Here is a 72089-nt window from a genome sequence, read left to right on the forward strand (position 1 = left end):
CTAATCTCTTAGATGATACTAAAAACACCAGCTCCGCACATAAGACATCGCGTATACTGTAGGGATAATCCTAAGGGACCAGTCTTTAAAAACAACTGGTCTCTTAGGGTTTTGAATAACTATAGGGATAATCCTAAGTGATCAGTCTTTAGAAACAACTGGTCTCTTAAATTTTTGAATTTAAATACCCGATCCCTAAATTTAAGTTATTCTTTTTACCACGCACATGAAACCCATAGAGATAATTGTTATAATTTTGTAGGTATTTGATTGTAATATGAATATTTATTAATTTTAGGATGATACATTATTTTTATAGTAATATATTGTGTGTCTCACCAAACACAACACTCTAAAAATCATGGATACGCCACTGCCTACACCCCAAAAAACAAAATTATGGCTCCACCACTTTATACAACCAACCATGTTAGTGGTGTATGTATGTAGAAAGTGGGTCACAAATCTCAATTCCTTAATTTGATTCCTATTTTACTTTATATGAGTTTGATGTAAACTCTTCTCCTCTTCTTTTATATTCTCCCTCTCCTCCTTCGATAACCCTAAAATTGAGCATTGTTTACTTGTTTTACTAGCTTTCAATTTCATGTTTATGACAGGAAAAATGAGAAGAATAAACTTTAAATTACTTAATACGATTAAGAAACAATATAGATATCTTGTTCGGTGTCAATGTTAGTTTTCAGTTCTTGAAATTTTCACTTAAATTATGAATTAAAATAAGAAATTAATAGTAATCATGTTGATTTTGAAAAATGACAATAAAAAATTAAAAACTAAAGGCTCGTTCAGTATTACTGCCAATTTTAGTTTTTTGGTTTTAAAAGTCATATGATATATATTGAACCATGAACTAAAAATAATCATACTTATATTAATCATGTTAATTTTTAAAACTGACAAAAAAAAAAGAAAAAAAAAAGAAAACTGGAATAGATTTCATATTTTTGGTTTTATTTTTTTTAAAATTAGAAAACTACTAACAAAAAAGGATACCTAACGGGCCCTAATTTTTGTCGTTTTCATACTTTTAGTTTTTAATTTTGTAAAAAAGAGAAATTTGAAAAGAAAAAAAAATGCTGAAAGGGACCTTAATTTTAAAATGAGGAAAAAGTAAAGTGGTCATGAACTCATTATTCTAAAACAAAAAACAAAAAAACATACTTTAAGGTACTCATTTACTCCCTTTGTTCCTAAATGTTCTTCCCGTTTCTATTTTTAGTGTTCCTAAATGTTTTTCCCAGTTGGAATCTATATTATTTTTTCCCATATTTTTCCCCCAAAATATATACCCTCATTCTACAATTTAATTTCTTACCATATCCTACCTTTATTCCATCCACCTACTCAATTATTCTCATTGATTTCATTACCCACATTATTTAATTCATTCACAATCCTCAGTTCATTCACCCACATTATTTTATGATTACTTTAATAAAATATTTCTCTTTCCTTTCTTTCTTTATTAGTTTCTCTCTCTTTCATTTATTCCAAAAAGTAGAATCTCTTACACCGAACATTATTCTTGCACCCAATCATACAAATATTCCATTTTTCTTAATCCCCTCCCCGATTCCTACCGGGAAGACATTAAGGAACAGAGGGAGTAGTAAAATATACTCCCTCAGTCCCGGAATATACGCACCGTTTTGACTTTTTGCATTCTTCATATAATTTACTTTGTATATACTCACTCCGTCCCAGATTAGTTGTTACACTTACCTTTTTCGTCCGTTAACAGATTATTTGTTACACTTCTAAATTAGGAATGACCCCACAATTATTATATTGTCTCTCTCTTCCCACTAATTTTTTTTTGTCCCCACACCCTCTCTCATTCAATAAAAAAAAGTACCTCACTAACTCTATCACATCTGTTTTTTCAATAAAATAACAATTGATAACCAAACAACCACTTATCACCTAAAACTTTGTGCAAAGGTAAGTGTAACAACTAATCTGGGACGGAGGAAATAATATATTGTTGGCTTCATCTTAACATATATTTTCAATAGACCTGGTCAAATGGCGGGTTGGGTCGGGTTCGGGCAGGGTCGTGGCATAAAAAACCAGCCCGCTATGTCGGGCCGAGCCAAGAATCGGGCCAAAAATTTGTGCCCAAACCCCCTATTTTGAGCCTAAAATACCAGGCTTTTTGGGCCAGTTTCGAGCCGGGCCAAATTTATAACTAAAAAGTGTAGTTTTGTGTTTCCCAAACCCGCCCAAAAAATTTTAAAATCCGGGCCGGCCCGAGGCCGAATATTTCTGCCCAAACCCGCAAAATTTTGGGTCGGGCCGGCGGATCGGGCTCATCTTGATCAGGTTTAATTTTCAACAATATTAATAATTTATATGTAGTTAAAGATATTCGTTGTCAAAGTTGTGCATTGGCAAGCATGTCCAATAAAAATAGTGCAAGTATTCCAACACGGAGGGAGTAATAAAGTTCATACTTTAAGATAATAAGTTATAATAAATTTTCATAAGGTAATTAATAAAAAAAAGTGATGTATTTTTAAGGTATTACTCCCCCCGTTCCATAATGTTTTCATGTTTACTATTCATATGGTCAAAATTAAAAAAATTAATTTAAACGTAATTAATAGTATAATTAAGAGTAAAAATATTAACTTATGGGATGTCAGTGGATTCTTTTCAATATAAATTTTCTAAATATCATATTTAAAAATTTTACTAATGCAAAATTAAAATTATTAATGGCCAAAGTAGTGCATTGAAGACCGCACATATTGAAAAAGTGAGGAACATTATGGGACGGAGGAAGTAGATACCAAAATTCTCATATATTTTTAATATGTTTACTTAATTCCTATTTTGAAAAATATCACACTATGTTACTTCTTTTTTTTGGTTGTTATCACCCGGTTTACCATTAGGGTTAATCCGGATTTGATGCGAGTTTTGGGTGGATAAATTTCAATCCCCTCACAACTATTGTTGTTGGGATCGAACACGTGGTCCTACCTACCAAGTTCAATCTCATGCACCACTGAACCAATATGCAATTGATACACTACCTTACTTGTAACACTATCATTCCGACTTTTTAATAAAGATGGATCGGAGATAGTAGGATTTTGTTTTAACAATAACCTATTAAAGTGGCCTTGAAATAAATTAGAAAGCATTCGATATTGAAAAAATGGAACAATCGTGATTAGGGGTGTGCAAAAATTGGTTCAGGCCGAAAAAACGATCCAAACCGGACCGATCCAGACCGGAACGAACTAAAGGCAATCGGTCCGGTCTCCGTGTCGAGAAATATTAATTTCCGGTCTTCGGTCGGTCCGGTCTAGTCCGACCCAAAATTCATTTTTGGAACAGATCGATTTTTCCTTAATAAAATATAATATAAACTGCTTAAAAGGTTGATTATCTCCTTTGATATGTTGTAAATATTACGAAGTACTATATTGTGATATATTGTATTTTAGCTTTCAAAAAAGGCCTTAAACAATTGATTTTTTTATATATGTTTTTTTCTTTTTTACCATAATTTTTAGAAAAAAATAAAAATATATAGAAATAGGTCCACAACCGGCCCACAACCGGTCCAAATTGGTCCGGTCCGAATTTTGGACCAATTTTTTCGGTCCGGTCCGGGTCTGGTCCAAGCATAATCGCTCCAGTCTTTGGATCTCGAATTATCAAATTTTCGGTCTTTGATCCGGTACGGGTCGGTCCGAGTTGTTGTGAGAAGCCAGGTCCGGGTTGTTGTGAGAAGCCAATTAATCTTAAGGTTCTTTTTTTGAGGAGAAATAATCTTTTAGTTAGTTTCTTTCGAATATAGGAAAATGCATTTATTTTTAGAAAATGTACTATTCTAATTCTAGTATATCATTAATAGCCATTATTACTTTAGAGTGTTTCATTTTTTTTTAATTTTTTTTATAATCATTTCTCTCTTTCATCAACTTATATATTTGAAACATATTACTTGCATGTTATAAACATAGAAACAACAAAGTTAAAGGTAAAGAATAAATGGGAATGGCAAAACAATTTAGTATTTCTTTTGCAACTTTTATTCTTGTCAATATATTTTTTACAATTAAAGCACAAACTATTCCGGCAGCCGATGGTGAAGTTAATACTTGGTTTCAAACCGCAGTAAAACCATTTAGGTATATTTAGTATTCTATCTTTATTTCTCTTTTGTACTCTTTCAATCCGTAATACTCCCTCCGTATTTTTTTAAGAGATACATTTGACCGGACACGGGTATTAAGAAGAATAATTAAATGAAATAAAATGATAAAGCAAGTGAGGTTGGATAGATATTTTAATAATTAAATATGTGGGGACCATGTCATTTTGGTGGGTGGAGGGTGGGGGTGGGTTTATGAAAATATTTGTTTAATAGAATGGTGGGTGATAGGGTATATTAGATGTATTATTTAATTAGATGGTGGGGTTGATAAGTTACTAAAAATGGCAAGTGTATCTCTTAAATAAATACGGCCGGAAAAGACAAGTGTATCTCTTAAAAAAGTACGGAAGGAGTACATTAGAGAGGAAATAAGTAAACAAAATACCTTTTGGCTATCACATATTTTATTAAAATATTCTACCAATTTGTATATATAATTTTTAATATAACATGGCATTATGTACCGATAGGGTGTTTGGAAATTCAGTCAAAGATGAAATACATCGTTTGTGAAAAGTAACAAATGTGAAAATACGTAGATAAGCTTTATAATTTTCAATATTTCATGTCAAGCTTTTGTTTTCTTCTTAGACAATATTTATGTTAGGCTCCGAGAAACAAGTATTTCTCATTCTTTTGTTTTTCTTCTTAGACAATGTTTATGTTAGGCTCCGAGAGAAGGTGTTTGATGATTAAAATGAATTATTTTGGTGAATTTTGGTGTTGGTGATTAATGATAAGAGGAGCTTTTGATTGGCGGTCATATTTAGTATACATTTGAGATATTTAATCTTTACTAAATTTTAGAAATTATTTAGTTCATTTAAATTATTTTTTATATTCATGTTGAGGTTAAAGATGAGTTAAAGGTGAGTTAACTTATCGGAAAGTAGAGTTAAGGTCTTAAAGGGTGAAAAAAATGTATATATCCTAATGGGTGAAAAAACGAAAAGGTAAAACCCCAACTTTATACTTAACTCCACTAAAAGCGATAATATTGTTAGAAAAATTAAAATAATAATCTATACCGATCACAATTATCAATTTATAGACAACGTGGAGGATTTATTGGCTTAATATATGACTATATGTCTACATGAGCGGAACAAAACGAAAGAGAATAACTGAATAAGGATCATTCAAGAGCCTCCGTCTACATAGTTAAATTGTATACTAATGATGTCTTGGCCTAATGGTTATTGAGGATCTGTTTATAATAGGAATTATGTTCGAATTTTCCCGCCTCCATTTATAATTTATATTGTCCTTGTAGGCCATTCGCACCAGAAAAACATAGTTATGTTATATACTTCCTCCGTCCCTTAATACTTGCACCGTTTTGACTTTTTGCACTATTCACATAATTCACTTTGACTCTATTTTATTCTATATTGTTGGCCTCATCTTATATATATTTTCAAAATATTAAATTTTTTATAAGTTTTTATAATATATAGTTAAAGATATTGCTGGTCAAAATTGTGCATTGGCAAGCGTGTTTAGTCGAAACGGTGCGAGTATTAAGGGACGGAGTATATAAATATTCAACGTTTAATTTATATTGAATACTTTGTATATGTTACTATTATACTACGGAGTAGGAGTACGTAATTATACACCTTTTATTGTTTATCTAACAAATAGTTTAAAGGTTGATTCACTAACCCATCGAGAAATGGTTAATTGTTATTATTACTGTTATTATGTCTTTTATTTTTTTGGTTTGTAGTGCACAATCGGGAACATTAGAATCCAATGTAGTAGAAGCTGAAAGTGGTGCCGCAGAGGTTATTGATGTTAGACAAGATGGAAGCGGAAAATTTACAACAATATCAGACGCGGTGAAACATGTTAAAATAGGAAATACTAAACGTGTAATTATAACAATCGGCCCAGGGGAGTACAAAGAAAAAGTTAAAATCGAAAGACTTAGTGCATATATCACCTTTTACGGAACAGATCCAAAGAATAGGCCAACAATAACATTTGCTGGCACAGCTGCTGAGTATGGTACTGTAGATAGTGCAACATTAATCGTGGAGTCTGATTACTTTGTCGCTGCAAATATAATTGTTTCGGTACGCTACTCTTCTCCGACTTTAATTATTAATTATATTCTTTTCCCTTTTTTCTATGTGTTAAAACATTTTAAGTATATGTGCTAAGCATTTAACTTATATATACATTTAAAATTTTCAAGTTTAACGTTCAATGTATAACAATACCTATGCAATAATTTCTATTTTGATAATTTATCATATAAATAACATTTGATCATTTATCGTGTAAAACTCGATCTGCAAGAATTGAAAATTTATTTCAAATAAGAGATTTTGAAAAGATTGTATCCAGAACTAATAGAAATTGTAATTTTGTAAAAAAAAAAAAAGTTGGATTTGAAAGAGAAACATTAAAGTAAACCGGAAACAAAATATATATAATCTAATATATATATATATATATATATATATATATATATATATATATATATATATATATATATAAAGGAGGCATATTTGCTGAACTATCAGAGCGCCACCTAGGATTACTAATGGTTTCGACCAATGAAAAATAAGATTTCTAATTTATTTTTGAATTAAAAAAATCGAGTATCACGTAGATAATTAATTAGGTGCCACGTAAATATTTAAATTAATTAATCAATTACTAATATATACAATTCTATCCAAAATCAAACGCTCTAATAATTAAAAATAAATCTAAAATAAAATTCATCAAAGATCAAACACTAATCTAAAATAAAATTCAATTCAAAATCAAACATTAATCCAATATTAGAGGGCCACGTAGGAAATCTAATGGTTTCAGCCAATGAAAAATAAGACTTTAAAATTATTTTTGAATTAAAAAGTCGAATGCCACGTAGATATTTATTAATTAATTATTAATATTTCTTATATACAATTTCATCCAAAATCAAACACTATAATTAAAAAAAAAATTAAAATGAAATTCAATCCAAAATTAAAAAATCAATCTAATCTAATATATAAAATAAATTTAATAGAAACCGTGCATCGCATGGACTAAAATCTAGTTGCTAATATTTTTGGTCGTTGCGGATTTGTAGTAAAAGAATTATATATTTATAAGTTCATAAATGTAGAGTGTATCAAACTATTTCGCTAATTTTTATGTTGAAAGGTGGAATAAAATATAGTTTAAAAGTTGCCAAATTAGGGTTATATTTTAAGAGTAATATTACATCTTACCCAAAGGATTATGTGTGCCACTATGTAACAAAATACATACTACATTAGTAAAATTACAATTGATTTGAGTATATTATTATGACTAACTTAAATAATTATGCATTTCTATTCTATTACATTATCTATATCTATCTATTACTATATACTAAAAGAGACATCAGGAATAACACGTGTCAATTTCTGGTGCGATTTTTTCCCGCCAAAAATCATTTTCCCAAAAAAGTGTATCTATTTTATTTAATTTTTATTCTCTACCTTTTTTTATAAACTATTTATGTATGGAAACAAAATTTAGTTTATAAATTATGTCAATAATAGATACGACGTAATAATAATTATTCTAAATTGGTAATATTTTAGTCAAATCGTATATTAATAATGAAAAATATATCACTCATATTTTGGTCAAATTACCATATTAACATTTTCAATATGCATATTAGATGAATAAATTTAAACGAGTATTTTAAAAATATTATAACTATGCAGTAGTTTGGTAGATATTCAGTTAAATATTTTGTGAAAAATGATCAAAATTCGAGCGTGTACGGGATCTAATCTAGTATTATACTAAAACAGACACTGGATATGACACGTGTCACTTCCTGGTGCAAATTTCACGCCAAAATTATTTTGTCTAAAAAAATTTCTATTTTTTTACTAATTTTTATTTTCTATCCTTTTTTATTGACTGTTTATGTATGGGTAAAAATTAATTACTTATAGATTATGGAAATAAAATATGCCACAAAATAATACGAAGTAATTTGCTAAAAAATATTTTGTAATATTTTAGTCAAATCTTTAAATTAATAATAAAAAATATATTTACTTAATATTTTGGTCTAATTAACACACTAGATTATCAAATATATCGTAATACGTAGTAGAACGAAAATTGTATACTACTACATATGTATGATGATTAAATGAGAATGTTCAAATTTTATTAATTATACAATATATAATTTTAGGAAGATAAATATTCAGTCAAACATATCACATGGGTATTAAAAAAATTGATCAAATAATTAAAATTATCCGTGCATGTACGAGATTTAATCTAGTTAATATTAATGCAGAACGCTGCTCCAAGACCAGACGGCGAGAGAAAAGGAGCACAAGCTTCTGCAATGAGAATATCCGGTGATAAAGCTGCATTTTACAATTGTAAATTTGTAGGATTTCAAGACACCGTTTGTGATGATAAAGGCAAACATTTCTTCAAGGATTGTTATATTGAAGGGACGGTTGATTTTATCTTTGGAGAAGGTAGATCTATATACTTGGTAAGTATCTTCCCCGTTGACTTGAGTTAAAAGAATAATGTAAAAAAAAATAAGTTCACAACAAATGACAGTTTCATAGATACATCATTGAGTTATGGTTAACTTGAATTGACAGAACACCGAGATCCACGTTTTATCGGGTGATCCAGCGGCTGTTATAACCGCTCATGCAAGAAAGACTGCAGATGGAGAAGGTGGATACTCATTTGTACATTGTCCAGTGACCGGAACCGGTGGTAATGCGTTACTAGGTAGACCATGGATGGAAGCAGCACGAGTTGTTTTTTCATATTGTACCATCAGTGATGTCATCAAACCTGAGGGTTGGACTAACAACGACAAGCCAGAACTCGAAAAGTAAACAACTCGATCATCTTTTCCATCGCTTTATCTCTAACATTTTGACATTTCAACAACACCATTTTGAAATCAAAATATTGATAAAATTAAACGTGTTCCATAATATCAACCTAATTAATCAGAGAATCTTCTTATGAAATATCTTACTTTCAAAAGGTATTTTTTACTTGAATTTGGAAAACTAGATGTTATTTAAATTGCCTTTTTGGTCCTAGGAATATTGAACATATTTTTTATAAATTTTTACAAATTTTTCTTTATTAAAATTTCCCGTGTTAACCCTAGTAGATTAAACATAGGACATTAAAGTTAAAAAAACATACTCCGTATTTTTTATTCTATTTTTTTTTATCAACCCATATTAATCCTTCTTCGGATCACACATGTTTTAAAAAAAAACTTAAGATTCTTTTAAGACGATTTCTTTTAAAAATATTAAAAAATCTTAATGATTCTTAGAGAAACAACACTTAGAAAATCGAAAATGGCATTTATAATTTTATTTAAAAAATCATAAAATAAAAAGTATGGTCATGATCTACTAAATTAAACAAGTATAAATATTTAATTACTTGATTTAAACAAAACGTTGATTCAAAATCCGATGTTGTTTCTGTCAAAATGATATCATCATGTACCTTATTAATTCAAATATATTGTTTTACTAAGTGTATACTTGGTCTATAATTATAGATTAAAATTTATCACTTGGATAAGTGTATACACCTATATATACATCACACTGTCATTTTAATAATGTAATATCAAGATTTATTTTCATGATTGAAAATGTTAAACTTCTTTTTTCTCTGAAATGCATATTATTAGTATATGTTATTGAGATTTTACTTGGATTTTTGTAGGACAATGTTTTTTGGGGAGTACAGTAACACGGGTCCCGGTGCATCACCAGATAAAAGAGCTCCATATACTAAGAAGTTAACAGATGAAGAAGTCAAAACATTCACGAGTCTTGAATACATTGATGCAGCTAAATGGCTACTTCCACCTCCCAAGGTGTAAAACATTAGCTTAACAGGCAAAAGGGGAAAAAAGGACGTTTACAAAAGCATAAGTATAGGGTACAATAGTACTATATATACATCAAGAGGTATATATAATGTAGCAATAGAGTGATTTTCATAATCATTTAGTGATTGTTATTTCCTTTCGACCTGAATTTTTTTTCTTTATAAACGGGTGACTTTATTTTATATTTCATGCTTGCATTATGCATGAGTTTATGTTGAGAAGATAGTTTTGTAAATGGTGTTCATTTATAACATTTTTGGCCTAGTTTCAATATTTCATTTGAAATTCTAAATTTGCCTCAATTCATATGTTGGAATTGAACAACATAGAATGATGTGGAATTGGATTCTAAATCAACCTTTTAAGGAATTTAGTCCAGCTTCTAATAATTTGAAATTCTAACTCAAATATTATCATTTCAATTCTTTTAATTTATTGGTTTATACGTAGTATACGTTAATTGATTAGTCTTGATGGCCTCTAGACACGTCGTAATATCTAGAGCATTCACACAAGTAAAACAACTTGTTCCACTTGACACAATCTTATGACACTACAAAGGGTAAGTAGTAAGGGGCCGATCGAACTCTCGGGGATCAAACATTTATCATACTATCTAGGCACATGTACTAGCACACTTAACTTCGATAAACAATCGTTGATTGATTGGGGGTTGTTTGCACAACTTGTTACTAATTGCACATACATAATAATCTATACTATAGATAGGACTAGGGAAGAGTGATTTCTCCTAGTACAGCTGACGTGCTTGTAATTTGCACATCTTTAAGAGCCATTATGAACTCTTTTGTGTACATATTAGCGTAGTTTAGTTGCATATAAGTTGCATTTATAGCTATCTATCCTTATTTTATTGTCTTTCTTTGCTTGTTTTCTGCTAAGAGTTCATCTCTCCCAAATTTCAAGTCAAGCTAAAGCAACACATGCCAATATGATGTCCCGCTAATCCAAAAGAGAGAATGACAACATCAATGGGGAACGAGTGTAACGTAACTTCACGACCTCCTCATTACCCGACCTCATCACTGTCATCAAAGATTCACATGGAGAAGGAGAAGCAAGAGTGGAAAGGTTCCACCAAGTCGAGTCTTTGGGCTAAAAGAATGCACTATGTTTATGCAGCGGAGAAGAGACATTTAAGTGAAGCAACCATTGGCATGATCTTTGCACGGACCATGCAACCTATATTGCCCCTCCAACAGCTGGGAATATCAGCGAGACATACCGTTCGAATTTGGCATAGAGCGTGCATAACTATTGTATGTGTTCATCGCATGGACCATGCAGCGCCTGTTATGCCACCTTTCGCAAAACCACACGACCTGCTAATGCCCGTGCGATACCTGACGACTATCCCATTTCTTGGGCACATATTTCCCCTAATATAAATATAAATATTACCCTACAACCAACATATGTGGAGGGTGTTGTGGCCATAAAATGTGGTGGTGGAGTGGTGGTTGGGCAGTTAGGGGGGACTGATGGGTTATGAACAATATAAACAATATTTTTCATGCTGAAAAACCATAAAGCCAGGAATCCAAATTAATTACCACATAGTCAATTAGCATAATTCAGGATGCATACTATGTGATGCGTGCCTTCCCTAGCTGCTCCCAAACCGAACAAGAACAATTACAAGACTCCAAGTGTCGTCCCTCCATAGATAGTCCACAACACGTTCAGATCCGCCTTAGATTCAACCAACTAGAATATTCTCTAAGGTTTTATGTGCACTCGGGAAACTCACAATGGTAATAGGCAATTGTAATTGTGATGTATAAATTGTGATCATGGACCACATATTTATAGGGTGGAAATAGGGAATTAGAATTCTACAAGGAATCAATTAACTAATCCTATTAGGACTCTAGTTAACTAACAACATTAGAATTCTAGGGATAATCAAATACTAAGTATTTCAGATCTACCTTTAATATCTAATTATAGTAGAATTAGGAAAATAATAACTTGACGCACAAGAAGCTTGGCGCCCAAGCTTGCTTAGCGTGCAAGCAACCGGTCGGCCAAAGGCCTTGCTGAAGGAAATAATGCCCTTGGTTCAAGTATGCATTTAATGATAAGTCTAATAAATGCGGTTCAATATTAATTATACAAGTTAATAATTCAGTGAGATCAAGTGAACTGTATGCCTAGCTAGAGGCCGCTTCAGTTCAAGTGGATTAATGATATTAATCCACAGCTTACTCTTGACTGAACCCGTAGGGTCACACAAATAGTACGTAAACGGATCAAGTATTTAATGGCATTAATCTAATCAATATTCAGAATCGACGGATCTTGGTTTCAGTGGGAGCTGAGATCGTCAAAGGCAAATAAATGAATACTCCGGAAACGTTGATATTGCCGGAAACGGAAATATGGATCGTATCGGAAATATAAATATTATCCAAGTTGTAGATGTTGCTGGAAATGGAAACATGGTACGTATCGGAAAATATTATCGGAAATGGAAATATTGCCGGAATCGGAAATATTGCCGGAAACGGAAATATTGTCAGAATCGAAAATTTTATCGGAATCGGAAAATAATTCTGGAAACGGAAATATTAAATATTTGTTCGAGACGGAAATCAATTCCGGGATCGGAAATATTAAATATTGTTCGTATCGAAAATGAATTCCGGAATCGAGAAATTAATCGGAAGCACGTCGTACGAATTAACATTGGACGAGCTTGCTAGACAAAGGCCCAACACGAAGCCAGGCCCATGTCCAGCAAGGGAAACGCGCTCCACAAGCACGCCCAGCCTAAGGCTACGCCAGGCCCACCGCAAGGCAGGTCCAGCGCGCGCCCAAGGCTGCGACAGCTCGTGGGCTTCGTGGTAAGTGGGCTGCGTTGCTCGGGCTATGCGCGCGCGCATGGCGCCCCTCGTGGGCTGTTGTACGTGCGTGTGTGTTTGTGTTCACATACAAAACCTAAAGCGTATAGGATTCTTTTAATGATTAAATTCCTAATCCTAAAAGATAAATTAATTAAATAAGAGTTCTACTAGGATTCTAATTTAATTAATTCGTTTCCTAGTAGGATTCGATTCCTTATTCCATGGCCTATAAATATGAGATCAAGGCTCATAATTTATTACGAGTTTGAAATATTCAAAGGTAAGAATTTGAGCAAAAATTCAGCCATACACTTACCCATATAGCCGAATAATTTAGTACCTTAAGGGCGATTCTAGTTGGTCAATCTTAAGGCGGATCCAGACGTGCTGTGGACTTTCTACGGAGGGACGACACTTGGAGTCCTAAAGACTTGTTTTAGTTCGGTTCGGGCGCAGCAAGGGAGGGCACGCTACAAAGAGTATGCATCCTAATTATGTTAATTGTTATGTGACAATTAATTTGGAATCCTGGCATTTATGGTTTTTCCGCATGATTTATATTCGTTTATATGTATCATAACCTTACAGTGGTATCAGAGCCTCTAATTAATTCCATAATAATTTCTTAACATGGTTAAATTTTACAAATTTGCAAAGAATTAAAAGGGGTGATTAATTTTCGTAATTGTTAATTAATTGCAAATTGCGTTTATTTAATTATATGTACGCAGTTTTTCGGCAGTTTCTTCGTTACTCAACCAAATCGAGTGATTTTTGTGTCAATTCCACATGTAAAAGGCATTCTAAAATACTAATTTTCGGCCAAACCCAGAATTCCCAAATTCGAAGCCTAACTATGACTTTTCCGAGGTTTTAGTTTTTCGAACGCAAAAGTTTGTAATTTTAAGATGTTAAATTAAATATTTGCGATTCTTGTTGTTAAATCTTGAATTTTGATTGACCTACTGTATATGTTTAACAAATTTGAATGCCTAAGCTTGTTAAATATACAACCTAATTTGTAATTGTAATTAATTTGTTGAAATTCGAATAATTTAGAATTGATTTGATTTTCATAATTAATTAACGATTTAATTAGGTATCCCTGATTAAAAACCACCATAAAAATTGTTAATTTATGATAAATTTTAAATTTTTATGACCTAGATTTGAATCCATGATAATCGGAAATTAATTGATTAATAAATTTTCGATTTTTCGCCCTAAAATTATGAAATTAATATGTTTTATTAATTTGTCATTAATTTTGAATTAAAAACTTTTAATTTTTATGAAATTCGCTCATAAAAGTTGCACGCACGAAGCAATGGACGCTACGTGTTACCCTTAAGGGGTGTTGTATAGTGCGGGCATGCGACGACGAGCAAGGGAGATCGTCGCCCATGCGGTACGAATGCAGCGAGCAACGGGCGTGGCATGCACAAGGGAATGGCTGCCTAGGGGCTGTGTGCTACGCGTGTTGGGCGATGGGCGATGGGCGAGCGGTGCAGCGAGCAAGGCAAGCACGCGTGGGCAGCGATGGATGTTGCGTCACAACGTGCGTTGCCTCGCCCAGCAAGCACGCCAAGGCAGCGACAAGCGCAGCACAACGTGCACGCGGGCAGCGTTGGCTGGCCTGTCCAGCAGCGTGCCAGTGTGGTGGGCGAGTGGGCTGCGCGCAAGCGTGGCTCGCTAGGCTTGCTGCATTGGTGCGTTGTTGCTTGGACTTTGCTATACGATCAATCGAGTGACAAGGGGTTTGTTGCTTGTTGGACTTGACAAGGCATGGGAGCAAGCCCACGGCCTTGTCTTGACCCGATTGGTTCGTTTTAATTTTAATTTTGAATTTTCAGTTCGGAAACAATTTTAATTAATTTTAAAATTTGTAATTTAAATTGTTTTCTTGGAATTTAATTTTGAATAATCTAATTATTATAAATTTTAATTTATACTAATTATTTTACTAAAATTAAAACCTTGAATTAATTTAAATTCATTTAATTCAACTGAAAATAAATTAAATGGATTCAATTATAAATTTATATGAGCTTTAAATTTTAATTAAATTTGTATATTTCCGGTTAGACTAGGAAATACATTTTTTATGTTTAAAATTAGTAAATCATGTAAATTTATTGGTTTAAGTGGGAGCTTTTTAGTCATAAACTCTTGATTAGGTCTACATTCCTTTAAGGTTAAAACAACTTGATTAGAATTAATAAGGATTGAATTATTGGTAGATTATTGGAAACCTTGATTATTTGCTGCAAATGTTTATGTGATGCATAATATGTTCTAATAACCAGCTATGTGGGCCATTTATGATAATGAATGGGTGAATGGTATATATTGTATATGTACTGTTTTGCAGGTTATTGATAAGTGACTAGTATGGCCCAAATAGGATAGTCAATATGGTCTGCGCACCATTAATTTGAATGTAATATTGGTCTAATGCACCAAAGTTTTTTCAATTTAAATATGGTCTGCATACCATCAAATAGTTGTAATTAGTTTAAATTATAGCTGATCCTATTTGAAGAAAATGGCGCCTCCCATGGTGAAATTCAAGACGGAGTTTCCAATCCATTTTCAAGACGGACTTTGAAGTTGAATCTTCAAGATGAAGTCAGGCCATACTATATCACGTTTATATCTTATGCATGTTTTAAGTTATTTATTGCTATAGATATGTCTTAATAATGCATGAGATTGTGGCTTGATTATGTTGCATGATTAAGGATTTTAGTTCACTTAAAATCTAACCAACATAGTAAGAGCCTTAAGTTCTAAATTTTAAAATTGAGTTAAAAGGTGCCATGCCAAAATAACACTTACTTGGATAAACCTTTACACCAATCTTAGTAATAGTTTTCCGCCATAGCGAGGTGTTACTTATTGATTCTAAAGGGATAAGGTACACAAATAATTGTGAGTACATGTTAGTTTTGGTGAAACTCAACGATATAAGTAAGGAGTCCTTTTATGTCGTGGCAAATGGGATAGGTTTACCTAATAAGTTCTTAGACGTACCTATCAACCAAGAGTAGTTTCTAGACTATTAGCAAAGGCTTTGCTTACCTAAAATATTTTAGAATTAAGTCTAAATAAATAATGTGCTTAATTCTTCAATGATTTAAGGATCTTGGAATCATTTTATTCACACCTGCCGGAACAATAATTTCGAATAAAATGCTAATGACTTGTTTAAATTGCATGATTGCTTTAATTTTCAAGTTATTACTCGTGGTAAATGTTTAGACTTTGCATGCTTCAATGTATGTTTTAATTATTGTTTATAATTAAATATCTTGCACTGCAGTAAATCCTTTTAGAAAGGTAACAGTAAATTTCCTCGATTGGTAATGAATCCAAGAACGATTCACGAAAATGAGAGAAAGTGAGCAATTTAAAATGTACGTTTCTTATATCGACTTTTATGGTTGTTTTCGAGTATCAAAGTCGAATGGCAAACCGATTGGTGCTTGTGAATTCAAAATACAATGTAGTTTTGAGATCATAAAGCATTGAGTTTAAACGATCAGCTTTACCAATGGTTAACAACCTAATGTCTTTGTCCATTTAATTCTCGAATGAGTCTAGTCCCTAGACATTCGAATAGATCGATGCTTAGAGAACTTTAGAAGCTTCTGGTAAGATCATCTAGTTGAAACAAAATATTCAACATAAATTAAATGGTAAGAACCTTGTTGGAGTGACATTAGACATGTCTAACAAAATATAAAAGTCAACACTAGAGAAGTCAATTCTTAAGACTATAAGAAAGGGTACAAGAAAAAGGAAAACAAGGAACAAACGAAAGGAATTTACGATTCCGTTTCTACCTATAAGTTTATGTTTAAAGAGAAGTAACCTAGCAATCAAACTTCCTTGGTATCATATACCGTTTGAGGTTCTTACTTCGGTAATAACTCAAATAATGGAGGCTAGGCTACACTATTGACCTACAAGTGGAAAATGAAGCATGGCACTGCTACATTAGTTGTAGGGTCATCTAGTTTGTTTTAAGTCCTTTCAAGGCTGGAACTCAATGGCTATTTTGTTCCATAATCAGCATACCTAAATTTCTGTTTCAAACACAGAAAGACTCACATTCAAGAAAAACAAAAACAATGTTTGTTTGTTTATTTGAATGAAATGGTCATTTACAGGTTGAGTCAATATGCTTGATTAAAACAAACAACACTTTAACAATAAGAACTTTACTAGGTTCAAATCAACCCCTTGATTTGAGTTCCACTAATCTTTGGCATTGTTGCTTAGACCATATCAACAAGTTAACATTCAAAAGCTCTATTTTAATGGACTTTTGAAAGTTGATTGATTTCTAGATCAATTCGAGACAAGCTAGTCTTACTTGTTGAAAGTAACAAAGGATATGAACTATTGTTAGAATGCCTAGACAATAGAGTTCAAAGCTAAAGTAGATTTTATGACTTTATTATTTCACATGGAATTGAGTGAATATAGGTTTATTTACTCAAATGTGATATAAGTTTGAATCTGTTTGGATAGTTCAAAGATTCAGAAGTATAAAACCCACTTGGCAAGAAATCGTAAAGATCTAGGTTAGATCATGTTGATGATTACTTGAGACCAAAAATGATCATTAATGATTGTGTGTTATAATTTCACGATCTAGCTCCACAAGATATGGTATATCTAAGTTGGAATGATCGAAATCAATTAGTACTTGATTCGATCAATGATGAATCATAAAGAACTTTCCTATAATTTCTAAAACAAAATGCTCAACTACCACCAAACTAAACCAAATTCGTCAAAGCTATTGAAAAGTAATTTCAGAATATCTTTTCATAATATATATCTAAAGAGTTGCTACACTCTGTGGGAGCTTAGTGTTTGTTATTCAACAAACTAAGGCCCAAGTGTAGATATATGTTTCATTGTGATTTATTCAAATGAGACACAAGGGTATTGTTTCTACCACGAATTTTTGAGAACATAATGTTTGTTTGCTCGAAATAATGTCCTTTTGGAGATTCGTTTCCAACATGACAAGTGGGAGAAAATAGACCTCGAAAGTCTTCGAGGCGAACAACAAACATAAACGGACATTCCGGAGGCTTTTCGAATTTCTTCAGAAAATCCGAACACTTATTCTTTAAGGACTTTAGAAGTGGCTTTAACGAATAGACATCTCTTAGAAGACTTTACAAGTGCTTCAAGGAGAACAGAATATTCAAAGGACTCTCAAAGTGCCTGTTGATATTCTATTGTTTGATGTTCTATACCCAAGTAGACATAGAGTTCAAGTCACTAAAACTATGAGATTCTTCTATTAGATAGTGAAGAAACCTACAACTTGCAGTCAAACTATTATGAAGATTAATGAGTTTGTGACTTGTAAGAAAGCTATGACGAAACCCTGATTCCCTAAAATGGTTAGAGGCCATATATAGACTCAATGTTTTAGACAGTTAAAGGCCATAAAACATACCTAAAGTTTTGATGACAAAATTGAAATTTTGTTGATTTGCAAGAATAGATTAAACACCTATTGGTTGCAAATTGGTTTTAAGGATAAAAACCATCAAACATGTAATTGTGTTCACACACAAAGCTATATTAGTTTCTAAAGGTTACAAGCAAATTCACGGCGTGGATTGTGTTGAAACCTCATGCATAATCGTAATGCTCAAGTCTATAATTCAAGCAATGATTGCATATTGGTACATATGGCAATTGGATGACAAAACGTATTCCTCAATCAAATGTTGGAAGAAACTATGTACATGGCATGTCATAGGATTTGTGGATCCAAATAAATACTTGAAAAGAAAAGCTAGCTTATGAAATCTAAGTACAGATTTAAGCAAGCAATTGGGAATTGGAAATGTATTTTAGTTAAGCTAATATGTATTTTAGTTTCATAAAATGTACATAATTCTTATAGATATATAAGAAATTTAGTGGGAGTACGTAAAACTTAATTGGTCCTATGTGTATCGCACACACATCTCTCTATTGTGAAATAACATTCAAATGCTAATGACTTAGATTTGAAATTATTCATCAATGATGGACCATGGAGAAACTTAGTACATACTGGGTATTAAGATCTATTTACAAAGATCTTAGATTCAAGGAAATAAAGATATGCTAAATATTGATGCTACACGCATAAACACTGGCAAAGGATCAAGCAAGATTCCTTTGGAGTTAACCATTGACAAGGACGAGCTAAAGAGCATCGTGTTTTGAAATGGCAACATGGATGGGAGACCATGAGTTGTTGCGTGGGAAATTAAAATAATAATTTTTATGTTCTAGGATATAGTTGAAAAGTCTTTCGCATATCTGTGAACTGCTTGGATAAGTAAATCCAAACAAAGCAACACTAGCAACCTATACAGTTGAAGTAAAAGTACTTATTGCCTAAGAAGCAATAAAACAGGGTTGTTTACGTTAAAGAGTTCTTCACTGAACTTGGGTGGATCACATGTCTGCTGACTTGATGGTTCTTCATTGCAAAATGCGTAGAACCACTATCGAAGTAGGGAAGACTAGATCACATAATAAACAAACTCAAAAGATCTTACCATCTATCTCGAAGAACATTCGATGAAAAGGATATTAAGATTGGCAAAGCATGATAACTAAACCTATGCAACAAGTGAGAAACAACACTCACATTGTAGCACTGGAAATCAAGCATAGCTTTAAATTCCACGAATTGTTTTAGAGATGGGTTCGAGGCCCATGGTTGTAAAACATTGGGGTTGAACATTTATCATATATGAAATGTATTTTCATATTCCATTTAATCTTGGTTTTAGTATTAAATGATGAGTCCCTTCAATTTGACGATATATTCAAGATAGACTGTCAGGACCAGTCCTGTGACTAAGAAATGTCTATCAAGTGAACTTGAATGACATAAGTTGAAAATGGTCCCTGGTTGGAGTTTTCTATAAAGATGGACGCATAGAAAACGTTAGACGACTAGAATGCAAGATGACTAGTAGTTCTGTTTCTTGAACTATGTGGATATGGCAATGTCGTAATCATTTGCATAGATACTTACTTTGGGAAGACTAGTATCGGACAGACCTATGAAACTTTACTGTAAGAGATGAAAATCTGTCATAAGTAAATTTCATTAAAATTATTAGACACTAATCCTCAATACCTGAGTAATTTGAGATTACTTGTTTGAGAACTGCTTACTTTGACGTTGTCAACCGTCGCACCGTAAAAGGAGGCTATAAAGGCAACGCTCGGGTAATCACCTATCAAACGAAGTCTAATCTCAAGATCGCAAGATTGGGATTGTCCTCCCATAAATCGGGATGAGATGTTGAAAGTTTCACAAGGCCACTCGGAGAGCTAGAAACTGTAAAATGCATGGCCGTGCTTAGATGAATCATAGGCTATGATTATCTGTTTATTTGATCATTTGAACTCTGAAACCGAGAAACACCTCTGGACATAATAAGGATGACAACTCTTACCTTATGATCAAGAGCAAGCATCGAGCGACAAAGGAATTAGTAAATGCACACTTGTCCCTAAGGACAAGTGGGAGACTAGAGGAAATAATTCCCTTGGTCCAAGTATGCATTTAATGATAAGTCTAATAAATGCGGTTCAGTATTAATTATACAAGTTAATAATTCAGCGAGATCAAGTGAACTGTATGCCTAGCTAGAGGCAGCTTCAGTTCAAGTGGATTAATGATATTAATCCACAGCTTACTCTTGACTGAACCCGTAGGGTCACACAAATAGTACGTAAACGGATCAAGTATTTAATGGCATTAATCTAATCAATATTCGGAATCGACGGATCTTGGTTTCAGTGGGAGCTGAGATCGTCAAAGGCAAATAAATGAATACTCCGGAAACGATGATATTGCCGAAAACGGAAATATGGATCGTATCGGAAATATAAATATTATCCAAGTTGTAGATGTTGCCGGAAACGGAAACATGGTACGTATCGGAAAATATTATCGGAAATGGAAATATTGCCGGAAACGGAAATATTGTCAGAATCGGAAATTTTATCGGAATCGGAAAATAATTCCGGAAACGGAAATATTAAATATTTGTTCGAGACGGAAATCAATTCCGGAATCGGAAATATTAAATATTGTTCCTATCGGAAATGAATTCCGGAATCGAGAAATTAATCGGAAGCACGTCGTACGAATTAGCATCGGACGAGCTTGCTAGACGAAGGCCCGGCACGAAGCCAGGCCCACGTCCAGCAAGGGAAACGCGCGCCACAAGCACTCCCAGCCCAAGGCTGCGCCAGGCCCACCGCAAGGCAGGCCCAGCGCGCGCCCAAGGATGCGACAGCTCGTGGGCTGCGTTGCTCGGGCTGTGCGCGCGCGCGCATGGCGCCCCTCGTGGGCTGCTGTACGTGCGTGTGTGTTTGTGTTCACATACAAAATCTAAAGCGTATAGGATTCGTTTAATGATTAAATTCCTAATCCTAAAAGATAAATTAATTAAATAAGAGTTCTACTAGGATTCTAATTTAATTAATTCGTATTCTAGTAGGATTCGATTACTTATTCCATGGCCTATAAATATGAGATCAAGGCTTATAATTTATAACGAGTTTGAAGTATTCAAAGGTAAGAATTTGAGCAAAAATTCAGCCATACACTTTCCCACATAGCCGAATATTTTAGTACCTTAAGGGCGATTCTAGTTGGTCAATCTTAAGGCAGATCCGGACGTGCTGTGGACTTTCTATGGAGGGACGACACTTGGAGTCCTAAAGACTTGTTCTTGTTCGGTTCGGGCGCAGCAAGGGAGGGCACGCTACAAAGAGTATGCATCCTAATTATCTTAATTGTTATGTGGCAATTAATTTGGAATCTTGGCATTTATGGTTTTTCCGCATGATTTATATTCGTTTATATGTATCATAACCTTACACTTGCAGCGTGCGGCCCAAGCCCACGTTGTTGCACAAGGCTTGGCGCCAAGCCACAGCACGCGGCCCATGAGTTGGGTGTCGCTACACTTGCTCGGCCCAAGCGTGCTTTCTCCGTGCGGGCTTGCTAGAGCTTGCGCTGGGCCTTGCGTCTGGCGCAAGGCTTGGCGCCAAGTCACAGCACGTCGCGCTTCCGTTTCGTTTTCCGATTCCGTAATTTATTTCTGTTTCGAACAATATTTACGTTTCCGTTAATATTTCCGATTCCGATAATATTTTCTGATTTCGACTATATTTCCGATTCCTGTAATATTTCCGTTTCCGGCAATATTTCCGATTCCGACAATATTTCTATTTCCGATAATATTTCCCGATACGAACCATATTTCCTTTTCCGGAAATATCTTCGACTTGGATAATATTTATATTTCCGTCATGAACCATATTTCTGTTTCTAGCAATATCTTCATTTCCGGCAAATATTCCCTTTTGACTTTTTACCCAGTGAAACCTAGATCCATCATTTCCGAATGACCATAAATAGAGTACTTAATGAATATTACATTCACTTAAATACTTGATCCGTTCACGCACTATTTGTGTGACCCTACGGGTTCAGTCAAGTGTAAGCTGTGGATTAATTCATTAATTCCACTTGAACTGAAACGGCCTCTAGGCATTCAGATCACTTAATCTCACTGAATTTTTAACTTGTTGATTAATACTGAATCGAATTTATTAGAATTAGCATTAAATGCATTAAGTGAAAACTTGGACCAAAGGCATTATTTCCTTCAGTCTCCCACTTGTCCTTAGGGATAAATGTGCATTTCCTAATTGTTTTATCGTTCGATGCCTGCTCATGAACATAAGGTAAGAGTAGTCATCAACTCATCATTATTATGTCCAGAGATATTTCTTGGTGTCAGAGTTCAACTGATCAAATAAACAAATAATCATAGCATATGGTTCATCTGAGCACGACCATGCATTGTACAACTTTTGGCATCTCATCCCGATTTATAGGAGGACAATCCGAATCTTGTGATCTTGAGGTTAGACTTTGTTTGATAGGTGATTACCTGAGCGTTGTCGTTATAGTCTCCTTCTACGGTGCGACGCCTGACAACGTCAAAGTAACTAGTTCTCAAACAAGTAATCTCAAATCACTCAGGTATTGAGGATTAGTGTCTAATAATATAATGAAATTTACTTATGACATATTTGAAGGAAATAATGCCCTTGGTCCAAGTATGCATTTAATGTTAAGTCTAATAAATGCGGTTCAATATTAATTAACAAGTTAATAATTCAGTGAGATCAAGTGAGCTGAATGCCTAGCTAGAGGCCGCTTCAGTTCAAGTGGAATTAATGATATTAATCCACATCTTACTCTTGACTGAACCCGTAGGGTCACATAAATAGTACGTAAACGGATCAAGTATTTAATGGCATTAAATACTCCATCTATGGATATTCGGAATCGACGGATCTTGGTTTCAGTGGGAGCTGCGATCGTCAAAGGCAAGTAAATGAATACTCCGGAAACGATGATATTGCCGGAAACAGAAATATGGATCGTATCGGAAATATAAATATTATACAAGTCGTAGATGTTGTTGGAAACGGAAACATGGTACGTATCGGAAAATATTATCGGAAATGGAAATATTACCGGAATCGAAAATATTGCCGGAAACGGAAATATTGTTAGAATCGGAAATATTATTGGAATCGGAAAATAATTCCGGAAACGGAAATATTAAATATTTGTTAGAAACGGAAATTAATTCCGGAATCGGAAATGTTAAATATTGTTCGTAACGGAAATGAATTCCGGAATCGGGAATTTAATCGGAAGCGCATCGTACGAATTAGCATCGGACGAGACTTGCTAGACGAAGGCCCAACACGAAGCCAGGCCTGCGACCAGCAAGCCAAGCGCCCAACACACACGCCAAAGCCTAGCCAGGCCCAGCGCAAGGCCAGGCCCAGCAAGGCATGGCGCGCGCGCGAGCTATGTGGGCTGCGAGCAAATGGGCTGCGAGCTGTGCAGCTCGCGTGGGCCGCGAGGCTTGCGCGGGCTGTGCGGTGCTCGTCCTCGTGTGCGGTTGTGTGCGATACGAATCCTAAAGCTATTGAATTCGTTCTATGATTAAATCCTAATCCTAGTAGATAGAATTTATTTAATAGAGTCCTAAAGGGATTCTAATTAAACTAATTGGTATTCTAATAGGATTCTAAATCCTTTTCCATACTCTATAAATATGTGCCTAGGGTCACAAATTTAGACACGAGATTTCAAGTATTCAAAGCTGGGATTTTTAAGCAGAAAAATCAGTCAAAACTCTTGCCTTATTTAGCCGAAAATAATAGTACCTTAAGGGCGATTCTAGTTGGTCAATCTTAAGGCGGATCCGGACGTGCTGTGGACTTTCTACGGAGGGACGACACTTGGAGTCCTAAAGACTTGTTCTTGTTCGGTTCGGGCGTAGCTAGGGAGGGCACGCTACAAAGTGTATGCATCCTAGACTAATTATATGATTATGTGCAATTAATATGATTCCTGGCATTAAGGTTTTTCCGCATGATTTATGTTGTTCATATGTATCATAACCTAACAGTGGTATCACGAGCCCCTTATTAATTGCATGATCTATAATTGCTTAAATATGGTTAAATTTTACAAATTTGCAAAGAATTAAAAAGGGGTGATTAATTTTCATAATTGTTCATTAATTGCAAATTGCGTTTATTTAATTATATGTACGCAATTTTTCTGTCGTTTCTTCGTTACTCAACCAAATTGAGTGATTTTTGTGTCAATTCCTCATGAAAAATGCATTCTAAAATTTTGACAAAAACACTCTTTTTCGGCCGAACCCAGAATTCCCAAATTCGAAGCCTAACTATGTCTTTTCGGAGGTTTTAGTTTTTCGAACGCAAAAGTTTGTAAATTTAAGATGTTAAATTGAATATTTGTGATTCTTGTTGATAAATCTTGAATTTTTTATTGACCTACTGTATATGTTTAACAAATTTGAATGCCTAGACTTGTTAATTATACAACCTAATTTGTAATTATGATTAATTTGTTGAAATTTGAATAATTTAGAATTGATTTGATTTTCATAATTAATTAATGATTTAATTAGGTATCCATGATTAAAAACCACCATAAAAATTGTTAATTTGTGATAAATTTTAAATTTTTATGACCTAGATTTGAATCCATGTTAATCGGAAATTAATTGATTAATAAATTTTCGATTTTTTGCCCTAAAATTATGAAATTAATATGATTTATTAATTTGTCATTAATTTTGAATTAATTTTTTTTTAATTTTTATGAAAAACGCTCATAAATGTTGCACGCACAAAGCAAAGGACGCTACGTGTTACCCTTAAGGGGTGTTGTATAGTGCGGGCACTCGACGATGAGCAAGGGAGATCGTCGCCCGTGCGGTACGAATGCAGCGAGCAACATAGCATGGTGCGCACGCGAGGCAAAGGTGCTGGTCATGTGTGCTATGCGATGGGCGATGAGCGATGGGCGATGGTCAAGGCACTGCGAGCAGTCGCGTGCGGGCAGCAAGCGAGCTGCGCCACAGCGCGCACTGCCTCGCGCCAGCGAGCGCTGGCTCGCGCGGCGAGCGATGCCTCGCTAGGGAGAGCTGCTGCGATGCGATGCGGACGAGCAGGCTGCGCGCAAGCGTGGCTTGGCTTGCTGCGTTTGCGCGTGGCTGTTGCTACTAGTGCCTTGTGCAACGGTCAGTCGAGGGGCGATGTAACGCCCCGACCTCTAATTCAATTATTAAAGCATAATTAGCAGCGGAATCATCCTAATTTGGTTGGGACATTACCTGCCGTAACTCCCTCTTGGGAATTACAAGGCAATCATCAATCATAAGTTATTAAATCCCAAAAGTTAGTATAATAATTCTTTATATTACCGAAATAAAAGTACATAACTTACTAAGAGTCTTTAATTAAATTATTAAAACATTAAGCATAAACTAAGTGAATATAATTCAAGTGAAATTCCTCGCCACTACTCGTCTCCATTGATCCCCGCAGTACCTAAAACAGAAAACAAAAACGGTGAGCCTAAGACTCAGTAACGAACTATTCTAGCAACGTAAATTCATTTCAAGTCATTTTATTTAATAACACAGGGAGAATAGAATAGTTTAAAACCTTTTATAAAGTCCTTTATTTAATTCATTCATAACTTTAGGGTGCACATGCTAGCCGTGGCAAGTATGACATGGTGGAACGTCTTCCACGATGGACCGCTGTCCTTAAACATGGGGCCTTGGCCCGGAAACATGAGAGCCTTGGCTCAATGGGCGGATGCCCCATGGGTACATGCATGGCCGAGAATCGTAACATGTGAACATATACTGCCAAACGGACTAGGTATTTCACTTTCATTTATCATGTTTCGTTTAATTTTACATTTTAGCCTTTTTACTTCAGTTGAAGTAACATATTTCCTTTAGATCATGTGATCAAAATAAATCCTCATTCCTGTCATGGTTTCTTATAAACATTATTTTATAAGAACATTCAATCAATCATAATATAAGGAATAATTCCATCAAATTATAATAAATAATTCAATAAAATCATATTTCGTTTCCAGCAATTCATAAAACATGTCAAAATATTTATTTAATAAATCAATCATAACGTTGTAATTTCATAATCGCATTTATAAGGGAATTGCGGGTACTAGCAATAGCCGTTACCTTAATTCCTTGCTACGTTAAGCTTTGTCCTTGGTTCGTTCTTTCTGAGCTCCGAGTCCGAATTCTTTCAAAAGATTAAGTTATTGAATTAGTATTAAAACTATAAATATTGTAAAATTTAATATTTTCTAATATAACATTTTTAGTTTATAAAGTCATAACTCGATTTTTTTTTTTATATATAATATTATTATATTCCATTTGAAATCAAGTTAGTAACTTATTTTTGTATAAGTAAAATATATTCTTTTTCCTGGAAATAACAATTAATTACTAATATTTATATAAACAAAGGTTGAATTATTTGAAAATAGGAATAAAATTTAAAAAGATTCTGAAACTAAAAAAAAAGATCTTACCAAAGCCCAAGTAGTGAGAATTGGGCCAGCCCCAAACTGTTTTGGGTTTTAATTAGTCAAAGTTTTGGAATTTGATTTCCTGGCTTTGTGAAAAAAACGACCAAAGGAGGAGAGCAAGAACAGAGCCGAAAAGGAAGAAGGAGAGTAGGGGGTGGCTGCACTGGCGTCGCTGCTCGGACAAGGTGGAGGGCGGTGTGGCTGGTTCTAGGCGGCGCAATGCGCTGGTAATGGTGGTGGCAGGGAGGTCCGGTGTCGATTGGGGTGGCTTCGTGGAAGAGAGGGGCGGAGGGAGTTGGGCGCAGAGGAGAGGGACGACGAAGGGAGATGTGGTGGTTCTGGGTTGCTTGCGGTCACTGGAGAAATAAGGAGGTGGTGGTGGCGGTAAGTGGTGGCGGCAGTAGGTGGCAAGAGTGGTGGTGGTGGTTCGATTTGAAATTACAGTAAAGGTGAGAAATTTTATGGATTTTAATGGTGAAAATTGAAATTGATTGTTAATCTGATTTGTGTTGCATTTGGGCTGATTGAGCAACTATTTATAGTTGTAATGGGGCTCCATGGATGCAACAACTCAGCTTGATTTCATTGAGAAGTGGAAGAGATTGAATCAAGGAAATTGATGAGTAAGATGAGCTATTCTAGTTCTAGATTTCCAGATATTGAAGTAGGTTTGATGAGTAAGGTTTGAATTGCAATGTGGTGGTGACAAGTAGATTGAGTTGCCTTGAGGTGGTGACAAGTAGAAAGTGAAGGTTTTGACTTCCATGGCCAAAGTGACGTGAGGAAGAAGAAGAGAAAAGAGAAGCTGACTTTGTTTCATTTAGGTGCTAATAAGGGTAGTTTAGTAATTTTTGGGCTAATTTTCAGAATTTAATTACTAATAACCAAAAATTAAAATAACAATTTTGACTAAATTAATTTCTGAAAATGATATTTATAAAGTGCAAATAATTAAATTTAATTTCCGAATAAATCGTTAACGAAAACGTTATTTTAAAATCTTTTATAAGTTACGAAATATTTAAAACGTAATTATTCTCGAAAATACGATATTAAATTTTATAATAAATCGTGAAGTAAAATTAAAAGTTATAAATAAAACTTTTGTTAATAAAATGTGACATTACGATTTAAAACGAATTTTAAGCGAATAAAAATAATTAAACTTAATTAATCGAGCTTTGAAATTCCGGGGTATTACATCCTCACCCCCTTAGAAAAAGTTTCGTCCTCGAAACTGGAGCTCAGTTGAACTTGCCATTCTAAGATATCATACATGTCATACTTAGTCGTTTTATTCGTTATGCAAATATGATTGAATAACATTATAACATAATCATTCATATAACATAATAAAGATTCATACGTCTTATCATTTCTAAACGAATAACTGGGGATATTTCGATCTCATTTGCGCTTCAACTTCCCATGTAGCTTCAGATGTCAAGTGATTGGCCCACAAGACTTTAACCATTGGAATTACTTTGCTTCTAAGTCGCTTTTCTCTTCGTTCAAGAATTTCAATTGGTTTTTCCTCATATGTAAGATCGTTACGCAATAACAAGGGTTCGTGCGTAATCACATGACTAGGATCAGGAACATATTTCCTTAACATCGACACGTGGAACACATTATGCACCTTTTCCAAGTCGGTCGGTAAAGCAAGCCGATACGCTACTTCACCTATTCTTTCCAATATCTCGTACGGCCCGATGTATCTTGGGCTCAATTTTCCAGTTTGACCAAATCTCATTATTCCTTTTGTTGGTGAAATTTTCAAGAACACGTGATCTCCAACTTCAAATTCTAATGGTCTTCTTCGTTGGTCTGCATAACTCTTTTGCCTACTTTGTGCCGCCTTCATTCTCGATTGGATCAAACGAATCTTGTCAGCAGTTTCTTGAATCAATTCAGGTCCTATAACACGTGCTTCATCAATATCACTCCAACACAACGGTGTTCGACATTTCCTTCCATAAAGAGCTTCATACGGTGCCATACCAATGGTGGCCTGATAACTGTTGTTGTACGAAAATTCAACTATAGGTAGAAAATTTTCCCAAGTTCCTTAAAAATCTAAAACACATGCTCTCAACATATCCTCAACAATTTGGTTAGTGCGTTCTGTTTGTCCATCAGTCGTTGGGTGAAATGCAGTACTGAAGTTGAGCTTTGTTCCAAGAGCTTTCTGCAATTCTTTCCAATAGGTGGATTGATATCTCGTATCACGATCAGAATTAATCGAACTAGGCACCCCATGCAATCGCACAATAGTATTTGTTCGATGAAAAATTCGAGACGAAAAAGGAACCCCTCTTTTCGACTGGGAAATGCCGGTTCTACAGGAAGCTTTTGAAAACACAGCGCAAGCCGCCGCTTCTATCTCCGGCGCTCTGAATATCGGGTATGATTGTGACTTTCTTGCCCTGCCCCACTCCCACCACCTCTTCCGAAAAGACAACCTCGGCAATTCGCCTCTTTCGGGATCTTCTATGACTCTATTAGCTTCTTTCTTCCAACGTCCAACGGAGGTCACTTCGCTCACCTAAGAAGGAGCTGTGGGACTTGGTAAGCCGGACCTCCATGCTTGAGGACCGTGTTGCTAAGACGGAGCTCACTATTCACATATAGTTCAGCAAGTTGATCTAAACTCGAATTGTTCTTCACTGCTAAGAAATGTGCTGAATTTGTCAATCGATCGACAATAACCCAAATAGAATTCATTCCCTTGGTTGACCTTGGTAAGCCTAAGATAAAATCCATCGACACGGAATCCCATTTCTATTCTGGCACATCCAGAGGTTGTAACAAACCTGCTGGTCTTTGATGCTCGATCTTGATTCTCTGACATGTCAAACATTTAGCCACATAATCTGCTACTTCTTGCTTCATATTGCTCCACCAATACACTTGCCTCAAATCTTTATACAATCTTATTTCCTCCAGGGTGAATCGAATATGGTGAACTATGAGCTTCTTCTAAAATTCTCTTTTTCAACTTCTCATCATTAGGCACACATAATCTTCCCTGAAATCTTAACGTACCATCTTCTTGAATGACAAAGCCGAGTGACTTTCCATTTTCCACTCATTCTTTCTAATTGCAAGTCCTTACATTGTGCTTCCTTAATCTCATCAATCAAAGTTGGCTTTATTACCAACACATTCAAACAAGAATTTCCTTTCATGATAAACTCAATTTCCATCTTTTGTAGTTCATCTTGGTTGGCTAGAGAAAAAGTTAGGATAGAATTTAGAAGAGACTTCCGACTTAATGCATCTGCAACAATGTTAGCCTTTCCGGGATGGTATTGAATATCAAGGTCATAATCTTTAAGAAGTTCTAACCACCTACTTTGTCTCATGTTAAGTTCTTTCTGGGTGAAAATGTACTTAAGACTCTTTTGGTCAGTGAAAATTTGACACGACGCTCCATACAAATAATGTCTCCAAATTTTGAGAGCGAAAACAACAGCTGCAAGTTCGAGGTCATGGGTAGGGTAGTTTCTTTCATGGACTTTGAGTTGGCGTGAAGCATAAGCTATAACTTTTCCGTTTTGCATTAAGACACATCCTAACCCATTCTTAGAAGCATCACTATAAATCACAAATCCCTCAGTTCCAGATGGAAGGGTAAGAATAGGGGCAGTGGTGAGACGTTTCTTAAGTTCTTGAATTGCACATTCACAATCATCGTTCCACACAAATTTGGTATTCTTCCTAACTAATCGGGTTATGGGTAAGGCAACGTTAGAAAAGTCTTGAACGAATCTTCGATAATATCCAGCTAAACCCATAAAACTCCGTACTTCAGGTACATTGGTTGGTCTAGGCCATTCCACAATTGCTTTTATTTTCTCAGGATCAACAGATACACCTTTCTCGGAAATAATATGACCTAAAAATGATATTTCCTTAAGCCAGAATTCACATTTCGACAACTTGGCATATAACTGGTTTTCAATCAACATATCTAAAACTTTTCTCAGATGCTCCTCGTGTTCCTCATTACTCTTAGAATATACTAAAATATCATCAATAAAAACAACTACAAACTTATCGAGGTATGGTTTGAAAATGCGGTTCATTAAATCCATAAATACAGCTGGCGCATTGGTTAACCCAAATGGCATCACGACAAACTCATAGTGACCATATCCAGTTCTAAAGGCTGTCTTTGGAATATCCTCGGGTTTAATTCGAAGTTGATGGTATCCAGACCTCAAGTCAATCTTTGAAAACACTTTTGCACCTCTAAGTTGGTCAAACAAATCATCAATACGGGGTAAAGGATACTTATTCTTAATAGTAATCTTGTTTAACTCTCTATAGTCTATGCATAACCTCAAAGTTCCGTCCTTTTTCTTCACAAACAATACAGGGGCTCCCCAAGGTGAAACACTAGGTCGGATATATCCTTTTTCAAGTAACTCATCTAATTGTTTCTTTAATTCTTGTAACTCAGCTGGTACCATTCTATATGGTGCCTTATAAATAGGGGTGGATCCTGGGATTAATTCAATGCTGAAATCTAATTCTCTTGGTGGGGGCATACTAGGTATTTCTTCTGGAAAAACATGTGGGTATTCACAAACAACAGGTATGTCAGTAATGGAAGATCCATGGGTATTTAGGTCAACAACACTACACAGATAACCAGATAAACCACTCTCAATCATTTCACGTGCTCTCAAAGCATGGACAATCTGGATCGTTGGTTTTCTTACTAACTTATGGAATGAAATTCTACCTCCATTTGATGTTTTAAGGGTCACACTTTGCCTCGAACAATTAAGGTTAGCTTCATACTTAGTCAACCAATTCATTCCCAATATTACATCAAATTCAGAGAGGTCAAAAGCTACTAAGTCTGCTAGAAACTCCACTTTCTCTATTACAATGGGACAATCTCTATACATGGTTCTACATTTCACGATTTCTCCACTAGGAAGGGAAACACTCATAGCATGAAATTCACAACATGGTTTCAAACTTAAACATTTAGCAAACAATGGTGAAATAAAGGAATGTGAAGCTCCAGAATCAAAAAGAACATGGGCAGGTAAAGAATGGATAGAAAAGGTACCGGTGATAACATTATCATCCTCATCTGCTTCATCTTGTCTCATCACAAAAACTCTTCCAGTTGGCGGTGGTCGAGGTGGGTTGCGGTTTGAACCTGAGGCGTTGTTGTTGTTACGACCACCATCGTTGTTAGTTGGAACTGGTCCTCTCATGGTTGACGTCACTTGATTTGGGCAATCTCTGACATAATGATCATGATATCGGTAACAAGCATTTGTGCCCACACGACATTCACTCTCAACATGACTCCTTTTTCCACATTTGGCACATCCTTGCGACCGATTGTTCCTTCCTTGAAATCCTTGTCCCCTATTATTTCCTTGATTACCATCATTCCTCCTTTGATTTCCCTGATAACTTTGGTTAGACTTCTTTGCTCCTCCTTGGCTTTGGTTATCATTTCTCCTTTTATACCCAACATTCTTCGCTTCTCGAAGTAATACCACTCGCTCTACATTAACTGCGGTATCAACCATATCCTGATATGAAGTAAACCTTTGAGTGGACAACCTATCCTGGTACTTAAGGTGCAGACCTCGCTCGAAACGGTTCATCCTGGACTGTTCTGTCGACACCAAGTCTGGTGCAAACCTTGACAACTCCATGAATTTATTTGCGTATTCCAGCACGCTCATTGTTCCTTGTTGCAGGTGGAGAAATTCATCTTCCTTTTGTTTCCTTAAGGATGGTGGATAAAACTTGTCTCTCATTAACTTCTGGAGTTGGTCCCAACCAAATCCTGACACATTCTTTCGTTCCTTGTTAACTTTCCACCATAATCCTGCTTGGCCCGTTAAATAAAATACCGCAAAGTCAACCCTCCATTTCTCCGGGCATTGCAGGGTTTCAAACAATTGATCAATGCGACTTATCCAGTCCTCAAACTCAACTGGATCAGGCTTTCCATCGTAGGATGGTGGGTTGAGTGATAAAAAGTTATTGAACATCGTTGCGCTTTCGTTCCCACTTACATCTTTCTTTTTCTGAGAATTATGGACTAATTCGGCCAACATCGCACTCACATTTTCTAATCATTCTATCCTTCCCTCATTGCCATTAACATGGACATACTCCTCGTGGATAACATTGTTATCATCATGAACATGGTGCTCATTGTGAGCTCCGTTGGTGACATCATTGATAGAATCGATAGTCGACATTCTGCATAACATGTCTTATAAGATTGAAGCGATAATAATATAAAATAATCCCTTTGATCCCGTTCCTACACTCACACTCATATCCATTTTATCTTAGCAAGATTTTAGAGCATTATTTTTAATTCATTCCTTAAAACTTTCTACTTAAAGCCTCATGAATTCTATTCGTGCGAAAACCCGTAAGGTTTAGCACTTATGGTCCAGAACCTTGGCTCTTGATACCAAACTGTAACGCCCCGACCTCTAATTCAATTATTAAAGCATAATTAGCAGCGGAATTATCCTAATTTGGTTGGGACATTACCTGCCGTAACTCCCTCTTGGAAATTACAAGGCAATCATCAATCATAAGTTATTAAATCCCAAAAGTTAGTATAATAATTCTTTATATTACCGAAATAAAAGTACATAACTTACTAAGAGTCTTTAATTAAATTATTAAAACATTAAGCATAAGCTAAGTGAATATAATTCAAGTGAAATTCCTCGCCACTACTCGTCTCCATTGATCCCCGCAGTACCTAAAACAGAAAACAAAAACGGTGAGCCGAAGACTCAGTAACGAACTATTCTAGCAACGTAAATTCATTTCAAGTTATTTTATTTAATAACACAGGGAGAATAGAATAGTTTAAAACATTTTATAAAGTCCTTTATTTAATTCATTCATAACTTTAGGGTGCACATGCTAGCCGTGGCAAGTATGACATGGTGGAACGTCTTCCACGATGGACCGCTGTCCTTAAACATGGGGCCTTGGCCCGGAAACATGAGAGCCTTGGCTCAATGGGCGGATGCCCCATGGGTATTGTGAGGGGGTCGAAAAAGCGCGAGGCTAATGCGTGACCTGTCCCTCGTGGGTGTGACGATTCTTTTTATTCAATCAAGTGTAATTGGATTTCCTGTGAGTATACACCCAATTGACTAGTAATATAGGAGTCGCCATTCAGTTTTTAACAACAATGAGAAAAACTGATAAAACCCGGTTATCGTGACATAAAGGGAGTGCAATTATGTTTGACCACGACGGCCGTAGGTTCCCTTGTGATCCCTGGTGTGGGGATCTCTCAATATACACCCGCAAGGTAGAGATTGAGGGTTCGGGGGACTGTAACTACCGAGAGGAGTAATTCGCTCGTCAATAACTCCAGAGGCAGGATATCCTTACTAGCTCAGCATAAATAATTGAAGGGACATGCGTTAACTATTAAACTAATCTGAATTGATTTTAGCAATATGCAACATATAATACTAATTCGATCGTGATTATCTGATTTAAATAGCATTAAGGGACCTAGCATGATAATCCGATTTCCCAAAAATGTTATATTTGTTAGGCGTGATAGAACAATCATATTAGGTTGGTTTAACAGTTCATAAAAAGGGCGAGGAAAGCAGTTAAATCATCGAAAAGGGACACATCACGACGCACCCTTGAGAGGTGCGTCACGGTTCTCAGAAAACTAACCACTTTGACTTTGCTATTTCTCCTTTTTATTTAACGAATCTCGATTATGGGACAGGATACGTTCTGTTCAATTTATGGATCGATTGCGACAGAACGCGTGAACAGTTTCGCAGCGAGAGGCTTAGGCTAAGGGGTTTAGAGTCAATACTCATAGTATATTATGTGTTGTTGTGTGTTCTTTCACGTCGAAACTAGGGGCCTATTTATAGGGAAGAGTTCGTGGAAAGATAGAATTGCAGAGTTCTAATCCGCAAAGAATTAGGAAAAGAAACGTACCCAGGTATTTTCAGCGCCCAGGCCTGGGCGCCGAAGATTTCGGCGCCCAGAGCCAGGCGTTGAAAATAGGGTCTGGGCAGTTTTTGTTTAGTCAGATTCGGATTCTAAAATCCGTAGAGTTTGAGATTAATTTGAGTCTTTTAGCGCGTATCAATTTGTGACGGAATGCGTCTGGGCCCGTTACGAACTCTAGGCTCGTTAGGATTTAAATTAATACGTAACTCTTATTTTCGAATCCTATTAGGAATGGGATTCTCGCAGTTTTCTATCTCATTTAGGATTTATGTTGGAATGCAACACCTAATTCTGACAGGTTTCTATCTTTTATGATTTGCCACTTTTAGACGCTACCTTTTACGGCAGTTACTATTTTTAGCAGGTTTCCATAAATAGCAAGTTTCGGGTGAAATGAAATGGGGAATCGAGATTCGTTTATATTATAGGAGATGCGTGACAGGCTAAATCGCACTCCTATCAAAGATAAACCTAACGTTCACCAACTAAAAATATAGTAAGGGAAGCAGGGATCGTATCCACAGGGAAACAATGTTCTTTCTACTATTAATTAACTAATCTAGACTACTGGTAACAAAGAGTTGAATTGGTTTGTATATTAAACTAAAGCAAATAATCGAATCGGAAAATAACAATATTAAAGGAATCTAGGGCAACAGTTCACCATAAATGCAGACCGGGATTGGACAACGGACAATAACAATCAATTAACAATTATAATTAGGAAAACATGCATCTCTCGAATCTTATGAATTCCTTAGGATAGAACGACTAGCGGGCTCTCGCTACGTACTAGAAATAATTCCTATCTAATAGCCACAGACCAAAAACATCAGATTTATACCTCTCGGCGCATAATCTAAGGTTAATCAAACTCAATCAAAATAGTCCGGCCGAACAGAATTGGCGAGCAATAATAATAAGCTATAGAAATTATAATCAATCCATCAATAATCAAAACCACATATAATCCCAATCATGCATTCATGGATCCCCTTAAACCCTAGAAAAGTAACTACTCACACATATTACCAATAAACAAAGCAAACATATTAATTGAGAGCATAATTGAAATTGAATAAAAGAATAAGAAACAAAGTAATACCTAAAACGAAGAACGAAGGATTAACTGAAAGTTTGAATCTTTAATTAATTAAAAGCTGAGTGTTTGGAGAAATAAAAATTGAAGTTTTAAGCTAAGCACAATAATAATACGAAATTCCGGAAGAAACCCGTACTAAAAAAAACACTAAATATATATATAAGCCTCCCCTTAATCCTACGGAGTAACTAAGCAAAAGAAGACACAAAGGGGCCGAAAACCGGGCACCCCGGTTTCCAGAAACCGGCCGGTTTTCGGCCCAGTCAGGTGTCTCAAAAGTAGCAGGTAGCGAAAACCGGGGCCACAGGTTTCTCCAAACCTGCCGGTTTCGCACTTAAGATAGATTTCCTTCAATTCTCAAAACCTGCCGGTTTCCGAAAACCGGGGCCACAGGTTTTGAGCTCAGTTTGACGCAATTGCCTTGAGTTTGAACTTGAGGCCTAGGCCCAACTCCTTTGGGCCAAGTTTGACGCTCGTGGCCCCTTTGAAGCTAGCTAGATCATCCCGCAATGCTCCGGGATCCGTGTAGTCATCCAAGAGTGATAAGAAACAGGCCTCCAAAGATCAATTATCATCAAAAACAGCACTGCAACTAACAGACACTACACAACACACATTAGCACTAAAATAGGCTCCGAAGAGCTCAAATAAGATGAAAAGTGCATACGGGACGGGGGTAAAAACTATATAAAATATGAGTGTATCAATGCGTTGTCAAGTGGAGTTTTTATGCTTTCATCATCGAACCTTTCCCTTGCGGGAATGGGGACAAAAGTAGGTGTCTACAGTTAGCCCCCACTTTGACTGAGTCTTGGAGTAAGACGATGGTCAAAGTATTAGACGGAGTGCGTCACACAAGCCATGGTGTATGTGACCTGTTTTGCGAGGGTCTCACGAGCCCCCGAGTGATAACATTTGACTTAAGGGTCATCACTTGAAGTGTCGATATATCCCTCACGTGTCATTGGGATTTGTCAACTGATAGTATAGAAACTTCCTCACTTTGTCATTGGAAGGATCTAAAGATGCGTAGAAACTCCCTCACTTTGTCATTGGGAGTAACTACAGATGTTTTCGAAATTAAAGCTGTAAAGTGTAATTGGGCCTGGCCAAGCCCAATCACGAGTTAAAACGTTTTTTAAAGATTCTCATTTTCAGGGCTAGCTAAACGAGAAAACCCCCTTGTTTTTATAGGATGTAAAACTAAGGAAAATCCAATAAACCAATCCTTTAATTTTTGGAAAAAGGGAAAACTAATAAAAGTTATCGCTGCAGCGACTAAGGACCTGCGCTGTTAGTGACGCAGACCCCGCCCGCTGAAGGTGGGCGAGCCTGTCCTCTGAGGGGGACCCCCCTTCCGATAGAACTGGACGAATCTGTTCGATGTTTTTTGAAAATAAGGACCTACGCGGTTTGTGACGTAGACCCCGCCCGCTGAAGGTGGCGAACCTTGTCCGCTGAGGGTGGACACCCCGTCCGATAGAAGTGGACGAATCTGTTTGATGTTTTTGAAAATAAGGACCTACGCGGTTTGTGACGTAGACCCCGCCCGCTGAAGGTGGCGAACCTTGTCCGCTGAGGGTGGACACCCCGTCCGATAGAAGTGGACGAATCTGTTTTGAAATTTTTGTTGTTTTTTTGAAAATAAGGACCTACGTGGTTTGCGCCGTAGACCCCGCCGGCTGAAGATGGCGAGCCTGTTTTAATTTTGAAGATCTCATATTTTGAAAACTGAGGACTTGCGCGGTTAGTGACGCAGACCCCACCCGCTGAAGGTGGGCGAGCCCTGTCCGCTGAGGGTGGACGCCCCGCTCGCTGGAGGTGAGCGAACCTGAATTCGTCTTTTGGATTTGGGATTCGTGTGCCGCGATCTTGCCAATTGAGGTGGGCAAGTCCCTATTTAATTTCTTTTTTTGTGATTTCTTTTGAGAATTTCTTTTCATTTATTCTTGCAGGAGCGGATTCTTTCGAGGGATGCTCGGATTTAGTTGCAACCTGAATGTTGGTTGACAACATGCTTAGACGGACCATTGTCTTGTGGTCATCATCCTTTATGGTTTTTAGTTAGTCCTTACGGCTCAATTTTGCCATACATGGGTCCTTGATTAGGGGACTATGTATAGGTATCAACGGCGACCTTTGTCTTGAGGTCGTAAACCGGTTTTATTTTTTGAGACATCCAAACACGGGGCTTCGTACAGTGTAGTCTGGGAATATTGTTTTTAACTTTGCATAATATATTTTCTTTCGAGCCCCACAAGCATTCGTGCTTGATGGTCATTTCTTGTCAAAAAGATTCCTTGGGGATAAGCATTTGTAATGTCCTTGATCGCATTTGGGATCGTGCTCGTAAGTGCGGGTGATCTTTATAGTGGTGTGATACTCTTAACAAAGCCGTGAGGTGCGACTTTCAGTGAAGAAATCGGCAATTTTCAAGCCGAATGAATATGGCAGGGCCCAATAGAAATTAGGGCCTTTTGAGCCTGGGTTCATTTTCGGCGCCCAGGCCTGGGCGTTGAAATAATTCACGCCCAGGTGGGGCGTTGAAAGTGTTGTTTGGGCTGGTCTTTTGATGACACAGTTGGCCTCTTGTTCATTCGTTTATTTCACTTGGAAGTTCTATGTATTCTCTTTTCTTTTGTTTTTTTCTTCGCTTTTAGAACGTGATGATTTTCTTGAGAAGCCGTAGCCGATTGGTGGACTACGGTGCTTGTCGCTTTGGGGAGATTATTTTAAGGAACTGTTGCTCTTAAGGCGTTCAATTATTGCAATAGTCGGGCGAGTCTATATGGCCCGAGGAACATACCTTGAGGTGTAAGACTTTGATCGCTCTTATATTTTTTGAACATGTTCGTGAATGATGATATGTATGTGCGAACGAGTGTTCATAGAATGGCCGTTGTGTGCGGTCCATTAATCAGTTTGCTTGAATCATTTTTTTTTTTGAGCAATGACTGATTTTGAATAGTTTGCTTAGAAGCTTGATAGGGGTCAGGTCCGTTCATGAAGTGGGCTCAAACATCGTGCCCTTTCTATTGTTCAAACATTTGCCTCGAGATTTTTTATTTTGCCATGGTTGTTTCGTAGCTTGGAGCTCCCAAGTATGCATGTTGGGACGCTTCCTTTTGGCGTACGATTTTGTAGGTTCCTTCGAGAAAGGTGCCTTGGGGTTCCGCTCGTGTAGGTGCGAGCTATCCTTTCCGTAGTAGGTAATATTTTGCTACCTTCAATCCTTAATGTGGAAGTAGTGTGGCTTGCATTCTGAATTTGAGGCGACAAGTAGTCTTTGCCTCTTTTACACATGCTTTTGGTTGTGCCTGCATTAGTGCAATATGCCTTACTCCTTTTTTAGACTTGTACCGTGGGACGGTTGATCTTATGGTGCGACGTAGGCTTGTGTGGCCCAACAGCGTATCTTAGAACATTCCTCCAAGTGTTGGGATATAACATTATTATTTTTTGCATTGGAGTACTTCATCATGCCTCGTTCAGGTGCTCGAACAAGTGTAGCACCTTCTGCGTGGGTTTGCACGGCTTATTACTTCGTTCAATGCGAGGATTCATAGGTGTTTCTTCCCTTATTTTTATATCTGGGCAAAACTTGGCTAGCAGAAAGATTCAGCGCCCAGGCTTGGGCGTTAAAGATATCAGCGCCCAGCTCTGGGCGTTGAAATCGATTTCTGGGTATATTTTGATGATTTTTTTTCTTTCGCTTTTGCTTTGGAACGAGGTAGACTGTGTAACGGGCGCTTGTAGGGCGAGCGTTATGTGCAGTAGCTTGATCGGAGTTTTGGTGACTCGCGATTTTCAGTTACCCTTGTTAGTGGGGCGACTTTATATATTCTAAGTAATGCTTAGAATTTGGGAGGGGTTGCAGCCATTCTAAGGTTCGTTTTACATGATTAAAGCTTAGGATTGTGCCCCTATGATGTATGTATAGCATTAGCGTCGAGAATTTGCGATAAAATCGTCATTTCGAGTATTTTTAGAGTGTTTTTCTCAAGCCCCCAACTGTAGCTACGGGATTGGCTTGGTGCTATAATGCTTGGCATACGCTTTTATGCATTCATGGTGACATGGATCACGAATAGTTTGAACCAGACTCGTTTTAGTGCGAGGTACGTTCGAGTAGTAATTTGCTACTTTTCTTGTAAATGTCGTATTGTGCGACATTGCCATGGTCAAGGTAGCCACATGTTGAAGTGTGCCTTGACCAAAAGTTAGGTGTCTTTCTTTACCCATAACCGCACTTGCAACATCGAGATGAACGCATACTTAGCTTAAACCAACGACACTTTATTATGTTCGAAGAAGTCTTTTAAAAATCATTTGAAATTTTTTTTAAAATCCGAGTCCTACTGTGTACAATCCGAGGTGTCCTACGTAGGTTGACTTATAGAAGGGTTCGTACAGGATTACATGAGTGAATCAAAATACTGTTACGATTTTTGGAATGCTGTCTAAGGATTTGCTGGAAGCCAGGGTGCAGGTGTCAAGACATACTGGTGCCTGTGTGGCACATGCTTTGGGCTTTTAGGGCCATCTTTTCCAGAATTGCGGGAATATGAACCGCTTTCAAATTGACTTAGATTTACTTGGTGTAGGTCTGTACAAAAGGTCAAGGTATACTTATTTCTTTCCCTAGTTCAATCTTTTAGCCCCCAGTTGCTATTATGTCTTCCCTTTAATGATACTTTTAGATTTCGATTTTAGATGCCCGTGCCATATGTCTGAGTAGAGTGAGCCTTGGTTAAGCGCCAAGTTCTATTGACAATGTCTGATTTTTTTTTCAAAGGAGATTAGCAAGCCTTTGAATTACCATGAACGGGTGCCCTGAGTTCGAAGGAACGATGGGGCGATGCCGTAGAACAATCCTCTTTATTGCAAGCTTACTGCCCTTACTACTTGTTGGCGATCATGACTGTGTCTAGGGGTGAAAGAAGGTCTTTAAGCGAACGACTATGTCTAGTGGTGAAAGAAAGTCTTTAAGTGAGTTAGTTTGCTTTTAGGGAGGGTCAAGTCGAGTATTTTAGAGGTCATGGACGTTTGCGCTAGCCCCCATTCAATTGAGGCAAAGCGGTCTTTTGAGTCTTGGCTATGCGCCTAGGAGTGTGAGTGCTCCTTCTGGCAAGGTACGTGCCTTTATTATTTTTCGATGTGTGCTCATTAATTTTGGCATCTTGGTGACTTGGATTCTTCCTTTGACTTAAATTTTTCTTTCGACTTGGGTCGCAAGTAATTAAATTTCAACAAGGGACTTCTATTTTTATTCTTATTATTCTATAGGCTTTAATATTTTTGCAAATTCGTTGGACCGAATCATGGATTGCCTACGTATCCGCCTTAAATAATTTTAATTTGGAATCAGGTCTTGCGTAGTTCTTAGCCTAGAAAATGGTTTCTTAGAATGTCGAATTCGATAAGTATGTTCTGAGGTGGAAACATATTGTTTGAAACGGTAGAATAAGTGAAGTTTATTATTATCTTAATCTGCTGCCTTGTCGTAAGCCAAAAAATTTGTTTTATATTTTTTTTTGATTGAGTACATGTATTTCTTTGGTGGTACGTATATCTGAATACGTGCACGTATATCTGAATACGTGTTGTACCCCCTAAGTGTTCGTTATTTTTCCGTGTATGTGCGGATAAAATGACGAGCACTTCTGGACAAAATTTGGCAAGCAGAGAGAATCAGCACCCAGGCTGGGGCGTTTAAAGATTCCGGCGCCCAGCTGTGGGCACTGAAAATTATTTCTGGGCGGATCTTTTTGGTTTTGTTCCAAATATTTGTGAATCTTTTTTTGTGCGCTAAATGTTCTTTTTCTTTTTGAACGAATTTTTAAAGGCGCTTTGCAAAGTTCGCTTTTTTATTATTTATTATTTTTTGTACTTTTCATTTGTTTCCTTTTTTTTTTTGTGACTCAAGACGGCTTGAAAGATGGGTTGAATGAGATAGGAGAATTTGTATAGGTGTTGGTCGAGCATGAGGATTATATCTGCTAGGGCTCACAATTTGCAGCTTCGTGCTAGTGTCACGAGTTTACATCAACCAAGGCCAATGAGCACCATGGGGACGGCTCAAGGGTATATCAACAGGATGTATCCACACAAGTTATATGGTCATTATGCTAATGGTGGTATAAGAGCAGGTTTTGGAAGTAAGGGGTATGACGCACGTGTCAATGGCCGTGCGTGGTTTGCGGTTGACAACGAGTTCAAGAACAAGAGTCGAGATAATGGTTTCTTGGGTCATGGCAATGAGAACATGGATAGGTTAAAATGAGCTGAACAGGGACCCCAGAGCGAAGGCGTCTAAGAGCATAAGGATTGGAAAGGGTAGACATCGTAGAATTTTATGATTTGGATTGGTTGACTCAATTATTTTCCTTCGTTTACTTAGGTAAATGTTGCACTACGGGATAAGTATTCCCTGGCTTTCTCTTTTCGCTCTCCCTTTTCTTTTTCTATTTTTTCTTTTTCTTGGGATTCCTCCCCAACATAAATTCTTCAATTTTTAATTTGGGCAAAAAGGTAGATGGTTGTGGTCTTTGAGTCACGAGGCGAGACTGAGTGAGCCTCGTTTGGTAGGCCTATAGTGGACCTTTAATTTTAGTAGGCCTAGGGTGGACCTTTAGCTTTAGTGGGCCTAGGGTGGACCTTTTAAATTGTCTTATTTTGCAAGCGTATTTAGTCGTTTCTTAAAATGTGCAAATAGCGTAGATTCACAATGTTGTTTTTACCTTATTGAAATTTAACGAAAGAATTACATCGAAAATAATTTTTTGCTTCTTTTCAGATTCCAGTTTCTGGGATTTAATTGGAAGTTGTGATTTAGACTCAAACTTTCATTAATCTTTCTAATTATAACCCGTGTATGAATACAAGGAGGTGGCCTAGACTCAAAATAATGACATGGCGTAAGCCTATAATACTTGACCAAGCGACTCTCAGACTTAGGCTAATTGGACCATAACTTTCGTTGGTTGACACTTTAGATTTTAACCCTTGGGTGTTCATTTGTCAAGCACCATTTTACTTAATGTTGGCAAGGTAGTTAGTTGGGGAGATCGAATTTTTATTTTTGCAAGACTAGAATCATTAGTGCGGCTTCTCTCTTAGTGTGTATTGCTTTACCCCAATGGTAGCCTTATGGTATGCCGATTTGGGTATTTTCTTGGTTGTCCATGTTGCATTCATGGAAAATCTTTTAGTCCGTACTTAATAGTATTTCAAGGAGTGAGTGACTCGAGAGGACTATGATAGTCGTGACTCAATGTGATTATAAGCCTTGAGGCCATTAATTTTTTCTTTGCTAATGGTGTTGACACCTTAGGTTCACTTTGGGGGTTGTGCGACTATGGGGGAATGATTTTCAGAATGTGACCGTTTCCATTTTGCAAATAATATATTCTTTTTATTGGTGAGAGAGTATTGAGGCCGTAGACTCTTAGCAAGGGATGACAATTACATATGGGTGCTTTATTTATGTTAGGAGGGGAGACTCAATATGGTTTAACCTTTTAACTTGCAGAACGACACCAAGCATTGGGACCGATTCTATGGATAAGACAACTAAGACTTAGGATTTAGATTGTACTTTGGCATAGCCTAGTCTAGACTCGGATTTATTTATTTTCTATTTGAACATTCATTTTTTTCTTGAAGACTTTATTCGAACATTATTTTTTTGAATACTTCGCCCATGTGACATTCATAATTATTAGCATGTTCGGTTTTTAGTGCCGAGCATTGTCGTCGTAGGAGGCCTAACAACGACGCAAAGAGTTATTAATTTTTTACGAGTCGCTTTTGAAATCGAGTGCTTTTCTTACGCCCTCGTAGCAATTTTTACGAAAAGTTTTTTTTTTTGCTACGTATATTCTTCATGCGTGGGCACCGAGGCTGTTGTGCCTGACCAGAAGGCCTGGCAGCAACTTCAGCGCCCAGCAGAGGGCGTGAGAAATATTGGCGCCCAGCCAGGGGCGCTGAAAATGCGTCCCTGACTGGTACTCGTTTTCTGTTTGCGTATATTCTTTTGTTTTATGCGACTTAATTTTGCGTGCTTGCCTAATACGTCCTTTACGCGTTGTGCAGCGTTTGTGGGATTCGTTACAGGCCATCCCGAGCGTCGCTTGTTTTTGTGGCGATCGTTCGGGCTTGCGGAACACGTATTTTGGTGTAACTCTTTGGCCAATTGGTTTATGAATGTTTGGGCAGTTTTTAAGGTCGTTGGTTTTCTAGGATAGTTTGTCACACACAATCACATATTTCGCTACACATAACTACAAGATAAACATGGATTTGAAAATTAAATATGCCACGTAGTTTATGATAGGCTTCTATGGGTAGTTTATTTGCGCCTGGCTTGGTACCGCTTCTATCGTAGATCCAACACATGCCCCGGTCGAGGTAGTGTCTTCAACAGACGAATTTCGCTCAAGAGGCCAACCCGCAAGTGCAAGCCAAGGGGGCATGCAGGCGAGAGGGACCTAATGGGCGAGCGATTGGGTTCGGGATAGGTGTACTACCTGCACAAGTACCGAGTGGGAAACATGCGCGGCGTATGCACCCTCCTATTGGCGAAAAAGGTATCCTTAGTCCCAACTCCCGAGGGAGCCGAGATTCGTTATGATGTTCTGCCCGTTCACATTAATATGCTGATTTTCAGGTCGTCCCAACTTGATGGGGAAATAAACGCGGGGTAGGATCGTTTCACCCTTCGGCTATTTTGATTACCTACAAGCACGAGTATTTCCTTCACTATCCCCAGCAGAGTCGCCACTGTGAGGGGGTCGAAAAAGCGCGAGGCTAATGCGTGACCTGTCCCTCGTGGGTGTGACGATTCTTTTTATTCAATCAAGTGTAATTGGATTTCCTGTGAGTATACACCCAATTGACTAGTAATATAGGAGTCGCCATTCAGTTTTTAACAACAATGAGAAAAACTGACAAAACCCGGTTATCGTGACATAAAGGGAGTGCAATTATGTTTGACCACGACGGCCGTAGGTTCCCTTGTGATCCCTGGTGTGGGGATCTCTCAATATACACCCGCAAGGTAGAGATTGAGGGTTCGGGGGACTGTAACTACCGAGAGGAGTAATTCGCTCGTCGATAACTCCAGAGGCAGGATATCCTTACTAGCTCAGCATAAATAATTGAAGGGACATGCGTTAACTATTAAACTAATCTGAATTGATTTTAGAAATATGCAACATATAATACTAATTCGATCGTGATTATCTGATTTAAATAGCATTAAGGGACCTAGCATGATAATCCGATTTCCCAAAAATATTATATTTGTTAGGCGTGATAGAACAATCATATTAGGTTGGTTTAACAGTTCATAAAAAGGGCGAGGAAAGCAGTTAAATCATCGAAAAGGGACACATCACGACGCACCCTTGAGAGGTGCGTCACGGTTCTCAGAAAACTAACCACTTTGACTTTGCTATTTCTCCTTTTTATTTAACGAATCTCGATTATGGGACAGGATACGTTATGTTCGATTTATGGATCGATTGCGACCGAACGCGTGAACAGTTTCGCAGCGAGAGGCTTAGGCTAAGGGGTTTAGAGTCAATACTCGGAGTATATTATGTGTTGTTGTGTGTTCTTTCACGTCGAAACTAGGGGCCTATTTATAGGGAAGAGTTCGTGGAAAGATAGAATTGCAGAGTTCTAATCCGCAAAGAATTAGGATAAGAAACGTACCCAGGTATTTTCAGCGCCCAGGCCTGGGCGCCGAAGATTTCGGCGCCCAGAGCCAGGCGTTGAAAATAGGGTCTGGGCAGTTTTTGTTTACTCAGATTCGGATTCTAAAATCCGTAGAGTTTGAGATTAATTTGAGTCTTTTAGCGCGTATCAATTTGTGACGGAATGCGTCAGGGCCCGTTACGAACTCTAGGCTCGTTAGGATTTAAATTAATACGTAACTCTTATTTCCGAATCCTATTAGGAATGAGATTCTCGCAGTTTTCTATCTCATTTTGGATTTATGTTGGAATGCAACACCTAATTCTGACAGGTTTCTATCTTTTATGATTTGCCACTTTTAGACGCTACCTTTTACGGCAGTTACTATTTTTAGCAGGTTTCCATAAATAGCAAGTTTCAGGTGAAATGAAATGGGGAATCGAGATTCGTTTATTTTATAGGAGATGCGTTGTCAAGTGGAGTTTTTATGCTTTCATCATCGAACCTTTCCCTTGCGGGAATGGGGACAAAAGTAGGTGTCTACAGGTACATGCATGACCGAGAATCGTAACCTGTGAACATATACTGCCAAACGGACTAGGTATTTCACTTTCTTTTATCATGTTTCGTTTAATTTTACATTTTAGCCTTTTTACTTCAGTTGAAGTAACATATTTCCTTTAGATCATGTGATCAAAATAAATCCTCATTCCTGTCATGGTTTCTTATAAACATTATTTTATAAGAACATTCAATCAATCATAATATAAGGAATAATTCCATCAAATTATAATAAATAATTCAATAAAATCATATTTCGTTTCCCGCAATTCATAAAACATGTCAAAACATTTATTTAATAAATCAATCATAACGTTGTAATTTCATAATCGCATTTATAAGGGAATTGCGGGTACTAGCAATAGCCGTTACCTTAATTCCGTGCTACGTTAAGCTTTGTCCTTGGTTCGTTCTTTCTGAGCTCCGAGTCCGAATTCTTTCAAAAGATTAAGTTATTGAATTAGTATTAAAACTATAAATATTGTAAAATTTAATATTTTCTAATATAACATTTTTATAAAGTCATAACTCGATTTTTTTTTATATAATATTATTATATTCCATTTGAAATCAAGTTAGTAACTTATTTTAGTAGAAGTAAAATATATTCTTTTTCCTGGAAATAACAATTAATTACTAATATTTATATAAACAAAGGTTGAATTATTTGAAAATAGGAATAAAATTTAAAAAGATTCTGAAACTAAAAAAAAAAGATCTTACCAAAGCCCAAGTAGTGAGAATTGGGCCAGCCCCCAGCTGTTTTGGGTTTTAATTACTCAAAGTTTTGGAATTTGATTTCCTGCCTTTGTGAAAAAAACGACCAAAGGAGGAGAGCAAGAACAGAGCCGAAAAGGAAGAAGGAGATGAGGGGGTGGCTGCACTGGCGTCGCTGCTCGGGCAAAGTGGAGGGCGGTGTGGCTCGTTATGGGCGGCGCAATGCGCTGGTAATGGTGGTAGCAGGGAGGTGCGGTGTCGATTGGGGTGGCTTCGTGGAAGAGAGGGGCGGAGGGAGTTGGGCGCAGAGGAGAGGGACGACGAAGGGAAATGTGGTGGTTCTGGGCTGTTTGCGGTCGCCGGAGAAATAAGGAGGTGGTGGTGGCGGTAAGTGGTGGCGGCAGTAGGTGGCAAGAGTGGTGGTGGTGGTTCGTTTTGAAATTACAGTAAAGGTGAGAAATTTTATGGATTTCAATGGTGAAAATTGAAATTGATTGTTAATCTGATTTGTGTTGCATTTGGGCTGATTAAGCAGCTATTTATAGTTGTAATGGGGCTCCATGGATGCAACAACTCAGCTTGATTGCATTGACAAGTGGAAGAGATTGAATCAAGGAAATTGATGAGTAAGATGAGCTATTCTAGTTCTAGATTTCCAGATATTGAAGTAGGTTTGATGAGTAAGGTTTGAATTGCAATGTGGTGGTGACAAGTAGATTGAGTTGCCTTGAGGTGGTGACAAGTAGAAAGTGAAGGTTTTGACTTCCATGGCAAAAGTGACGTGAGGAAGAAGAAGAGAAAAGAGAAGCTGACTTTGTTTCATTTAGGTGCTAATAAGAGTAGTTTAGTCATTTTTGGGCTAATTTTCAGAATTTAATTACTAATAACCAAAAATTAAAATAACAATTTTGACTAAAATAATTTCTGAAAATGATATTTATAAAGTGCAAATAATTAAATTTAGTTTCCGAATAAATCGTTAACGAAAACGTTATTTTAAAATCTTTTATAAGTTACGAAATATTTAAAACGTAATTATTCTCGAAAATACGATATTAGATTTTATAATAAATCGTGAAGTAAAATTAAAAGTTATAAATAAAACTTTTGTTAATAAAATGTGACATTACGATTTAAAACAAATTTTAAGCGAATAAAAATAATTAAACTTAATTAATCGAGCTTTGAAATTCCGGGGTATTACAGGCGATGCGGCCTCGTGGCTCGATGGGGATTGGGCGCAAGCCCAAGTGCCTCGTCTTGCGACGATTGACACGTTTTGGTTTTAATTTTAGATTTTCAGTTCGGAAATAATTTTAATTAATTTTAAAATTAATAATTTAAATTGTTTTCTCGAGATTTAATTTTGATTATTATAATTATTATAAATTTTAATTTATACTAATTATTTTACTAAAATTAAACCTTAATTAATTTAAATTCGTTTAATTCAACTGAAAATAAATTAAATTAATGGATTCGATTATAATTTTATATGACCTTTAAATTTTAATTAAACTTGTATGTTTCCGGTTAGACTAGAAATACATTTTTATGTTTAAAATTAATAAAGCATATAAAGTTATTGGTTTAAGTGGGAGCATTTTTAGTCATAAACTCTTGATTAGGTCTACAAATCCTTTAAGGTTAAAACAACTTGATTAGAATTAATAAGGACTGAATAATTGGTAGATTATTGGTGCCCTTGATTAATTGCTGCAAATATTTATGTGATGCATAACAATGTGTTTTACTAACCAACTATGTGGGCCATTCATGATAATGAATGGGTGAATGGTATATATTGTATATGTACTGTTTTGCAGGTTATGAAGTGACTAGTATAGCACAAATAGGATAGAAAATATGGTCTGCGTACCATTAATTTGAATGTAATTGGTCTAATGCACCAAAGTTTGTTTTTCAATTCAAATATGGTCTGCGTACCATCAAATAGTTGTAATTAGTTTTATTATAGCTTATCCTATTTGAAGAAAATGGCTTCTCCCATGGTGAAATTCAAGACGGAGTTTCCGATCCATTTTCAAGACGGACTTTGAAGTTGAAGCTTCAAGATGAAGTCGGGCCATACTAGATCACATTTATCTTATGCATGTTTTAAGTTATTTATTGCTTTAAATATGTCTTAATTATGCATGAGATTATGGCTTGATTATGTTGCATGATTAAGGATTTTAGTTCACTTAAAATCTAACCAACATAGTAAGAGCCTTAAGTTCCAAAGTTCAAAAATTGAGTTAAAAGGTGCCATGCCAAAATAACACTTACTTGGATAACCTTTACATCAATCTAGTAATAGTTTTACGCTCAGCGAGGTGTTACTTATTGATCCTAAAGGGGTAAGGTACACAAATAATTGTGAGTAAGTTTTGGTGAAACTCAACGATATAAGTAAGGAGTCCTTTTATGTCATGGCAAAATTGATAGGTTTACCTAATAAGTCCTTAGACGTACCTATTAACCAAGAGTAGTTCCTAGACTATTAGCAAAAGGCTTTTGCTTACCTAAGAGATTTTAGAATTGAGTCTGAAGACATAATGTGCTTAATTCTTCAATGGTTTTAGGGTCTTGGAATCATTTTATTCACACCTGCCGGAACATATAACTTGAATAAAATGCTTAATGAACATTAAATTATGCATGTATACTAGAATTTAAGTTTATTAAGAGAAAATGTGAATGATTATTTATTTGTTTATTCTTTTTCAATTGTAGTTTTAACTATGGCAAACAACAATTCATTCAACATCCGATCAATTCTCGAAAAGGAGAAGTTGAACGGGAAAAACTTCCTTGACTAGCAAAGGAACTTGCAAATATTTCTTATGCCGGAAGAAAAGGAGTATGTCCTGGAAGAGGCGATGCCCGAAGCCGCTGGCGACGGGGTCACTAAGGCAGCCCTCAATCGTTGGATTGATGCCAACAAGGATGTGAAATGTCTAATTCTTGCAACCATGAGTGCAGATCTACAGAAAACGTTCATCAACTCAGATGCTTTCACGATCATCAGTGAGTTAAATAACATGTTCCAAGATCTGGCTCGAGTCGAAAGATTCGAGACTCATAGGCAAATTCTTGAGACTAAGCTTAAGAAAGGCGAGCCCGTAAATCCACATGTTCTCAAAATGATTGGACTCATTGAGAATATGAGTCGGATGGATCAGCAATTCTCTCAGGAAATGGTTGTAGACACCATCCTTCATTCTCTTCATAGCGGGTATGATCAGTTCAAGCTGAACTACAGTATGAATAGTCTGGACAAAACGCTAATTGAGCTTCACGGTATGCTGAAAACCGCTGAAAAGACGCTCAAAAGTGATAAGCAAGATGTGCTTATGGTGCGTGGAAGCAAGATCAAGAAATCTGGTAAGAAGAGGAATGCTAAGAAAGGTGGCAAGAAGGCCAGCCCGACTAAGCAAACTGGCACCAAGTCTGAAAAGAGGAAGGTCAGTCAACCCACTTCTGAATCCGAATGCTTCTACTGCAAGAAGAAGGGGAATTGGAAGAGAGATTGCTTGAAGCTAAAGGAAGATCAGAAGAACGGAATAATAGTTCCATCTTCAGGTATTTTCGTTATAGACTGTATACTTGCTAATTCAACTTCTTGGGTATTAGATACAAGTTGTGGCTCACACTTATGTTCCAATCCACAGGGACTAAGAAGAAGTAGAAGGTTAAGCAAGGGTGAAGTCGACCTACGAGTGGGAAATGGAGCACGGATTGCTGCATTAGCTGTAGGAACTTATTATTTGTCGTTGCCCTCTGGGCTAGTTTTGGAACTGGAAGACTGTTTCTGTGAGGGGGTCGAAAAAGCACGAGGCTAATGCGTGACCTCGTCCCTCGTGGGCGTGACGTTGTCAGATCAAGTGCATTTGGATTTCCTGTGAGTTTACACCCAATCGACTAGTAATATAGGAGTCGCCATTCAGTTTTTAACGACAATGAGAAAAACTGACAAAACCCGGTTATCGTGACATAAAGGGAGTGAAATTATGTTCGACCACGACGGCCATAGGTTCCCTTGTGATCCCTGGTGTGGGGATCGCTCAACGTACACCCGCAGGGCAAAAATTGAGAGCTCGGGGGACTGTAGCTACCGAGAGGAGTGCTCATCGATAATACTCCAGAGGCAGGTTATCCTTACTAGCTCAGCATAAATAATTGAAGGGACATGCTTTAAACTATTAAATTATTCTGAATTGATTTTAGCAATATGCAACACATAATACTAAATCAATCGTGATTATCTTATTTAGATTGATTTAAGGTACCTAACATGATAATTCAATTGTCCAAGGTATTATCTTATTAGGCGTGATAGATCAATCAAGTTAATAGTTTGACAATTTTATAAAAGGGTGATGAAAGCGATTAAATCATATAAGGGACACATTACAACGCACCCTTGAGAGGTGCGTTGTGGTTCTCAGAAAACTAACCACTTGGCTTTGCTATTTCTCCTTTTATTTAACTAATCTCGGGTTTCTAAACAATGTTCCAGTATTTAGGCTTAATTCATCAAGCTACAAGGGGCAGGATGCGTTCTGTTCGACTTTTGGGTCGATTGCGACAGAACGCTGGATCAATTTCGCAGCGTGAGGCTTAGGCTTAAGGCTAAAGTCAATACTCAGATTATGGAATTGTGTGTTATTTTCACATCGGTTTCGGCTGTATTTATAGGAAAAGGGTGTGTGGAAAGATAGATTTTAAGATACGAATCCAAAAAGAATCCGGAGGTAAAACGGCCCCAGGCATTTTCAGTGCCCAGGGCTGGGCGCCAAAGATTTCGGCGCCCAGATCCAGGCGTTGAAAATGGGATCTGGGCCGAGTTTTTTTGTCAGATTTGGACTCTTAGAATACGGAGCTTTTGAGATTTATCCGAGTCTTTTAGTGCGTATTAAGTTATGACGGAATGCGTCTGGGCCTGTTACGAACTCTAGGTTCGTTAGGAATTTAATTAATACGTAACTCTTATTTTCGAATTATACCAGGAATGCAAATTCTATCTCTTTTAGGATTTATGTTGGAGTGCAACACCTAATTCTGACAGGTTTCTATCTTTTATGATGTTGCCACTTTTAACAACTACCTTTTACGGCAGTTAATATTCTTAGCAGGTTTCTATAAATAGCAGTTTCGGCTGAAATGAAAGGGTGATTGAGATTCGTTATTTTATAGGAGATGCGTTGCCAAGTGGAGATTTATGTTCTCATCATTGAACCTTCCCTTTCGGGAATGGGGACAAAAGTAGGCGTCTACAGTTAGCCCCCACTTTGACTGAGTCTCGAGAGGAGACGATGGTCAAAGTACTAGACGGAATGCGTCATACAAGCCATGGTGTATGTAACTTATTTTGCGGGGTCTCACGAGCCCCCGAGTGACAACATTTGACTTAAGGGTCATCACATGAAGTGTTAACACATTCCTCACGCGTCATTTGAATTTGTTAACTGATAGTATAGAAACTCCCTCACTTTGTCATTGGAAGTGTCTAAATATGTTTTTGAAATCAAAGCTATAAAGTGTAACTAGGCCTGGCCAAGCCCACTCACGAGGTAAAATATTTTAAAAATTCTCATTTTCAGGGTTAGCTAAACGAGAAAACCCCCTTGTTTTTATAGCACGTAAAACGAAGGAAAATCCAGCACATCGCTCTTTTTTGGAAAAGCGGAAAACCAATCCTTATATTTTTGGAAAAGGGAAACCATTCTTTGATTTTTAGAAAAGGGAAACCATCCTTTGATTTTTGGAAAAGGGAAACCAGGAAAAGTTATCGCTGCAACGACTAAGGACCTGTGCGGTTAGTGTCGCAGACCCCGCCCGCTGAAGGTGAGCGAGCCTGTCCGCTGAGGGTGGACGCCCCGTCCGATAGAAGTGGACGAATCTGTGTTGATGTTTTGAAAATAAGGACCTACGCGGTTTGTGACGTAGACCCCGCCGGTTGAGAGCCTGTTTTTGTTTTTGAAGAATTTATTTTTTTTCATTTTCAAAAACTGAGGACCTGCGCGGTTAGTGACGCAGACCCCGCCCGCTGAAGGTGGGCGAGCCCTGTCCGCTAAGGGTGGATGCCCCGCCCGCTGGAGGTGAGCGAACCTGAATTCGTGTTTTCGATTTGGGACTCATGTGGTACGTGCCGCGATCTTGCCCGATTGAGGTGGGCAAGTCCCTATTTCATTTGTTCTTGGGATTTCTTTTGAGAATTTCTTTTTGTTCATTCTTGTAAGAGCGAATTCTTTCGAGGGATGCTCGGATTTAGTTGCAACCTGAATGTGGGTTGACAACGTGCTTTGACGGACCATTTTCTCGTGGTCATCATCTTTCATGGTTTTGAGCTAGTCTTTACGACTCAATTTTGCCACTACTTGGGTCCTTGATTAGGGGACTATGTATAAGTATCAACGGCGACCTTTGTCTTGAGGTCGTAATCCGGTTTTATCTTTTGAGATTATCCAAACACGGGACTTCGTACAGCGTAGTCTGGGAATATTGTTTTAACTTTTGCATACTCTCTTTTGAAATATATATTTTCTTTCGAGCCCCCAAGCACTCGTGCTTGACGGTCATTTCTTGTCAAAGAGGTTCCTTGGGGATACGCATTTTTGTAATGTCCTTGATCTTGTTTGGGATCGTGCTCGTAAGTGCGAGCGATCTTTGTAGTGGTGTGCTACTCTTAACAAAGCCGTGAGGTGCGACTTTCAGTAAAGAAATCGGCAATTTTCGAGTCGAATGGATACGTCAGGGCCCCATAGAAGTCAGGGCTTCTTTTGGGCCTGGGCTCATTTTCGGCGCCCACGCCTGGGCGTTGAAATAATTCACGCCCAAGTGGGGCGTTAAAAACATTGTTTGGGCTGGTCTTTTGATGACACAGTTCGCCTCTTGTTCATTCGTTTATTTCACTTGGAAATTCTACGTATTCTCTTCTCTTTTGTTTTTCTTTATTTTTGGAACGTAGAATTCTATTAGAGATCACAATGAGTTGAGTGATCGTGATGATTTCTCGAGAGCCGTAGCCGATTGGTGGACTACGATGTTTGTCGCTTTGGGGCGATTATTTAAAGGAAATGTCGCTCTTAAGGCATACAGTTATTGCAATAGTTGGGCGAGTCTATATGGCCCGAGGAACATACCTTGAGGCGTAAGACTTTAATCGCTCTTGTTGTTATTCTGAACGTATATTTTTTCTTTTGAACGCGTTCGTGAATGTTCGATACTTAGGATGATGATACGTATGTGCGAACGAGCGTTCATAGAATGGTCGTTGCGTGCGGTCCATTAATCAGTTCGCTTTGAATCATTTTTTTTTTTTGAGCAATGACTTATGTTGAATAGTTTGCTTAGAAGCTTGATAGGGTTCAGGCCCATTCATGAAGTGGGCTCAAGCATCGTGCCCTTTTGATTGTTCAAACATTTGCTTTGAGACTTCTCTTTTTTTATTTTTTTTATTTTTCTATGGTCGTTTCGTAGCTTGCAGCCCCCAAGTATGCATGTTGGGATGCTTCCTCTTGGCGTACGATTTTTGTAGGTTCTTTCGAGAAAGATGCCTTGGGGTTCCGCTCGTGTAGGTGCAAGCTATCTCTTCCGTGGTAGGTAATGTTTTGCTACCTTTAATCCTTAATGTAGAAGTCGTGTGGCTTGCATTTTGAATTTGGGCGATAATTAATCTTTGACTCTTTTACACATGCTCTTGGTCGTGCCCGCATTAGTGCAATATGCCTTACTCTTTTTTTTTTAGACTTGTACCGGGGGATGGTTGAACTTATGGTGCGACGTAGGCTTGTGTGGCCTAACAGCGTGTCTTAGAACATTCCTCCAGGTGTTGGGATATCATTATTATTTTTTGCGTTGGAGTACTTCATCACGCCTCGTTCATGTGCTCGAACAAATGTAGCACCTTCTGCGTGGGTGTGCACGTCTTATTAATTCGTTCGATACGAGGATTCATAGATGTTTCTTTCTTTTTTTTTCCTTGATTTTTCTTTCGCTTTTGCTTTGGAACGACGTAGACTGTGTAACGGGCGCTTGTAGGGCGAGCGTTATGTGCAGTAGTTTGATCGTAGTTTTGGTGACTCGCGATTTTCAGTTACCCTTGTTAGTGGGGTGACTTTATATATTCTAAGTAGCGCTTAGAATTTGGGAGGGGTTGTAGCCATTCTAAGGTTTGTTTTACACGATCAAACCTTAGGATTGTGCCCCTATGACATGTGTATAGCATTAGCGTCGAGAATTTGCGATAAAATCGTCATTTCGAGCATTTTTAGAGTGTTTTTCTCAAGCCCCCAATTGTAGCTACGGGATTGGCTTGGTGCTATAATGCTTGGCATACGTTTTTATGCATTCATGGTGACATGGATCATGAATAGTTTGAACCAGACTCGTTTAGTGCGAGGTACGTTCGAGTAGTGATTTACTACTTCTCTTGTAAATGTCGTATTGTGCGACATTGCCATGGTCAAGGTAGTCACATGTTGAAGTGTGCCTTGACCAAAAGCTAGGTGCCTTTCTTTACCCATAATCATATTTAGAAATCTTTTGACTCACTTGCAACATCGAGATAAACGCATACTTAGCTTAAACCAACGACACTTTATTATGTTCGAAGAAGTCTTTGAAAATTATTTGAAGTCCGAGTCCTACTGTGTACAATCCGAGGTGTCCTAAGTAAGTTGACTTATAGAAGGGTTCGTACAGGATTACATGAGTGAATCAAAATACTGTTACGATTTTCGGAATGCTGTCTAAGGATTTGCTGGAAGCCAAGGTGCAGGCGTCAAGATATTACTTATGCCCGTGTGGCACATGCTTTAGGCTTTTAGGGCCATCTTTTCCAGATTTGCGGGAATATAAACCGTTTTCAAATTGACTTAGATTTACTTGGTGTATGTTTGCACAAAAGGTTAAGGTATACTTGGTTCTTTCCCTAGCTCTTTCATTTCAATTTTTAGCCCCCAGTTGCTATTATGTCTTCTCATCAATGATGCTTTCAGATTTCGATTTTAGATGCCCGTATCATATGTCTGAGTAGGGTGAGCCTTGGTTAAGTGCCAAGTCCTATTGACAATGTCTGATTTTTTCAAAGGGGATTCGTAAGCATTTGAATTACCATGAACGGGCGTCCTGAGTTCGAAGGAACGATGGGGCGATGCCGTAGAACAATCCTCTTTATTGCAAGCTTACTGCCTTTACTACTTGTTGGCGATTATGACTGTGTCTAGTGGTGAAAGAAGGTCTTTAAGTGAGTTACTTTGCTTTAGGGAGGGTCAAGTCGAGTCCTTTAGAGGTCATGGACGCTCGCGCTAGCCCCCATTCAATTGAGGCAAAGCGATCTTTTGAGTATTGGCTAAGTGCGTAGGAGTGTGAGTGCTCCTTCTGGCAAGGGTACGTGCCCTTATTATTTTTCGATGTATGCTCATTTTGGCATCTTGATGACTTGGATTCTTCCTTTGACTTAAATTTTTCTTTCGATTTGGATTGCAAGTAATTAAATTTCAATAAAGGACTCTATTTTTTATTTTTGTTATTCTATAGGCTTTAACATTTTTGCAAATTGGTTGGACCGAATCATGGATTGCCTACGTATCCGCCTTAAGTAGATTTAATTTGGAATCAGGTCTTGCGTAGTTCTTAGCCAGAAAATGGTTTCTTAGAATGCCGATTTTAAACAAGTACGTTCGAGTGGAATCGTAATGTTTGAAATAGGGTGAAATAAGTGTACGAAAATTTTGGAGCTCGTGTATTTTGCGTATTTTATACGATCTTCTACCCCCAAGTGTTCGTTATTCTTCCGCATGTATATAGGAAGATATACGAACACTTTTAGGAATTGGGAGTTGAAATGTGATAAGCAAGAACAGCGCCCAGGGCTGGGCGTTATTATTTTTGGCGCCCAGGTCTGGGCGCTGAAAATGTGTTCTGGGCTGCCTTTTTGTGCTGCTCCTTTTCGTTTTGTGCCAAATATTTGCGCATCTTTTTTGTGCGTTAAATGCTACTTTTTCTTTTTAGACGAACTTTAAAGGCGCTTTGCAAAGTTTCTTTTTTATTTTTTTTTATTTTTTTTTCACGTTAAGCGTAGAATGTACTTTTCATTTGTCTTTTTTTTTATTCGTGACTCAAGACGGCTTGAAAGATGGATTGAATGAGATAGGATAATTTGTATAGGTATTAGTCAAGCATGAGGATTGGAAAGGGTAGAAGATCGTAGGACTTTATGTAGTTTTGTGGTATGATTTGGATTGGTTGACTCAATTCTTTTCCTTCGTTTACTTGGATAAATTTCGCACTTTGGGAGGTACGGACTAAGTATTTCATGGCTCGCTCTTTTCGCTCTCCCTTTTCTCTTTCTCTTCTTTTTTCTTTTTTGCTTGGGATTTCTGCCCCTTTTTATTTGGGCTAAAAGGTAGATGGTTGTGGTCTTTGAGTCACGAGGCGAGACTGAGTGAGCCTCATTTGGTAGGCCTATAGTGGACCTTTAATTTTAGTAGGCCTAGGGTGGACCTTTAAATTGTCTTACTTTGCAAGCGTATTTAGTCGTTTCTTAAAATGTGCAAATAGCGTAGATTCAAAATGTTGTTTTTACTTTATTGAAATTTAACGAAAGAATTATATCGAAAATAATTTTTTGCTTCTTTTCAGATTCCAGTTTCCAGGATTTAATTGGAAGTTGTGATTTAGACTCGAACTTTCATTAATTTTTCTGATTATAACCCGTGTATGAATACAAGGAGGTGGCCTAGACTCAAAATAATGATGTGGCGTAAGCCTATAATACTTGACCAAGCGACTTTCAGACTTAGGCTAATTGGACCATAATTTTCGTTGGTTGACACTTTAGATTTTAACCCTTGGGTGTTCATTTGTCATGCGCCATTTTGCTTAATGTTGGCAAGGTAGTTAGTTGGGGAGATCGAATTTTCATTTTTGCAAGACTAGAATCATTAGTGCGGCTTCCCTCTTAGTGTGTATTGCTTTACCCCAATGGTAGCCTTATGGCATGCCGACTTGGGTATTTTCATGGTTCGTCATGTTGCATTCATGGAAAATCTTTTAGTTCGTACTTAGGAATACTTCAAGGAGCGAGTGGCTCGAGAGGAGTATGATAGTCGTTACCCAATGTGATCATAAGCCTTGAGGCCATTAATTTTTTTATGCCAATGGTATTGACACCTTAGGCTCACTTTGGGGGTTGTGCGACTATGGAGGAATGATTTTCAGAATGTGACTGTTTCCATTTTGCAAATACTTGAATTACATAATATATTCTTTTTATTGGTAAGAGAGAGTATTGAGGCCGTAGATTCTTAGCAAGGGATGACAATTACATATGGGGGCTTATTGATTTTTTTTAAAATGTTAGGAAGGGAGACTCAATATGGTTTAACCTTTTAACTTGCAGAACACCGATTCTATGTATAAGACAACTAAGACTTAGGATTTAGATTGTACTTTGGCATAGCCTAGTCTAGACTCGGATTTACTTTTTTTTTTTATTCGAACATTATTTTTCCTTGAAAACTTTATTTGAACATCATTTTGAATACTTTGCCCATGTGACATTCAAGGTTATTTAATCAGCGTGCTCCGTTTTGGTGCCAAACATTGTCGTCATATGAGGCCTAATGACGATACAAGGAGTTGTTTATTTTATAAATCATTCTTAGAATCGAGTGCCTTTTCTCATACGTCCTCGTAGCAATTTTGTTACGAATTCTTTTTTATTGCTACATATTCTTTATGCGCGGGTGCCGAGGCTGTTGTGCCTGACCAAAAGGCCAGGCAGCAACTTCGGCGCCCAGGCTGGGCGTGGAAAATGATTGACGCCCAGCCAGGGGCGCTGAAAATGCGTCCCTAACTGGTACCCGTGTTCTGTTCGCGTGTCCTTTTTTCGTATATACGACTTAATTTTGCGTGCTCGCCTAATAACGTCCTTTACGCGTTGCGTAGCGTTGTGGGATCCGTTACAGGCTGTCCTGGGCGTCGCTTATTTTTGTGGCGATCGCCCGGGGCTGTGTGTAGACACCTACTTTTGTCCCCATTCCCGAAAGGGAAGGTTCGATGATGAGAACATAAATCTCCACTTGACAACGCATCTCCTATAAAATAACGAATCTCAATCCCCTTTTCATTTCACCCGAAACCTGCTATTTATAGAAACCTGCCATTTATGGAAACTTGCTAAAAATAGTAACTGCCGTAATTGGTAGTTGTTAAAAGTGGCAAGTCATAAAAGATAGAAACCTGTCAGAATTAGGTGTTGCACTCCAACATTAATCCTAAATGAGATAGAAATTGCGAGAGGCTCTCTTTCCATGGTGTAGCGCACGATAAGGTACAACAGCTATCGTTCACCCACCATTGAAATGGCGAGGAAGAAGAAGACTCAGAAACAAGAAGTTCGTGAGATCAATGAAGAGGCTTCAACGCTTCTTCATATTGCCTCTTTGCGCCCGATGAACCAACACCAGTTGTGAAACTCCATACCCAGCAATGGTGATGAAGTTCGAGTGCCGCCGGTGATTCGATCCCCATTTCCGTCGCATCCATCTGCTGGACCACCGTCGCCGCACACTCAGGAAGCTATTGCAGCATATCATGCTGCTATTCATTACTCCCCTTTTCAATCGGAAAACAAGGGCAGTATCTCCGAGATTGTTGGAGGTATGGAGGGAGCTCAGGAGAGTGGGAGGATGGGTGGTTCTGTACTGGAAGAAGGGAGAGGGATAATAGAAAATGTGAATCCTGTATTAGATCTGGAAAATAGTACGGAAACCCTTGTGGAAAAGAGGGAGGGTGTGATCCAAAATGAGAGCTTGTTGAGCTCTAAAATGACTGAAATTATGCAGAGTGTCAATGGGGTATTGGAGATGATGAGATCTGGGCGGAATGGGAAGGAGAAAGCCAACCCTGGGAATGTGATTGAAACAGAGCAAGTAAACTTGCAAGGAGAGACGAAGGTGGGGGAGAATGCTGCGGCTCGAAATACGAACCCGAAAACTCCATGGCTGAACCTTTTTCAAGGTAACCAAATGACGGGGAAAGGTACATCTCTCTCATTCATTGCTCCTACAGTCTCAGATGGATGTCCTGTTGCTATGTTAGACATTGTTGATGTGAACAAAATGGCTGCAATATGGGAAGCTGCTTTAATCATGTATGTTGTAGGGGATAAACCAACTATTGGGGCTGTAATTCGATTTATTGCCAATGAGTGGAAACATGTTGCTAAGCCCAGTGTCTTCTTACATGATGAAGGATATTTTGTGATAAAATTTAGTTCAAAAAAAGATAGAGATGATGTTCTGAAAGCTGGACCTTATACCTTTTATGGCAGACCTATGATAACAAAACCATGGTCCTCTAGATTTAGTTTTCAAGATGAAATCCTTCGTGTCATTCCTGTGTGGGTGAGGTTGCCTAATCTCCCTTTATGTTGTTGAGGGAGTGATTCTCTTAGTAGAATTGGGAGCTTGATTGGAGTGCCATTGTTTGCTGATGACTGCACTTCGAAACAATTAAGGATATCATTTGCTAGACTTTTGATTGAGGTTGATGTAACTAAGGAGCTTCCTAAGGAAGTCCTGATTCAAGATCACTTAGGTGTAACCATCAAGCAGAAGATGGAGTATGATTGGCTCCCACCTTTTTGTAAAGATTGTAATGCTGTTGGCCATGACTGTAGAGTAAAGAAGAATGTGGGTGCTAGATTACAACCTGCTACAACTTGACCAACACAGCAGAAAACTCAGAAAGTATGGAGACCTAAGAAAGTTGTTGAGCAAGAAGTTGTAGTTCCTACACCTGAGGTAATGCAGGAATTGGTTATACCATCTGTAATTGAAAAAGTTGTTCCTGCTGGTGATGTTTACACTCCAAAAACAGACACCACAGTTGCTCTGGATGATGGTTGGAGAGTGGTTTCAAGGAGGAGAAAGGAAGCTAAAACCCCAAACACCTTTCTTGGCCTAGCCCAAGTCCATGCAGCTGTTGCAGGAATTTCAGAAGAGGAGGGTGGAAGTGAGGGGGAGGGTGAGGAGTTTCCTTCATGAATATCTGTTCTTGGAACATTAGGGGTCTCAATGACCCCTCAAAGGTGGGGGAGGTGAAAAAGTTTGCTGCTGCCAATAACATTGTTGTTTTTGCTTTACTGGAAACAAGGGTGAAAAGTAATAATCATCTAAAAATTCAGAAGAAACTTGGGCCAACATGGAGATGGGAAATGAACTATATTGCTTCTCCAAGGGGAAGGATATGGGTGGGGTGGAAACACCAAGTGGTGACAGTTCATGTCACAAAATGCACTGAGCAATTGTTACATGGTGATGTTTTAGCTAAATCTGGAAAGTTTCAAACTGCTTTTACTGCAGTGTATGGTTTGCACTCAGTTGACACCAGAAGACCTTTGTGGGCTGATTTGATTCAGTTGAGTAGTAGTACTGTTGGTCCTTGGCTAATAATGGGTGACTTCAATGCAGTGCTTTATTCAGGGGATAGAATCAATGGCAATCCTGTTCATGATGCTGAAACCAGAGATTTTCAGGGGTGTATTGATGTGGCTAATTTAGCTGAAATTAAGAGTTGTGGGCACTTCTTTTCTTGGAGTAATAAGGGGCAAGGGAATGCTAGAATTTCTTCTAGAATTGACAGAGCTCTTGGTAGCATTGACTGGCATACTAAATATGTTGATGCAGTGGTTGATTTTCTGAACCCTGGGTTGTCAGATCATTCACCTTTGTTGTTGAACTGTAAAGTGGAGGGCACAACTGGAGGAAGACCTTTCAAATTTTTCAACTATATGGCCACCCATGTGGACTTTCTGGAAATTGTGCAAGATGGTTGGGCTCAGAGGTGTGTTGGATCTCCTATGTTTTCTGTGTGGCAGAAATTAAAGGTGATCAAGGGTGGGCTGAAAACTCTTCACCATAAAGAGCTTGCCAGACTAGATGATAAAATTGAGCAGATAAGACAGGAACTTGATGAGGTGCAAAGCAAGTTAGCTATTGACAGTACTGACACTGAATTACAGCAAAAAGAATCATCCTGTAATAGATTACTGAAGAAATTTTTAAAAATTCAGGAGAGTGCATACTGGCAAAAATCTAGAATTCAGTGGATTAAAGAGGGAGATGCAAACACTAAATTCTTCTTTAGTGCCATGAAAGAGAGAATTTCAAGGAACAGCATTGATGTACTTTACAATGCTGCTGGTGACAAATTAGTTACTACAGAAGACATTAAAGCAGAAATTAAAGATTTCTATGTGAATCTCATTGGTACTGCAGCCCCTAACCTCACTGGTATTGATATAGAGCTTGTTAGAAAGGGAAAACAACTCTCTCCCCTTGCTGCAGAAAGTCTGATTCAACCTGTTACCCCCATAGAGATAGATGAAGCTCTTAAAAGCATTGATGTGAACAAGGCTCCTGGTATTGATGGCCTAAATGGTCTCTTCTTCAGGAAAGCTTGGACTATAGTAAAGGAGGATGTATATGCTGCTGTTATTCATTTCTTTCAGACAGGTCATATGCTAAGGCAAGTAAATAATACAGTGGTTACTTTGGTTCCTAAGATTCAGAATGCAACTCAAGTTAAAGATTACAGACCTATTGCCTGCTGTACTATGATTTACAAGCTGATTTCAAAAATTATGACAAATAGAATGCAGCCAGTCATTGGGGAAATTGTAAGTTCAGCACAATCTGGTTTTATACCAGGGAGAGTCATTTCTGATAATATCATCATGGCTACTGAGTTGGTAAAATGCTATTCAAGGAAACATGTGTCCCCCAGATGTATGATAAAAGTTGACCTTAAAAAGGCCTATGATTCCCTAGAATGGCCTTTTTTGAGAAGCATGTTGCAAGAACTGGGATTCCCTGATAAGTTTGTCAAATGGGTTATGGCTTGCTTGTGTTCAGTGTCTATTCTATTCTGATGAATGGTTTTCCTTCCAAGCCAATTCCTGCTAAGAAAGGGTTGAGACAGGGTGATCCAATGTCACCATTCCTGTTTGCAATAGGAATGGAATACCTGTCTAGATGCTTATCCTTACTTGGACAATCCAAAGAGTTCAAATTTCATCCAAGATGTAAAAGAATTGATCTGACTCACTTGATGTTTGCAGATGATTTACTAATGTTTGCTAGGGGAGATGATGCTTCAGTTTCTCTCCTTTTTGAAGCTTTCTCTAAGTTTTCTGCTGCTTCTGGGTTGGAAGCTAACATGATAAAGAGTGAACTGTATTTGGCTGGTGTGCCTGATTCTGTAGCACTCAATATTCTAGCTAAGATTGGCATACCTAGGGGTTCTTTTCCTTTTAGATACCTTGGTGTCCCTCTCTCAACTAAGAAATTGAGCTTTACAGACTGCAAGCCCCTGATTGAGAAGACTGTAGCAAGGGTAAAAAGTTAGTCTGCTAAGCTGCTTAGTTATGCTGGAAGGTTGCAACTGATTAGATCAGTTTTATTTGGCATCCAGTTGTACTGGTGCCAGATATTCATTATGCCTAAGAAGGTGTTGAAAGAAATTCAAAGAATTTGTAGATGTTTTCTATGGACTGGAGCTGAAGGGAATTCCAGGAAAGCTCTTATTGCTTGGGATCAATTGTGTTTACCCAAAATCTGTGGGGGTTGGAATCTTAAAGATTTACCTGTGTGGAACAAGTCAGCTGTTGCTAAACATTGTTGGGCTTTATCTTTGAAAGCTGATAAGCTATGGGTGAAATGGATTCACACCTACTATGTGAAGCATAATGACTTTTGGACCATGCCAATCCCTAATGGGTTGTCTTGGTCTTTGAAGAAGATTTGGCAGCAAAGGGAGACTCTGAGTAGCTCTGGTGATTTGCAGCAGTTTGTAACTGCAGGAAGATTTAAGATTCAGAGAATGTATAATCATTTGAGACAGCAAGGGGAGTCTGTGGGGTGGAAGAGAATTGTTTGCAACAGTCATGCTAGCCCTAAAAGTATTTTTATTGTGTGGTTGGCCCTGTAGGATAGACTTGCAACTAAGGAAAGGCTGAGAAGATGGAATGTTATAGCTGATAGTGTGTGTTGCCTTTGTCACAGCACAGATGAAAGTAGGGATCACCTTTTCTTTGCCTGCAGTTTTGCAGCTGATATTTGGAATCAGGTTCTGCAGAGAAGTGGCATTCACAGAACTGTTGGAGCTTGGAATGATGAAGTGCAGTGGGTGCAGAAAGCAAGCAGGAGTACTAGAAGTAATGCTAGAATGTGTAATAGTTTATTTTGTGAAACTGTGTATTCTATCTGGCTAGCTAGGAACTCTAAAGTGTTTTCTAACCAGTTAGACAGTAGCTTAAGTATTGTAAACAGAATTCTGTTTAGGGTAGCTTGTAATAGCTAGTTGCTCCTTGGCCTGGTGTGGCTGTGGTTTGGTTGTTTTGGTGGTGGGGTTTTTGCCCTCTTGGTAATTAATAAAATCTTATTACTTGCCAAAAAAAAAAATTGCGAGAGAATCATGTTCCTAATACGATTCGAAAATAAGAGTTACGTATTAATTAAAATCCTAACGAGCCTAGAGTTCGTAACGGGCCCAGATGCATTCCATCATAAAATTAATACGCACTAAAAGACTCGATTAAGTCTCATACACTCCGGATTCTAAGAGTCCGAATCTGACAAAGAAACGACCCAGACCCTATTTTCAACGCCTGGCTCTGGGCGCCGAAATCTTCGGCGCCCAGCCCTGGGCGCTGAAATTACCTGGGTACGTGTTCTCTCCTAATTCTTCGTGGATTAGAGTTCTACAATTCTATCTTTCCACGAACTCTTTTCTATAAATATAGCCCCAAGTTCGACATGAAAGGAACACAACACACAATTATTATTCTGAGTATTGACTCTAAACCCCTAAGCCTAAGCCTCACACTGCAAAATTGATCACGCGTTCTGTCGCAATCGATCCAAAAATCGAACAGAACGTATCATGTCACGTAATTTGAGATTCGTTAAAAAAAGGAGAAATAGCAAAGTCAAAGTGGTTAGTTTTCTGAGAACCGTGACGCACCTCTCAAGGGTGCGTCGTAATGTGTCCCTTTTCCATGGTTTAATTGCTTTCCTCGCCCTTTTATGAACTGTTAAACTAATTAAATCTGATTGTTCTATCACGCCTAATAAAGATAATATGTTGGGAAATTGGATTATCATGCTACGTCCCTTAAAACAATCTAAATCAGATAATCTCGATCGATCTAGTATTATGTGTTGCATATTGTTAAAATCAACTCATATTAGTTTAATAGTTAACGCATGTCCCTTCAATTATTTATGCTGAGCTAGTAAGGATATCCTGCCTCTGGAGTTATCGAAGAGCGAGTACTCCTCTCGGTAGTTATAGTCCCCCGAACCCTCAATCTCTACCTTGCGGGTGTATGTTGAGAGATCCCCACACCAGGGATCATAAGGGAACCTATGGCCGTCGTGGTCAAACATAATTGCACTCCCTTTATGTCACGATAACCTGGTTTTGTCAGTTTTTCTCATTGTCGTTAAAAACTGAATGGCGACTCCTATATTACTAGTCAATTGGGTGTAAACTCACAGGAAATCCAATTACACTTGATTTGACAAAAAGAAACGTCACACCCACGAGGGACAAGGTCACGCATTAGCCTCGTGCTTTTTCGACCCCCTCACAGTGGCGACTCCACTGGGGATAGTGAAGGAAATACTCGTGCTCGTAGGTAATCAAAATAGCCGAAGGGTGAAACGATCCTACCCCGCGTTTATTTCCCCATCAAGTTGGGACGACCTGAAAATCAGCATATTAATGTGAACGGGCAGAACCGCATAACGAATCTTGGCTCCCTCAGGGAGTTAGGACTAAGGATACCCATCGCCAACCGGGGGGTGCATACGCTTCGGATGTTGTCCACTCGGCACTTTCGCTAGTAGTACACCCGTCCCAAACCCAATTGCTCGCCCATTAGGTCCCTCTCATTGGTGCATGCCCCCTTGGCTTACATCGTGATTGGCCTCTTGGGCGAAATTCGACTGTTGAAGGCACTACCTCGACCGGGGCATGTGTTGGATCTGCGATAGAAGCGGTACCAAGCAGGCGCAAATACTACCCATAGAAGCCTATCATAAACTACATGACATATTTATTATTGCCTCATGATGTAATGTTAGTTATGTGTAGCGAAATGTATGATTGTGTGTGACAAATAATGTTAGAAAACCAACGACCTTGAAAATTGCCCAAACATTCATAAACCGATTGGCCAAAGAGTTATACCATAATACGTGTTCCGCAAACCCGAAGCCACAAAAATAAGCGACGCTCGGGATGGCCTGTAACGAATCCCACAAACGCTGCACAACGCGTAAAGGACGTTATTAGGCAAGCACGCAAAATCAAAGTCGCATAAACAAAAAGTAGACGCAAACAAGAAACGAGAATCAGCCAGGGACGCATTTTCAACGCCCCTGGCTGGGCGCCATAATTTCTCACGCCCTTCGTTGGGCGCTGAAGTTGCTGCCTGGCCTTTTGGTCAGGCGCAGCAGCCTCGGTGCCCGCGTAAAAAAAATATACGTAGCAAAAAAAAACTTTTCGCAAAAATTGTTGCAAGGGCGTATGAAAAGGCACTCGATTCTAAAAGCGACCTAAAAATATATATATATATATATATATATATATATATATATATATATATATATATATATATATATATATATATATATATATATATATATATATATATATATATATATATATATATATATATAATTCTTTGTGTCGTTGTTAGGCCTCCTATGACGACGATGTTCGGCACCAAAACCGAGCATGCTAATTAAAATAACCTTGAATGTCACATGGGCAAAGTATTCAAAAAATGATGTTCGAATAAAGTTTTCAAAGAAAAAAATAATGTTCAAATGAAAAATAAGTAAATCCGAGTCTAGACTAGGCTATGCCAAAGTACAATCTAAATCCTAAGTCTTAGTTGTCTTATCCATAGAATCGGTCCTAATGCTTGGTGTCGTTCTGCAAGTTAAAAGGTTAAACCATATTGAGTCTCCCTTCCTAACATTTAAATCAATAAGCACCCATATGTAATTGTCATCCCTTGCTAAGAATCTACGGCCTCAATACTCTCTCTCACCAACAAGAAGAATATATTATAGTATTTGCAAAGTGGAAGCAGTCACATTCTGAAAATCATTCCTCCATAGTCGCACAACCCCCAAAGTGAACCTAAGGTATCAATACCGTTAGCAAAAAATTTAATGGCCTCAAGGCTTATGATCACATTGGGTCACGACTATCATAGTCCTCTCGAGCCACTCGCTCCTTTAAATACTCCTAAGTACGGACTAAAAGATTTTCCATGAATGCAACATGACCAACCATGAAAATACCCAAATCGGCATACCATAAGGCTACCATTGGGGTAAAGCAATACACACTAAGAGGGAAGCCGCACTAATGATTCTAGTCTTGCAAAAATGAAAATTCGATCTCCCCAACTAACTACCTTGCCAACATTAAGCAAAATGGCGCATGACAAGTGAACACCCAAGGGGTAAAATCTAAAGTGTCAACCAACAAAAGTTATGGTCCAATTACCCTAAGTCTGAGAGTTGCTTGGTCAAGTATTATAGGCTTACGCCACGTCATTATTTTGAGTCTAGGCCATCTCCTTGTATTCATACACGGGTTATAATCAGAAAGATTAATGAAAGTTCGAGTCTAAATCACAACTTCCAATTAAATCCCAGAAACTGGAATCTGAAAAGAAGCAAAAAAATTATTTTCGATGTAATTCTTTCGTTAAATTCCAATAAGGTAAAAATAACGTTTTGAATCTACGCTATTTGCACATTTTAAGAAACGACTAAATACGCTTGCAAAGCAAGACAATTTAAAGGTCCACCCTAGGCCTGCTAAAATTAAAGGTCCACCCTAGGCCTGCTAAAATTAAAGATCCACCCTAGGCCTACTAAAGTTAAAGGTCCACTATAGGCCTACCAAACGAGGCTCACTCAGTCTCACCTCGTGACTCAAAGACCACAACCATCTACCTTTTAGCCCAAATATAAAAAAAATTTGAAGGATTTATGTTGGGGAGAAATCCCAAGCAAAAAGAGAAAATAGAAAGAGAAAATAGAAAGAGAAAATGGGAGAGCGAAAAGAGCGAGCCATGAAGTACTTAGCCCGTACTTCCCAAAGTGCGAAATTTACCCAAGTAAACGAAGGAAAAGAATTGAGTCAACCAATCCAAATCATGCCACAAAAACTACATAAAGTTTTACGATGTCTACCCTTTCCAATCCTTATGTTCTTAGACGCCTTCGCTCTGGGGCCCTTGTTCAGCTCATTTAACCCATCCATGTTCTCATTGCCATAACCCAAGAAACCATTACCCCGACTCTTGTTCTTGAACTTGTTATCAACTGCAAACCACGTACGGCCATTGACATGTGCGTCATACCCATTATTTCCAAAGCCCAAACCTGCTCTTACACCACCATTAGCATAATGACCATATAACTTGTTTGGATACATCCTGTTGATATACCCTTGAGCCGCCCCCATGCTACTCATTGGCCTTGGTTGATGTAAACTCATGACACTAGCTTGAGGCTGCAAATCGTGAGTCCTAGCAGATATAATCCTCATGCTTGACCAATACCTATACAAATTATCCTATCTCATTCAACCCATCTTTCAACCGTCTTGAGTCACGAATAAAAAAGAAGACAAATGAAAAGTACAAAACAATAATGAATAATAAAAAAGCAAACTTTGCAAAGCGCGTTTAAAAGTTCGTCTAAAAAGAAAGAGAAGCATTTAGCGCACCAAAAAAGATCCGCCCAGAAAACATTTCCAGCGCCCACACCTGGGCGCCGAAAAATTTGACGCCCCAGCCTGGGCGTTGAAACTCTCTCCCTGCCAAGTTTTGTTCAGAAGTACTCGTCATTTTATCCGCATATACACGGAAAAATAACAAACACTTGGAGGGGTACAACATGTATTCAGATATACGTACTACCAAAAAATACGTGTACTCAAAAATATGTACTCAAAAAAAATATATAAAACAAATTTACGGCTTACGGCAAAGCAGCAGATTAAAATAAATTTCACCCTATTTCAAACATTACGATTCCACTTGAACGTACTTGTTTAAAATCGGCATTCTAAAAAACCATTTTCTGGCTAAGAACTACGCAAGACCTGATTCCAAATTAAATCTATTTAAGGCGGATACGTAGGCAATCCATGATTCGGTCCAACCAATTTGCAAAAATATTAAAGCCTATAGAAAAACAAGAATAAAAAAATAGAAGTCCCTTATTGAAATTTAATTACTTGCAATCCAAGTCGAAATAAAAATTTAAGTCAAAGGAAGAATCCAAGTCATCAAGATGCCAAAACGAGCACACATCGAAAAATAATAAGGGCACATACCCTTGCCAAGAAGGAGCACTCACACTCCTAGGCACTTAGCCAAGACTCAAAAGACCGATTTGCCTCAATTGAATGAGGGCTAGCGCAAGCGTCCATGACCTCTAAAGTACTCGACTTGACCCTCCCTAAAGCGAACTAACTCGCTTAAAGACCTTCTTTCACCACTAGACATAGTCCTTCGCTTAAAGACCTTCTTTCACCACTAGACACAGTCATAATCGCCAACAAGTAGTAAAGGTAGTAAGCTTGCAATAAAGAGGATTGTTCTACGGCGTCGCTCCTTCGAACTCAGGGCACCCATTCATGGTTATTCAAATGCTTGCGAATCCCCTTTGAAAAAAGAAAATTCAGACATTGTCAATAGGACTTGGCACTTAACCAAGGCTCACCCTACTCAGACATATGACACGGGCATCTAAAATCGAAATCTAAAAGCATCATTAATGGGAAGACATAATAGCAATTGGGGGCTAAAAATTGAAATGAAAGAGCTAGGGAAAGAACTAAGTATACCTTGACCTTTTGTAAGGACATACACCAAGTAAATCTAAGTCAATTTGAAAACGGTTTATATTCCCGCAATTCTGGAAAAGATGGCCCTAAAAGCCTAAGGCATATGCCAAACGGGCACAAGTATATCTTGACGCCTGCACCCTGGCTTCCAGCAAATCCTTAGACAGTGTTCCAAAAATCGTAACAGTATTTTGATTCACTCATGTAATCCTGTACGAACCCTTCCATAAGTCAACCTACTTAGGACACCTCGGATTGTACACAGTAGGACTCGGATTTTAAATAATTTTCAAAAGACTTCTTCGAACATAATAAAGTGTCGTTGGTTTAAGCTAAGTATGTGTTTATCTCGATGTTGCAAGTGAGTCAAAAGGATTTCTAAATATGATTATGGGTAAAGAAAGGCACCTAGCTTTTGGTCAAGGCATACTTCAACATGTGACTACCTTGACCATGGCAATGTCGCACACTACGACATTTACAAGAGAAGTAGCAAATCACTACTTGAACGTACCTCGCACTAAACGAGTCTGGTTCAAACTATTCATGATCCATGTCACCATGAATGCATAAAAACGTATGCCAAGCATTATAGCACCAAGCCAATCCCGTAGCTACAATTGGGAGCTTGAGAAAAACACTCTAAAAATGCTCGAAATGACGATTTTATCGCATATTCTCGACGCTAATGCTATACACACGTCATAGGGGCACACACCTTAGAATGGCTACAACCCCTCTCAAATTCTAAGCACTACTTAGAGTATATAAAGTCACCCCACTAACAAGGGTAACTGAAAATCGCGAGTCACCAAAACTCTGATCAAACTACTGCACATAACGCTCGCCCTACAAGCACCCGTTACACAGTCTAAATCGTTCCAAAGCAAAAGCGAAAGAAAAATTAAGGATATATAAAAAAATAAAAATAAAGAAATATCTATGAATCCTCGTATTGAACGAACCCACGCAGAAGGTGCTACACTTGTTCGAACACCTGAACGAGGCATGATGAAGTACTCCAATGCAAAAATTAATAATGATATCCCAACACCTGGAGGAATGTTCTAAGACACGTCGTTAGGCCACACAAGCCTACATCGCACCATAAGTTCAACCGTCCCACGGTACAAGTCTAAAAAAAAGTGGAAGGCATATCGCACTAATGCGGGCAAGACCAAGAGCATGTGTAAAAGAGGCAAAGACTACTTATCGCCCAAATTCAAAATGCAAGCCCCACGACTCCTACATTAAGGATTAAAGGTAGCGAAATATTACCACGGAAGGGATAGCTCGCACCTACACCAGCGGAACCCTAAGGCATCTTTCTCGAAAGAACCTACAAAAATCGTACGCCAAAAGGAAGCATCCCAACATGCATACTTGGGGGCTCCAAGCTACGAAACAACCATAACAAAATAAAAAATCTCGAAGCAAATGTTTGAACAATCGAAAGGGCACGATGTTTGAGCCCACTTCATGAATGGGCCTGAACCCTAGCAAGCTTCTAAGCAAACTATTCAAAATCATTCATTGCTCAAAAAAAAATGATTCAAGCAAACTGATTAATGGACCACACACAACGGCCATTCTATGAACACTCGTTCGCACATACATATCATCATTCACGAACGCATTCAAAAGAAAAAATATATACAAGAGAGATCAAAGTCTTACGCCTCAAGGTATGTTCCTCGGGCCATATAGACTCGCCTAGCTACTACAATAACTGTACACCTTAAAGAGCGACAGTTCCTTTAAATAATCGCCCCAAAGCGACAAACACCGTAGTCCACCAATCGGCTACGGCTTCTTGAGAAATCATCACGAGAAAGTCCTGCTTGGGACGCACTTTCAACGCCCAAGACCAGGCGTCAGATATCCCGACGCCCAGCCCTGGGCGCTGAAAATCAGCTCAACTCATTGGGATTTCTAACAAAATTCTACGTTCCAAAAAATAATAAAGAAAAAACAAAAAGAGAAGAGAATACGTAGAATTTCCAAGTGAAATAAACGAATGAACAAGAGGCCAA

The 72089-nt window shown here is 37.8% G+C and overlaps 1 protein-coding gene across 1 annotated transcript; it reads left to right on the plus strand.

The window, feature by feature from the left end:
* Positions 1-3990: 3990 nt before the first annotated feature.
* On the plus strand, positions 3991-10382 carry LOC110792090 (pectinesterase 2-like). Its single transcript, XM_021996902.2, has 5 exons — positions 3991-4169; positions 5925-6273; positions 8511-8717; positions 8833-9074; positions 9941-10382. The coding sequence occupies exons 1-5, from the start codon at positions 4030-4032 to the stop codon at positions 10098-10100; spliced, it is 1098 nt and encodes a 365-aa protein (XP_021852594.2). The 5' UTR covers positions 3991-4029; the 3' UTR covers positions 10101-10382.
* The last annotated feature ends 61707 nt before the right edge of the window (positions 10383-72089 follow it).

This window comes from Spinacia oleracea, chromosome 1 (assembly GCF_020520425.1).
Source record: "Spinacia oleracea cultivar Varoflay chromosome 1, BTI_SOV_V1, whole genome shotgun sequence".
Lineage (NCBI taxonomy): Eukaryota > Viridiplantae > Streptophyta > Magnoliopsida > Caryophyllales > Amaranthaceae > Spinacia > Spinacia oleracea.

What these genes read in the sequence shown, in the direction of transcription:
- LOC110792090 (XM_021996902.2), top strand. Translation starts at nt 4,030, where the DNA reads ATGGGAATGGCAAAACAATTTAGTATTTCTTTTGCAACTTTTATTCTT. An exon ending in ACCGCAGTAAAACCATTTAG is followed by an intron (nt 4,170 to 5,924) that starts GTATATTTAGTA and finishes TTTGGTTTGTAG; the next exon opens with TGCACAATCGGGAACATTAG. An exon ending in AAGGTAGATCTATATACTTG is followed by an intron (nt 8,718 to 8,832) that starts GTAAGTATCTTC and finishes TTGAATTGACAG; the next exon opens with AACACCGAGATCCACGTTTT.